The sequence below is a fragment of the Chenopodium album genome, chromosome 4 (assembly GCF_948465745.1).
Source record: "Chenopodium album chromosome 4, dcCheAlbu1.1, whole genome shotgun sequence".
Lineage (NCBI taxonomy): Eukaryota > Viridiplantae > Streptophyta > Magnoliopsida > Caryophyllales > Amaranthaceae > Chenopodium > Chenopodium album.
Window position 1 is genome coordinate 16,738,832 of NC_137837.1, and position 72,089 is coordinate 16,810,920.

General features: G+C 35.7%; 3 protein-coding genes across 3 annotated transcripts; all 3 read left to right on the forward strand.

The window, feature by feature from the left end:
- Nucleotides 1-18,780: 18,780 nt before the first annotated feature.
- LOC145627732 (putative serine/threonine-protein kinase PBL3) lies at nt 18,781-20,799 on the forward strand (the record flags this gene model as incomplete). Its single annotated transcript, XM_081680085.1, has 5 exons — nt 18,781-18,784; nt 19,344-19,618; nt 19,707-19,842; nt 20,507-20,643; nt 20,743-20,799. Coding segments are annotated over exons 1-5 (609 nt in total), but the record flags the coding sequence as incomplete, so codon positions are not given.
- Nucleotides 20,800-23,963: 3,164 nt separating this feature from the next.
- Nucleotides 23,964-29,256, forward strand: LOC145626772 (uncharacterized). Its single transcript, XM_081679249.1, has 11 exons — nt 23,964-24,324; nt 26,331-26,442; nt 26,573-26,586; nt 26,711-26,929; nt 27,268-27,339; nt 27,641-27,730; nt 27,844-27,882; nt 28,096-28,200; nt 28,480-28,648; nt 28,895-29,004; nt 29,119-29,256. Exons 1-11 carry the CDS (start codon nt 24,121-24,123, stop codon nt 29,212-29,214), a joined length of 1,230 nt encoding a protein of 409 aa, XP_081535375.1. The 5' UTR covers nt 23,964-24,120; the 3' UTR covers nt 29,215-29,256.
- A 10,615-nt stretch (nt 29,257-39,871) lies between these two features.
- Nucleotides 39,872-45,760, forward strand: LOC145628979 (UTP--glucose-1-phosphate uridylyltransferase-like). Its single transcript, XM_081681434.1, has 21 exons — nt 39,872-40,098; nt 40,217-40,264; nt 40,394-40,485; nt 40,621-40,711; nt 41,507-41,567; nt 41,648-41,725; nt 41,813-41,863; nt 41,970-42,043; nt 42,201-42,273; nt 42,401-42,458; nt 42,653-42,699; nt 42,776-42,841; nt 43,493-43,525; nt 43,712-43,764; nt 43,850-43,925; nt 44,003-44,059; nt 44,147-44,230; nt 44,319-44,417; nt 44,498-44,602; nt 45,282-45,353; nt 45,434-45,760. Exons 1-21 carry the CDS (start codon nt 40,013-40,015, stop codon nt 45,458-45,460), a joined length of 1,431 nt encoding a protein of 476 aa, XP_081537560.1. The 5' UTR covers nt 39,872-40,012; the 3' UTR covers nt 45,461-45,760.
- Nucleotides 45,761-72,089: the final 26,329 nt, after the last annotated feature.

Below are 72,089 nucleotides of genomic sequence, written 5' to 3' on the forward strand. Positions count from 1 at the left end.
AGCGAAGTGGACGGTGTAGTGTCGTCTTCCACGGGCTCATGCTCCCGTCTAGTGTTTCGGGACCGTGAACCCGAGCCTCGTTGTCTAGCCATGCTACATTGTGCAAAATCATCATAAATCAAGGTTCTATAGTATCTAAAGGTTTGCCTAGCCGCATGATACTATGTTCGCAAAAACAGAGTACGTAGTACTAAAACAGAGCACAACTTCGAATTGAGCATGACAACATTTTTTCAAGCAATCAAACAATTTCTTGCAACACTATAGTGATTATTGTGACAAATTGAACAAGAATTGCTAGCAAAAACATCAAGAACAAGCCACATTGTTTTTCACGACCTTAGGAGGTCCAACAATGGCGGATTGCTCATTTCTTCACCAAATTGAGTCAAACAAGTCTTAAATTACTTCCAAAGCAATATACAAACATAAACAAGCAATTTCATGGCATAAAACTTGATAAACAAAGCAAATTGAGCATTATAAGTTTCGAATTCTCATGAAATTCGTGAATGAATATGCTAAAAATTCATAAAAACCGGTGTGAGTTGGAAGGAAACTTACATAGATCGGGAATATGGATGAAAAGAGCTTTGATTTGCAACAAATTTGAGCAAATTCGGTTGAGAAACGAATGAGCAACGATCAATTGAAGTTCCGACTTCTTTCGAGCAGCGTTCGCAACAAACCAGAGCACGAAATGAACTGAAAACGGGAATTTAAAGTGATTCCCGTGCTGGCGCCAGTCCCTAGGCATTGGCGTCACATTCTATGCTTGGCGCCAGACGCCAATTTCAGCGCATGGAGCTAATGCCATAAAACTGGCGCTGATTGATTTTCAGCGACGCCAAAGCAGCCAGCCACCTTCTGGGGTTGTGCTAGTCTTCTGCAATATATTTTGGGTTCCTTGGTACGCCAGTTAGCCCCTCTAAGCAATTTGACATGATTAGGTAATCGGCTTGATTACATAAAGTGATCGATCTAATGAAAAGATCGTCTCACTAAGCTTAGAGCGCCTAAGCATTGGTTCATTAGCAAAAGGCACCGACATACAGGTTCATTAACAAAAGGCACCGACATACAGGTTCAAGAGCAAAGAGCGCCGACGTACAGGCATAGCGAAAAAAAAAAGCAAAGTTCAGGCGAACTTTTAAAGATCGACAGGCGTGGATCTTCGGTATTTTCCAAAGGGAGATTATCGCATCAAGTGAGGATGACTTCAAGAGAAGATGTCTTCGGCATCATTCCCTAGCTTGCGGAAAGTTGTCACAAACAACTGAAGGTAATTTCGGGCGAAATTGTCTTCGATTATAGTTCCTGAGGCATGGAACGTGATCATAATGCGGATGAAAATTATTTCAAGATAAATAATTTTCGATGATGTTCCCTTGGACGTGGAATATTATCAAAACGGAGAGGGTAGTTTCAGGCGAAGCAATCTTCTAATTTGGAAGCAGTTATAAGGCGTAGCGGTTTTCAAGCGGGATGACATTCTCTAGCTTGCAGGAGGTCATCAAAACAGATCGGTTACTTTCAGAGACGTGTGCTCGACGGTGCAGGATACGCGTTTCTTAACTCTTTTATCTGTTTAACTAATGCTAGTTTTGCAGGTATCGGTGTTATAAGATTGATTTAGGATCGCAGAACGTTCTGAATCATTCTCCGTCCCTATTGATACTTTGACTTTCGTTTTTCGAAACTTGCGTTTCTCCAAACTCGGTCAAAGTGGGGGCTTCTGTAGACACCCATTTGTGTCTCCCCAAAACCAAACCCAGTGATGAGTACCTTTCACGTCAAATCATAATCGAATGAAACGAAAGTGTGGAAAGGTATAGTGTTGCGGAAAGTTTTATTTTCTTTTCTTTTCTTTTCTCTTCTCTCTGTTTTTGAAAACTTTATTTTAAGAAAACAGCAAATACAGTTTGGTTGGTCCAAGATATGGGTCCAATAGTGGTGTAGTTGGATGGGGCTTGCAAAGACCTTTCCAACGATATATTATAAGCCCAATTCCGATGAATATTGAGGAATTTATGGCCAATTTACTAAACTGGGTCCGGTTTGAGTTTTAAGTACGGCCCAATGATCTAGGGGAGGGCCTAATATGATTTATTATTCCTAATGTAATTAGGAATAGTTTTGGTCTTCTAGAACATTCTAGAAGGTTCTCATCATTCTTAATTCAATTAGGATTCTTTAGAGTTTTAATTAGATCAAATAGCATTTTCGACTGAAATTATATTATTTTATCTTCCAGTACGGGAATTTTATCAGAATTTCGAAAACGCGTTAAAAGCCGGTTTGGCGTCCAACCCCAGGCCTTGGCGCTTGGAACCAGGATTGGCGCCAGACGCCAGCCATTGGCGCCTGGCGCTAGCCACTGGTCCTAGCGCCAATGAGCCAAGGCTGGCGCCAAGGTGGTTCTGTGGTCTTCAGACTCTGTTTTGATAAATTATCTTTTTTTGGCTGATTTTCTCTATAAATATCGTATCAAAACTCCGTTTTCATTCACGGATTGTCAACACGAATACACCATCAATTCTCATCAATTTTCTTCATTCGTCATCTTTCGCTCATCAATCATCAATAACATTGATTCTTTAGTATTCTTTTCTATTTTGCTTTTTAACACAAATTTCGCATTCACAAGATCTAGATACACCTAGCCATATTCGAAGTTGCCTTCGCCCTAGACGTGAAAGGTTTTAATTTCTGAGGGTTTGGTCCCAAATCTCTCTTTCCATTATTTAATTTAATTGTTTTGATTATTATTTTCCTTGAAGTTACTAACGTGTGTATTTTGTAATTAGAAAAAGGTACGAGGCATCCAAGTAAGTACTTTAATGGTTTTATTGATTTTAATGATGTAGACATCATGTTTATATTGTTATTATGATATTCCTAGTATCATGTTTAGGGTGTTTTTAATATCAAGTATGATTAAAAGTATGATGCTTCCTATGTTCTTTCTAATGTTTATGATTATTTATTATGTTGCTTGATATGCATATCATATTTTATATTGTTATTGCTTGATCACCTTTTATGCATGTTAAAGGGAATTGGTACTTGCAATCATGCTTAATAAGATAATTAATAATCTTGTTAGGGTTAATTTTGATTATAATTCAAGTGATCACCAATAATAGTTTATTGTGCATTAAATTCAACCAACATAGATTAAACAGGTTTAGGGTTAATCCTATTGATTGTATGTTAATCAGAAAGCGCACATGAATACGAGCAGAATAAAGTAGAGGCCTATTATTAGGGCAGGTTCAATCTCTTTTAGGTTGGATTTGTACCATCATCCCTTAACCCTTATTTGGTTCATGACCTTATGGATTTGACGATCTCTTGGATCGTTAAGGGGTGTAACCTTCACCTCGTGAACGGTTTACAAGTTCCACAAAAACTTGTTGGTGACTCTTTTGCTCTATCTTCTTCCCTTTTGGACGCCACCGTACTTTAGTGTATGATCACAGTGGGGTTCGAGCTAGTGGGATTTTTAAAGGCTTGAAACTATTCCCTACAGAATGAAGTGAAAGTGGGGAAAGTCTAGTGTTGCAAATAGTTTTTAATTCCTTTCTCTTTTCTCTGTTTTCGAAAATCTATTTTAAGAAAACAGCCAATCCAGTTTGGTTGGGTCCATAGCAAGGGTCCAATAATTGTGTAGTTGGATGGGGCTTGAAAAGACCTTTCCAATGATATATTATAAGCCCAATTCCGATGAATAATGAGGAAGTTATGGCCAAAATACTAAATTGGGCCAGGTTTGATCCTTATATGCGGCCCAATGATCTAGAGGAGGGCCTAATATGGATTTATCATTCCTAATGCAATTAGAATTGATTTTAGACTTCTATATCCTTCTAGAAGGTTCTTTTCATTCCTAATTCAATTAGCATTGATAAATTGACTTTGGTTGACTTTTTGGAGTTTTAATCAGAATAAAAGAGTGTTTTTGAGGAAAATACGATTTTCCCCCTCTGTATGGCTAAATTTTATCGAAATTAAGAAAACGCGTGAAATTAATTGTTAGCGTCTGACGACAGGGATTAGCGCCTGACACTAATGTTCAGCGTCTGGCGCTAACCAGTTTTATTCTCATCGAAACTCTGATTTGTTTTTCTATCCGTTTGGCTGAGTTTTTCTATAAATAGCCTCCTAAAACCTCCGTTTTTAATCATCAGATATCATCAATTCTCAAGAATTAGAATCAAACTCTCTAGTTTTCTTATTCTCTCTAGCTTTTAAGAATTCTCTTCTCTTTCTTTTCTAAACCAACCCTTTTACATACAAAATTCCGCATTCACAAGACCTAGAAGCACCTAGCATTATTCGAATTGCCTTCGCCCTAGACGTGAAAGGTTTTAATTTCTGAGGGTTTGGTCCCAACTCTTTATTTCAATTGTTATTTAATTTAATTGTTTGATTATTATTTTCCTTAGCTTGAAGTTACTAACGCGTGTATTTTGTTATTAGAAAGAGGTACGAGGCATCAAAGTAAGTGCTTTAATTGATTTATTGATATTTTGATATAGAGATCATGCTTAGATTGTTATTTTGATTCCTAGTATCATGTTAGGATGTTTTATTGCTTCCTAGTATCATGTTTAGGGTAACGACTATAATTTCATATGGCAATTGTGATTCATGCGATGCTTCCTATTCTTTTCCTAATATTCATGTTAGTATCATGTTAGGGTTAAAGCTTTGATTTTTCTTGCTTAGTGACATGCTAGGGTTTGTTATTAATCTTATTAGTATCATGCCTAGGATCTTGCTATTATTATGCTTTAACATGATTATGATTTATGATTATAATTTTATTATGATGATAATTATGTTGCTTGATATATATTATATTTATCGTAATTGCTTGATCACACCTTTTATGCATGTTTAAAGGGAATTGGTACTTGTAATCACGCTTAATAAGATAATTAATAATCTTGTTTAGGGTTAATTTGATTATAATTCAAGTGATCGCCAATAATAGATTTATTTGTGCATTAATATTCAACCAACATAGATTAAACAGGTTTAGGGTTAAACCTATTTATTGCATGTTAGTCAGAAAGCGCACATGAATACGATCAGAATAAAGTAGAGGCCTATTATTAAGGTAGGTTCAATCTCTTTTAGGTTGGATTTGTACCTTCATCCCTGAACTACCAGTCATGGTTCCAGACCTATTGGAGTTAACGATCTCCTTGATCGTTAAGGGGTGTAACCTTCACCTCGTGAACGGTTTACAAGTTCCTAAAACTTGTTGGCGACTCTTTTGCTCTATCTTCTTTCCCTTTGGACGCCACCGTACTTTAGTGTATGATCACAGTGGGGTTCAAGCTAGGGATAATGCTTGAAATATTCCCTACACCTGCAGATGTATTTTTAAAGCTGTCTGGAAAGCTTGATGTAGAAGTTGACTCAGACAACTGTTGATTCCTCTTGCGGGTGTTGATCTCATGGGCATCAAGTGTTGATTTTTTGTTTCCCACCTGTTGTTCAGTCCGACGGAGATTGTTGGTATTCCTCAGAGGCAGAAGAATCTTGGACCAATCAATGGTCCCGGCTGCCTTCTCCTTTGGATGAGGAGTTGGCTGCCTATCTCTGATTGACTTTCCCTTCTCCAGAGGAGTCTTTCTTGCCGATTGACCCCTACTTGGGCCAGCCCGGCTCTTGGTAATAAGATCCTTAATTTCACCCTTGAAACTAGTCATGAATTTTATAAGTTCGTCTCGAGTGACGGGAGCGGATCCACTGGCCGTATGGGTTTCCCCTTCCAGCTGTCCAGGGGGTCGTTTTGTACCCGCCTGGCTGGAACCCCGCTTCAGAGTGTCTCTGGGCCGGATGCGCTTGAGCCACCACTGGCTATATAAGTTTCAGCCTGAGGATCATCATCCTCTTGGTCAGTAAAGATTTCTGGTTCGTCTACCGGACGTTCAGGAGGTGGTACTAGGGATGTCAGTGGGGCGGGTCAAGTAGGAGACCCGCCCCATCCCTGCCCAGTGGGGCGGGGATGGGTCTTGGTTTGGTGGGTGGTGGGGCGGGGATGGGAATTAAAATCATACCCGCGATGGGTGATGGGGCGGGGGTGGATTTTACATTGTACCCGCCCCATCCCCGCCCCGCTTCGTACCCACCTTATCCCCACCTTACACCCACATCTATATATTTTATAAAACAAAATTATATAATTTTATACTATTTTATATGTAAAAAAATATGTAAAATAAAATTGTCGATATAATAATTGTAAAACACTAATTTTATAACTAAAAAAAGTGTGTAATATTAATAATAATTTTACTTGTTGTAATTTATACGTAGTATTAAATATGTTGGATTGTGTATTGGAAGGTGGGTCTTAGGTGGGGATTAGGCGGGTATTAGGTGGGGATTAAGTGGGGATGGATATCCAAGTGGGTGGTGGGGCGGGGATGGTTTTGGAATTGTACACGCCGGGGCGGGGATGGGGATGAATTTTTGACCCGCCGCAGGGATGGGGACGGGGATGGGGATGAAAATTTTAGGTGGGGATAGGGATGGGAAGGCCAACATCCGCCCCGACCCACCCCATTGATATCCCTAGGTGGTACAGACTCTTGAACCATCCTTGAGGTACTCTCCCCACAAACGGCGCCAAATGGTTTAATTGTTTTTGTCCTTTGGGGAGTTACGTCACAAAGATTGGTCCGGCTGAGCTGTACCTGCAAAAACAACGGAGACTCCGGGTGGTGGAGCTCCGCCTTCGACGATCAAGTTAGTAACTTGAAAGAGAATAAAGAGTACTGAAATTTAGGTGGGGATCTGCTTGGATTCCAAGCTCAGGTGTTTCTCTTATGAGAGAGAAAGTAGGTGTAATAAATGATTGAATGTGTCCCCAAAATGGGGAAATATCTCCCTATTTATAGGGTCATTGGTAGCAGTGCCCCTATTTAGGTCGCTTGACCTAGATTCTAGTGGGTTGCGCCGAATTACGGCGCATCTTGAGATTTGGGCCCTTGAAGGCCGCCATTTTAGAAGTTTATCTGAAGGGGACACGTGTCAGGAGACTATTGGGCCACTCGGGCCATCCTGAACTTGACACGTGGCCTCCTCTCATTGGTCCACATGTCTAGGGTATTTTTACCCTAAACAGAAATCATCAAATTTCTTTGGATTTTTTCTAGGTTTAGAAGACTGTCTGACAATAGGAGGAGAAGGAGTGTTAGGAGGAGAATGATCAGAGGAAGCGAGAATAAGAATCTGGAGTAGAAGAATTAGAAGAAGAAATATTTTGATCACTAAAATTGTGCTCGGAACAAGAGTTGAAAGGTTGCGATAATGAATCAGAAGATATAGGTTGAGAGTTATCAAGAGCAGGATTCATAATAGGGAGAAAATAAACAACATCTATAGGTTTTGGTGACTGGAAAGGGAAAATAGTCTCACAAAATACAACATCCCTGCTCAAAAATAATCTTGTTTGCAGCCAAATCAAACAACATGTTTCCTTTTCGGGCATATGGATACCCAATAAACGCACAATTCCTAGATCTAGCTAGGCTCAAACTTATCACCAACTTTCTAAGGAGCATAACAAAGACATCCAAGCACCCTTAAATGCCCATAATTAGGAGATTTCCCAAACAACAACTCATGTGGACTCTTCCAATTCAACACTGAACTTGGATGAAGATTAATAAGATAGGTTGCAACCAGAAAACACTCACCCCAAAACATCAAAGGCAAAGAAGCATGAATTCTCAAACTTCATGCAGTATCCAATAAGTGTCTATGTTTGTGCTCAAACCTCCCATTTTGTTGAGGATTATCAAGAATACTCCTTTGATGAACTATACCCTTCAAAGCCAATAATTGAGTACAAGAATCTTGAATATTCAGTGCCATTATTGTCACTTCTAAGAGTCTAAGCTGTAACCCCAAACAAATTCTCAACACACTCAAGAAAAGCTAATAAAACCTCATATACGTGAGTCTTATCATGCAGTAGATGTGTCCAAGTTAATCCAGTATGATCATTAAGGACAATATGAAAGTAAGTAGCCCCGTACAAGGATGGTCTTCTATATTTAACCCTAAAGATTCACATCAATCAACTCAAAAGGGGCAGAAGCAATAGAAACAGAAGCAGGATAAGGCAATTTATGATGTTTCCCCATTACACATGCTTCACAAGTAAAATCACAGTTATGTCCATTATTATTACCAAGAATAGAAACTATTACATGATTTAGCTTGCTGGCATAAATATGTCCTAGTCTAGCATGAACAAGCCCAACACTAGGCTTTACAAATAAAGTAATAGTGTTATGAACAAAGGAAGTAACACTATTATTATTTTTAGAAGATAACAAAGAAGAAGCAGAACTAAATCTGTATAAACCAGATTCTCTTGTACCAATAGCCTTGGATTAACTAGTGACAAGATCCTAAAAGAAACAAGAACTTTTTTCAAAACGAGCACACAAATGATTATGATCAAGAAACTTTCCTACTAACAACAAATTATGCTTGAAATCAGGTATATAAAGGACATTTTGTGAAATAATTTGTGGTTTTAAGCATATACTACCAGCATAAAGCACTGATTTAATAGTTCCATCTAGTAAACCAACTTTAACTGGATTTTAAAGCAACTTATATGAAGTAAACAATTCCAGATTACTTGTCATGTGATCAGTAGCAGCAGTGTTAATAATCCAACAAGACTTATCAAAATTATTAACTAGAGCATCCACATTAGAAGCAATAGTTACACCTGCAAAGTTAACCTCAGATGAAAGAGCACTATTAAAATTCGGCCAATTGGCGATCATTTTTCTACAATCGTCATAAAAACGGTCGCAAAATATGAAATTTGCGACTGATTTTTACATGGTCGCAATATTGCGACCGTTTTTGGGTTATAAAACGGTTGCATAGGTATTTAAATAATTTTTAAAAATAAAATACATGTAAAAAACCATTCAAAATTAAAGTAATGTTGTTGCGACCGTTAGTAGCAGTTGCAAAATGCTACAATTGCGACTGTTTGAGATTTGGTCGCAAAATTACGATCGCTAATACCAGTCGCAAAAGTGCTTTTTTTTAAAAAAAAAAAAAGTAATATAAAAGAGGTGCACACCCTAACCCTAATCAGTGTATAACCACTCTACTATTTCTTTTATAGCTCTCTCTTCTCATGCCTCTCTCCTCTTTTCCCCTCTCTCTTTCCTTTTCTCTTTCCTCTTCTACTTTCACCGATCTGTTTCCCCTTCTCCTTCTTCTCTTTCCTCTTCTCCTTGATCTCTTTCCTCTTCTCCTTCTCCTCTCAAAGAGTCCCGTGTTGGCGAGTCTAGTAATGGCGAGTTCGAGTCCGGTGTTGGCGAGTTCGGTGATGGTGTAAACAAGTTAACGGTTTTTAAGGTCGAATTCCACCATGAAAATTCTAGATCTAGACTTTTCATGGTCGAATTTGGCCTTATTAAGCCAAATTTGAGGTAAAATTCAAAGTTTGAGGTATGTATTTGTGTTTTTGATTAATTTTTAGTTTCGTTTTTGGTTGTTTTCGTTTGTTTTTTAGTTTGATTTTGTTTTTTTTTTTCTGTTATTTTTGGGTTTGATTTTCGGGTACTTTTGATAATTTTGTGGCTTAATTTTCATTAATTTTTGGGTTTGAAAGTGAAATTGTTTGATTATTGTTATATTAGATTTTATTTTCGTTAATTTTAATTGGTTTAATTTTGTTTGATTTTCATGTTTGAATTTTTGTTAATTTTGTTTACGGGTGGCTTTTGTGGTGGCTAATTAGGGTTTTCGTGGGAAAGGGATGTGAATCCGAGGTGGGCTGGAGTTCTCATGGTGGCTAATGGTATTTTCAAGGTCATTTGGGGTGGCTGGTGGTACTTTAGGGTGGGCGGTGGTGTTGGGTAAAGGTGGGTAGGGTGGGCAGTGGTGGTGGGTAAAGGTGGTTAGAGTGGGCAGTGGTGATGGGTAAAGGTGGTTAGGGTTGGCAGTGGTGGTAGGTAAAGGTGGTTTCGGTGGGTTGGTGAGGCTAGATGTTATTAATATATGCGACCACGTGAATAATGACCACCACGTTACGACCGTTGACAGTCGCAATTATTTTTAGCGGCCGTTTTTGCTATTTTCATCGATCGTCAGAGACGATCGCAATTTGGCCGAATTTTAGTAGTGGAGGATTATCCATCCGAGAATTAGTCTGCATGAGATTCATGAATTCATTGTACACCATAGATGTAGTTGTGCATGCAAAAGAATCATTTGCAGGACCAGAACCACCAATACCTAATCTAGAACCCTTGCTACACTTAGAATGATCTGTAGGTGCTCTTCTAAGAGTTCCATAATCACTGGACACATTTGCAGCTATCTTTACACCTCCCTTAGCCTTCTGAGCTGTATACCAATTAGGCACTCCATATAGCTTTAGGATCGGATGACCTCTCTTCTTGCAATGATCACGGACAATATCATTCTTAATCCTCTTAAAATTGTATTTTCTTTGCTGAAAAACTAGTTTAGGAAACAACTTAGGTTGAAAAGAATTATGAACTTTGTATTCAATGCACCCATTTCAAGTGAGGCAGTAGTCTGATTGAGCTTATTTTGTTGCTCATTCTGCTTTATTGTATGATATGCCTTGTTAATAGTGGGTAAAGGACCAGAACTTAACAAGTTAGTCGTCACTTGATCATAATTCTTGTTAAGTCCATACAACAACTGCATTAATTTCCTTCGCTCTGGTCCATTTCAAAGACCTTCTTCCGAATTCCACAACTGCACTTCTTCAAAGCTACACAAGTACAATTTGGAAAACCTTCCAAAACTTGCAACTCATCCCAACATCTTTTTAATCTTCCATAGCATTCAGCAATACTATCATTATTCTGAGCAGCAAGATTCAGATTCCTATGCAAATCAAATAATTGAGGAGCATTACTATGTCCAAACCTCTCAAAAATTTCAGACCATAATTCAGTAGACGAATTAACAAACATAAACATTCAACTAGATTCTTATCCATAGAGTTCAAATTCCATGACATAACCATTTAACGCAATTAACGGCATTCTTACACTACAACTCCAACTCACAAAATTAGAGCCAGTAAGATCAGAATATTATTCCCAAGCTGCATTCCTGGATGATCACCATTAGCAAGGTAATAAGGATCATTGAATTTAACACCATTGTTGATTGACTGTGAAGAAACAACAGGTGCCATTATCAAATAATTGAAGCTCAAAAGAAGCTTAAGAAAACAAAGAATCAAAGAGAAGAGATCAAAATCGCAATCGCAAGAAATCGCAATAACACTTGAAAAATTGATTGAATAAAAAAGATATTCCGTTCAATCAAACGACCAAAATAAGAAATCAGAAGAAGAAAATCAAATAACTTACCAGGAATTGTTGTGATACCATGTGAAACTTCAATATTATCAAATATTTAAAAGAGAGAGATAACAAGAGAAAAGAGAGAAAAATCTATAAAGAGGAATTAAAATTGTGTAAAATGATAACTCGTTTGATTATTGATTATTACACCTTTAAATACCTATTATTACAGCAACTAACTTTAACAACTTTCCTAGAAATGCGGAAAAGCCTAACACACTTTGTCCTAGTCATCACTATAAATATTTTGTACATAAGATATTTACAACTATACTCAACATTTCTCAAGAGTGAAAAATTTTTTCCTTTTAAAATTAAATGAAGGTATGCTACATTCTTCTTCCTACTCTTTACATCTCATACGGTCATACCTCCCCCTTTCACTTTTATTTCCCCATTCTATGTTCACCGGACTCGGCTAAAATCCCAGAGAGAGGGGAAAGGGAGAAACCATAGTATAAAAACTCCGCATTTTCGACCGATAGACAACTTAAATCCCCCCAAAACAGCCTGAATTCGTGAGTTGGTCGGATTTTTGTGGTGGACTCCATTGTTGCCGGCGTGTAGCAACCACATGAATGCATGATAAAGAAATAGAGAGTGAAAGAAGAGAATGAAAGACTCAGAGGTGAAGGCTGATAAAATGATAAGAACGAGGTTTTGTGGTAAGTGGGACAGCTGTATTGATAAAAAATAATAATAAAAAAAATAAAAAACAAGTAGGGTGGGCTGCTCTGTGATGCTCTTCATTTTGGTTATATTTTATTTTTTAACTACTCAACCTCTTTTTTTACTTTTAATATTTTTTATTGGATAGAAAGTTGTAGTCACTGACAACATTTATTAGTTTTTTTAACCACTCAACCTCTTCACTTTTAACTTTTTTTTACTTATAATATTTTTTTTGCACAAAATGAAAGTATCCTAAAATTTTGAAAATTGACGAAAAGGACACTTGGACACGTGTCCGTGTCCGACACACATACCTGAGTCCATGTAACACAGTCCCCATTTCTCTTCAATTTTTCTTGCAAGGATACAAATGGAGGAAAACCATTTTCACAATTGTAATTTTCCTTGGAGAATCATTTTTCTAATAAATTGTTTTTCATTAAAATAAATAGAGCCTTATTATGATAAAAGGTGTCAATTCAGGCGTTCGAATCGGGTTTGGTGAAGTTGGGCTGGTCCGGTCAATTTTTTTAAAAATTTGATTCATTCTTAATTATTGTGTGCACCATGTCTATGCGAGTCGAATTTGAATGAGATATTTTTCAGATCAGTTTCGAATTGAATCGGGTCGAGTTTACTTTTGACACCTCTAAATAAGATTGTACTCCTCCGTAGTAGTGTATCGGATTATTCAAACTACAATCCAAAAACGAAAGTGGAAGAATCATATGGCCGGGGATGGTGCCCATGGTGGGGAGTACTTAATTGATTGAATAATAGAGTTAGGTTGTCCAGCTTGTCCTTCTCTTCCCATTCCCATTCACTACTATTAGTCAATGTAGTCAATCTTAATTTATAAATTAATGTACTCATTCATGCTAATCTAATCATTTTTTATTTCTAAATATTACTTCTTTTAGACTTTATATGCTTTTCCTTCCTAGGAAACTGTCAAATAATCATCCATTGCTACATATAGCTTAAGCTTCTTACCCAATTCACTCCTTGTCATCGATCTATAATTGTGAGTTATTAGGGATGAAGCCAACTAATACTTTCAAGTTTCATTTGTCAATCCCTTTTTCCGTTGTTGTTGGATATATAGAATGGGCAATTGTATGAGTACTTCTACACCGCTAAAGTCTATCAACTCTAATCCCAATTCTGGTATGGCATGATTCTACTTTGTATTAATTACTTATAGTGTTTTTATGTGATAGAGTATATAAACTGACCTTGAACTTCAACCATCAACTTAAACTTTTGGTTTAGGCATGTGTATTCTTGTAGTTTAGAATTTGTGTGTGCAATTGAAGAATATCGTATAGTATTGTTAGATGTAAACTTGTTTTGTGAAAGGGTGCTTAAAATAAGAAAAATAAGAAGAAAGCAAGAAACTAATAATAGTATTTATATATACGAAGTATTATAGTATATGGATTGATAAGAAAAGTCGAATGTAACACCTATAAATGTTTAACCAAGCTAGCTTGGTAGAGTTGGTACATAACTTTGAAGTCGCAAGTTTAAGCCCATCAACTACATATGCGTGCTATGGAGTAAAGGAATTATCTTATCTTCCCCTCTGCTCTTAAGAAATGTTAGTTTGGTAGAGTCTTTTTAACATTAAAAAAAAAAAAAAAAAAAAAAAACTATTGTCAAGTTAGGTGAGTGATCCTCTAAATTGGTGTAATATAATGACGGGTAATTAAGCCAATTAGGCTACCTACGACTTTTTTCATGTAAAAGAAAACTAGTACCTGTCTTTTTATCATAAAGATTAGTTTAGATTTGATTTCATTTAGAATGTTGTGTTAGTTAGCATGTTTGAAGGTCTTTGTTGCATTTTTTTTTTTAAAAAGGCATGTTTATTATTTGATGGTGAAATTAGCCTTGTATATTGGTGCTATCTTAATTGTTAATTGTGTTCTCTGTTCTGTATGGAGCTAATAGTTTATCAGGTTACTTAGATTATTTCAAGACTTTGTGATTCTGTTTGATTGTTGCCAAACTGTAAATATGTAATCCAAGACTGTATAATCTTCTAGCTAGCCGTTCTAGGAGTACGGTGCTTCATGGTAAAGCTCGTGTATCAATGTATCATACCGTCGTACCAAGACCTCTTAAGCTTTGAAGCCTATTTGTTATTCTTGTATAGTTCTTGAGTTGTATAACTATCTAATGCACCTTTGGTTTAGTTAATATATTTTGCATCATATGAAAGGTGGCGTTTATGAAAAATCTATTTGTGTAAGTAAACATTGCTAATCTTTGTTGGAGACAGAGGAAGTATAATGGGTGATTGGATCAGATTAATAAGAAATATTTATAAACTATATGAGAAATGAGTAGAGCTGCTGCACCTACTTATATTTATTCTTGAAAATGAAATAATACTGAAGAATATATTTTCTTTTATTATATTCTCTTATATTGAAAATGATATCAATTACAGTTTATATAGGAAAAACTCATCCTAAATAAATTGTGGTAGAAAACTTAGGAGCATTATATGCTTTACATTTTATTTAGGTTTTACTATTTTATTATTAGTTTTTCTTAATTTTACTTATCTTAAAATAGTTTATACATTGCACAATTAACTTTTATCTCACAAATTCCCCCTCTTAATTTGCAATGTTTAATAATGTTTTAAATTTCTCGAACTTTTCTGTTGTTATAGCTTTGGTAAGCATATCTGCTGGCTGATCATTAGTGTTGATGAACTCGAGCTGTATTTTTTCTTCATTGACTAATTCACGTATAAAATGATGTCGAATCTCAATGTGTTTACTTCTTGCATGAAACACTGGATTCTTTGTCATAGCGATAGCAGACATATTGTCACAAAATATCATCGTGGGGCTTTCTTGCTGAAGACCCAAGTCTTTTAAAATTCTTCGTACCCAAACTGCTTCACATGCTGCTTCAGTAGCAGACATGTATTTTGCTTCTGCAGAAGAAAGTGCTACTGTTTGTTGTTTCTTTGAATTCCATGATATTATCTTAGTGCCTAAACATAAAATGTAGGCTGATGTACTCTTACGATCATCAATGGAACCAGCCCAATCACTGTCAGTATAACCAATCAATTCTTTATCAACTTCACTCTGGTATCTTAGACCTACTTTCTTAGTACCTTGAAGATATCGTAATATCCTTTTTGCGGCAGCAAAATGTAATTTGCTAGGATTATTCATAAACCTTGATACCATATTCACTGCTTGAGCTATGTCAGGTCTTGTATGAATTAAGTATAGTAAAGAACCTACCAAACTTCTGTACACATTACCATCGACCTTACTAGCTCCATCATCTTGACTTAATTTTTCATTCAATGCCATAGGAGTATTCACTGGTTTGCAATTTTCCATATGAAATTTCTTTAGGAGATCCATAGTATATTTTTCTTGATTAAAGAAAATTTCTCCCTTGGTTTGCGTAACTTGAATTCCAAGAAAGTATTTCATGAGTCCTAAGTCTGTCATTTCAAATACTTGCATCATAGACTCTTTGAACTCATTAATGAGTTTCATATCATTTCCAGTGTAGATTAGATCATCAACATAAAGACAAACAATGAGAAAATGCCCATCATTGTTTTCTTTAATGTAAAGTGATGGTTCACTTGGACTCTTTTTGAATCCGTTATTCATAAAATGTTTGTCAATTCTACTATTCCAAGCTCTTGGCGCTTGCTTAAGCCCATAGAGCGCTTTATGCAAGCGATAAACTTTATCTTCTTGCCCTTGAATTTCATAACCTTGTGGTTGCTCCACATACACTTCTTCTTCTAATACACCATTCAGAAATGCGGATTTCACATCAAGCTGATAAACATATAATTCTTTCTGTGCAGCTATGGCTAACACTGTCCTAATGGTTTCAATACGAGCTACTGGAGCAAATGTTTCATTGAAATCAACTCCGGGGTTTTGAGCATATCCTTTGACAACAAGCCTTGCTTTGTGTTTTTGAATATTTCCGTCTTGGTCTAGTTTTGTTTTATAAACCCATTTTAGACCAATAATATCTTTACCTTCAGGGTAATCAACAAGCTTCCATGTCTTGTTTTTCTCAATCATAGCAATTTCTTCATCCATTGCTTTTATCCAAATATCATCATTTGATGCTTCTTTATAGCTAGAAGGCTCACTTGCAAATAAAGCTAATGTTTCCGTGTCATTTGCTTTAGATAAATAGCACTCGTAATCATCCAAATAAGAAGGCCTTTTTCTAATTCTTCCTGGTTGATTTAAAACTGGAGAAGATGAGGTTTCTTGTGTTTGTGTATTTGACACATTATTAGGAGATCTATGCGGACTGTTTGCTTCATTATTTATTGTTGTTGGAGCTGGGTTACGAGAATTTATAGCTTCTTCTTGCACAGGAAAATGAACTATTTCATTATCCCATTTCCATTTTGCCGATTCTTCAAATATAACGTCTCTGGAGACTATTAGCTTCTTAGCTTGTGGGTCTAAGAGACGATAGCCTTTTGATTCATCACTATATCCCACAAAAAGATACTTTCTCCCTTTGGGATCGAACTTGTCTTTACCTTGATTTTTGTTTAAGGCATATGCAATACATCCAAAAACTTTTAAATGACTAACAACCGGTTTTCTACCATTCCAAGCTTCATAAGGAGTCTTGTTACTAACTGCTTTAGTTGGTGAAATTTGCCATTTCTACAATTGTGCGATTCTTTCTCTCTGCTACACCATTCTGCTGAGGTGTTCTTGAGACTGTCAATTGTCTTTTTATTCCTTCATTTCTACAATGCTCCATAAAAGGGTTATATATAAATTCACCCCCTCTATCAGTTCTCAATGTCTTTATCATATAACCACTTTGTCTTTCAACTAATGCTTTAAATTGGAGAAATACATTGAAAGCATTTGACTTTTGATCAATAAAATATATCTACATCATACGAGTGTAATCATCGACAAATAATAGAAAATACCTCTTATTCTGTAGAGAAGGATTTCTTGTGGGGCCAAATATATCTGCATGTACTAATTCAAGAGGAGCTTTAGCTCTCCATGAAGTTTTTGGGAATGGAAGACGATGCATTTTTCCATATATACATCCTTCACAAACTTGAATATTTCTATCAATGTGTGGTAATCCCACGACCATGTCTTTTTGTTTCAATAATTGTAATCCTTTTTGGTTCAAGTGTCCATATCGTAAGTGCCATAGATAAGATTCATCCATAACATTTGCTTGCAATTGCAGCTTCTTTTGTGGCATATGAAGCGGGAAAACTTTATTATCAACCATTTGTACTTTCGCCAATATAGTACCAGATTTTTTGTCCGTAACAATGCATTCCCCATTGTCAAAATTTGTTGAATATACTCGTTGAACAAGTTGCCCAACACTTAGGAGATTATGTGTCAAATTAGGCACATAAAGAACATCATGTATGTATTTTGTGTTATTTGCTTTGCTATTAACAGCAATGACTCCTCGTCCTTCGACGTTTGCCTTTTTTCCATCACCTAAGGTGACTTGATTTGCTACACCCATATCTAACTTGATGAACATGTCCTTATTTCCTGTCATGTGGTTGCTACAACCACTATCGAGAAACCATAAATTGCTAGACTTATTTTGTGCATCCATGCACGTAAGAAATAATTGTTCACCTTCAGCGTTAGCGGTGAAATTCGCTTCATTTGTATTATTTCCATTTTGATGCCAACAATCTTTTTGAGAATGATTTGAATTACGACATCTCTTACATTTAAAATAACATTCAGATGATTGATGGTTAGACTTACCACAAATACGACAAGAATTATTTGACCTTTGTTGATAATTTTGATATTGTCCGCGACCTCTTCCTCTACTTTGTCCTCGGCCACGGCTAAAATTTTGGGTACCACGGCCTCTACCATATTGATGTCCTCTTTGGTTTCCCCCTCTTTTCTCTGACTCTCCTTGATATTGTTTGTTTGATATGTTAAGTTGGGATTGAAATGCTTGATCTACAAGTTGATCGGTATTTGTATTTCTTTTCAATTTTGCTCATGTGATTCCAAAGATCCCATCAACTCATGCATTGTGAGAGTTGACAAGTCCTTAGACTCTTCTATTATAAATGTGGCAGAATTATATTTTTCTGTCATACTTCTTAATACTTTTCGAACAACTCTTTTTTCTTCTAATGTATCACCGAGACTTCTTATTTGATTAACTATTTACGTGACTCGGGAAAAATAAACTTGGATATTTTCTGTCTTTTGCATTTCCAGGTTATGAAAATCTCTCCATAGATTTTGTAATCTAACAGCAACAACTTTTTCATTTCCTAGAAATCCTTGTTTTAATGTATCCCAAGCTTCTTTGGATTTTTTCAATCCATATAAGCGGGGAAATATAGTTTTACTCACGGCTGCATGAATATATCGTAAAGCAAGTGCATCTTTTTTCTTGTTTTCCTTGTGTAGTTTTTGTTGTGCTTCATTAGGATTTTCTGGAAGGTCTTCATAGCCTCCTTCCACGAGCTCCCATAAATCTTGGGATATAAAGAATGTTTGCATTTGACTACTCCAATAGTCATAATGTTCTCCATCAAAGATAGGAAGTGTCGGTTGGGAATAAGAGAAAAATGGTGTTGATGTACTGGAAGCCATGATATAATTATTCCGGCTCTGATACCAAATTTGTTGGAGACAGCGGAAGTATAATGGGTGATTGGATCAAATTAATAAGAAATATTTATAAACTATATGAGAAATGAGTAGAGTTGCTGCACCTACTTATATTTATTCTTGAAAATGAAATAATACTGAAGAATATGTTTTCTTTTATTATATTATCTTATATTGAAAATGATATCAATTACAGTTTATATAGGAAAAACTCATCCTAAATAAATTGTGGTAGAAAACTTAGGAGCATTATATGCTTTACATTTTATTTAGGTTTTACTATTTTATTATTAGTTTTTCTTAATTTTACTTATCTTAAAATAGTTTATACATTGCACAATTAACTTTTATCTCACAATCTCATCAAATTGAAGTGTTCAACAAAATTTCACCTATCTATTTTAAATGGGAATGTGGTGTTAAAATATTCAATCATAATATAAGTGTGGAATATTATTTGGATATGTATAGGGATTACATTTTACATATTTGTAGAGAAGTTAGATATTGATGCAAATAATCAAAAATTGCAGAAGTAAAAAGTTTATTTTGTGCTTTTATTTCTGTTACCTAGAGAAAATTTTCACTATTGTTTCAGCAACAAATGTCAAAAGCAGCAATCAGAGTATTCCTACTCAAAGATCTGATGATGAAACATTGCCTACTCCTGGTTTAAACGCCTTCTCCTGCAACGACTTTGCGACTGGCATCGAATATTCCCACAGCCTCACTGAAAAAGGTGAATATTCTGATATAGTTTTCAAGGGGTGGATTGATAAGCAGACTCTCTGCCCTTCAGCCCCTGAAACTGGAATTCCTGTCTCTATAAAACACCTTAAATCCGAAGTTTTCAAGGGTGATAAGGAGTGGTTGGTATGTTCACTACTGTATGATTTGTGTTCGTTCCCTTCACATTAAGACTTCTTACCCGAAATTTTTCCTCATAGCTTATTTGATGCAGGCAAAGTTGAACTATATTGGCCAACTACACCATCCCAATCTAGTGAAACTTATTGGATATCGCGTTGATAGTGAAGATTGGTTTCTGGTGTACGAGTTTTTGCCTAATGGAAGCCTAGAAAACTATTTGTTCAGAGGTAAGTGTCTTATTTTACTGATAGTTTCTTAATTTTGTAATTTATGAGTGTAATTATTCTTAGAAGAATTGCCGGCATTTGCTATAAAAGTATTTTTGACAATTACCACCTTCTGTTATATCCATTTTAGCAATTACCACCTTCTATTTTTTATTTTGAAAATTACCACCTTCTATTTTCAAAAACATGAAAAGTTACCACCTTCTTGCCCCCAACTACCATGTGACGTCATTTTGGGCTCATTCTTTCCCTTCCCTCCCTATTTCCCTCACATTTCTCATTCCTATTTGGATTCTCATCTCCCCTTTCACTTTTTTTCCCCCAAACCACCAATAATTGTTCATCAATTTTGATTTGGAGGAGTGAATTGAAGTGTTTTTTATTGTTTGGGGGAAAAAAAGTAAAAGGGGGGATGAGAATCGAGTTAGGAATGAGAAATGTGAGGGAAATAGGGAGAAAAGAGAAAGAATGAGCCTAAAATGACGTCATGTGGTAGTTGGGAGGCAAGAATGTGATAACTTTTGATGTTTTTGAAAATAGAAAGTGGTAATTTTCAAAATAAAAAATAGAAGGTGGTAATTGATAAAATGGACATAACAGAAGGTGGTAATTGTCAAAATTTCCTAAAAGTCTTGATATAGTTTGTTGGGAAATATAAATGCAGAGGGAATCCAACCAATCTCTTGGGAAACAAGGATGAAAGTGGCTATAGGTGCTGCCAAAGGACTCTCTTTCCTTCACGACGCTGAATCACAAGTCTTATATCGTTATCTTGATGCATCACATATCTTGCTAGATGATGTATGTTGTTTAAACAACTAACTCCTACATTTTTCTCATGTCTTTTCTTTTTTTGTTGTTGTGCAATTGTCTACGAGTAATATATTTCTCTACTTACAGGATTTCAATGTGAAGCTACCAGCTTATCTAGCACCTCAGGTCATGGACATTCAGGGTTATGCAAGGCAGGGTTATGCAAGGCAGGGTTATGTAGCGCAAGGTTATGCAGCGCCAGAGTCTGTAGATTCAGGTACGGAAATTGTCTATATGATCTCCTCAAAATTAATTATACACTCGGATATATCTACATGTATGTATACTCAAACCAACTTGTACACTTGAATTAACGTTAAAAACACCTTCATGTACCTAAAGCTAAGTTGTACACAAGGGTGTAATATTGTAGTACTAATCAATTGGTTTCTTTAGTATATGGACCAGGTTGTGTTTCAACAAAGAGCGATGTCTATAGTTATGGGATTCTATTACTTGTACTGCTAACTGGCCGGCGTGCACTTAAAAAATCAATGATCGGCGATCAGTATCTCCTAAACTGGGTGAAGTTATTTCGGAGAAAGTTGCTCCAAATCATGGATACCAAATTGGAAGGCCAATATCCTGAAAATGTTGCAGTTGCGGTTGCTGCACTTGCTTTACAGTGTACTGATTCTAATCCAAATTCTAGGCCTGAAATGTCACCGGTCTTAGAAAAACTCCAGGAAGTTGTAAGCCTATAACTATGTAACTAATTTATGTAAGACCCCTTTTTTTTTTTATTTTTTTTTTTTTTTTTTGATGGAAATATATGTAAGATTGTAAGACCTTAAACATGTACAACTATGAAAATTCTCCTGTAGATTGTTATTCTTACTTTATTTTCCTAACATTACATTTAGTGAAGATCAGCCGGATTAGTTGATTAAAGTTTTGGCATGCTATTTTATACACGAGACCAAGTCATGTCTAATTTTATTTTTATTTTTATTTTTTTTGAGGGAAGTCATGTCTATATCATTGCTCTTTAGTTTTTTCAAATTGACAAAGAATCTCATTGCTCTTTAGTTTTTTCAAATTGACAAAGAATCGAAGATTTTTTGTTAAGTAAATATTTTTTAAATATTTACAGTCACATCAGAGTTTGCATATGTGGATTGTACACACTAATATGAAGTACTTTGTAAATAATGTTTTTTTTTTCTTTTTTCTTTTTTTTTTTTAGAGTTAAGACTATGTGACCATGAGTCCATGATACTTACAATTAGACTGATGAGAAGTTTAGCTCAGTTGGAGCAAGATTCAGTTCCTTCGGCTTTATCCTGGGTTCGATGCTCATTACCCCCTTCTCGTGGTTATTAACCTCCTTGCTATTCCTGTGATAGAAAGTTAAGGTGGGACCAATATCATATCCTTAAAAAAAATGATAACTGCAATATATATATATATATATTTATATATATATATATATATATATATATATATATATATATTAATCAAAATTTTCAAAGAGTATAAATTATATCCTAGAACCTTCATTCAGCGTACACATTACTTTTCTTATTTCCTTATTACCATATGATTTCAAGGTACGTAAAATTTTTTATGTCTTAAAAGTGGACTCGCACTCTAATTGACGTACAAGTGCGACCTTAATCTTAATCTTTATAGCTAATAAAAAGATCTACTTGTCATTCTTGAAGAAGATGGTGGGGCAAACCGTCCCTTCACTTTATTTTATGATCCTTGTCTAGTTGTCTACTAATATACTTGTATTGAAGTACGATAGTGTAAATACATACATCTCATTATTACGCATGCAATAAGAAAACATCCTGAAAATATCCAGCTCATCATTCACTAATCACTAGACATACTAAACATATAAAATAAGATACAAATTTGGAATGTGAATCATTAAAATTGTTTGGATATGGCGGTGACTTTGGTCTGTGACTCTAGAGGAACTTAACGGTGGTGCACATCACATGGGTTTTGTTTACAAGCGTTGTTGATAAAAAAGGTAAAGAGATAGAATGAGAATGGAATGAAAATAAATTAAAGGTTAGAAACAAAAAGCTAAGAGATGTAAACTAAATGACAAATAATGTTTTAAAGGTAAAAGTTCACGGGCTAGTACGGTTCTCATCACACTACAAATAGTTCCATTACTCTAAACCCATGTCCCTCTTATTTTAATGCAATCAAACATTATTATATACGGATTAAGTAACAAAAGTAAAATTGAAGGCTTGTGTACGATAGGTTATAGGTTTGTATTTTTCTCTCCGTTTGTTGGAAGAGTACTAGATGCGATTGGCCTTTAAGTTGGATTAAGTAACAAAAGTAAGTTTTGTTTGTTCATGTTTCGCTTGACTTTAGTGAGTTCAGTTTTACGTAATCTACGAAATATAATAAAATAGAAAATATTTAATACGGAGTATAATTCTAAGGGTAAATTAAAAATTAATTAAAAAAAAAAGGTGAATAATACCAAATAAGGCATACTTACAATGAAATAGGGTAGTACTCCGTTGAATATGATTGATACTGTTGCATCTTTTAATGCAAATATAATATATATATATATATATATATATATATATATATATATATATATAAAAGCTTATATGTATATATACAATTGTGGCTTTAAATTATTTTATTTTCTGTGTTAAAAGTTGCACATAATTTACAATCATTTTTCTTATAAAAAGGAATTAGGGCCTGTTCTGATATGATTATTTTCAGTTCAGTTCAGCTCTAAATAAGTTCAGTTCAGTTCAACTCCTAATTTCCTACTCTTATAAAATATTCAGTTCAGTTGAACTCTTAATTTCCTTCTCTTATAAAATATTCAGATTAGTTCAGTTCTGCTATAATAAGTTCAGTTCAGTTCATTTCACTTCATTTCAGTTCAACTCAATTTAGTCAATCAGAATAGGCCCTTACTAAATCCATTTTGTTCTTCCATGTATGTAAATTTGAAGAGAAAAAAAAAAAAAAAAAAAAAAAGAGTGTCACCACCATTAAATTGTACAACTTAAATGGTTATAAAGTTTTTTTTTATGTATATTATCTTTTTTGAACACTTCTATTTTTATTCCATGTTATAGATAAATCAAAATTATACTCTGTACATTATAAAATGAAAATCATACTCCGTAAGAGAGATTGAAAGCAAAGTACTGGTACAATACATACATTTATCATTAAAATGAAATGGACCCACAAACCACAATGAGCCATCCTTATAGCTAAAAAGATGAATGACTTTCTCAATGTTACATTAAAATTGGTAAATAAAAACATGGAGACAACTTCTTAGTTCACTCTCCACTCAAGTACTCAACTATAGTAAAGTGGCTTACCCCTCATTATTCATACCAATCACATAATACCAACAAAAACAGAGTACTCTGTTTTTCTTCTCTTCTTTTTCTTCATCTTAACACTTAACTTCAAACCAATAAGTAAAAAACATACATTTTCTTTTGCTTTTCAATGATGTTACCAAGTATATGGTTCATAATGTTATGTACATTTATAAATTGGGAGGAGTTTAGTGTAAATGCCGATAAGCCGCCGCCGGTGAAGGTAGGGAACATTAGCACGGTTGATGATGCAAAGAACTTCAAGATGTATTATGGGCAAACCTTCAAAGTTATCAAAAATGTTATTGATGGAAAGAGTTATCTTCTTATACAGGTATAGTTTTGATATTTTTCTTGTTATATATAATTATCTGTGTTACTATATTTTAAGTGTAGTTTTTACTTGTATTTCCTTCTTAGTTGGAAAGTAGAGTCAGTGATAAGAGGATTGGAAGTTTATATTAAAAACGGTAATATCCAGACATCCAGTCAGTGTTACTAGTCTTATGACTTTATATGGGGTGTGGATCCAAAGTCTATACATAAGAGTAATAGAAAACAAATTTATACATGTTCTATTCAGGGTCGAATCGTGTTGGGCTTATAATATGTCGTAGTATTACCAAAACGAAATCAATTTGATGAAAAAAAATAAGTGATCTCTATCGAACTCCTTGAAGGGATAAACTTAGTAAACAATAGCAAAAATATAGGAGGAGCAACTCGAGTCAACAGGTTGGGTTGAGATCAAGTACGGGCTAGATTATATTGTCAAATTCACCTCTCCAAATAGAAAAAGGAAAACCATGAACCAAACAATCCAGGTCCATACTAGGAAGTAGGAACTAAAAGTCAATGTTATTGTTAGCCATATTTCAATTATTACTCGTATAAGTAAGGGACATTTCACGTAGTATAAATTAAAAAAGCTTCAAAAGCTAGTCAATACTCATAGTAACTAACTTGCTAAGTGTATCCGAGTATATCTAAGAAATTTTGTTAGATACGAATTATTTAGTTTAGGTGTTCAATCAAATATCTGTTTGGCTCATGTCATGGGATGTGACGAAGTTTTATACTGGCTGTCACTGGCCTACCGTAACCCTCCTCCTTTATCCAGGCTTGGGACTGGCAGCGGGAAACCCACTGGCGGAGTTAAGGCTTTGATTGATTGATTGATTGATTGATTGGTGTTCAATCAAAATCTTGCTTGCTTAAAACAATACGAGTAAATAAAAGTTGGATTCAATAATAATGGTCTGAACAAGATCTAATCTGGCCCGTAAACGATTAGGACCATCTGTTGCATTATCGCAAAAGTAGAAGCATCGTTTGGAAGTTTTGAAAAATCAAACACCAACGTCACCATTTTTGTGTTGATTTTGCATAGGGAACTGTCTCTCATCAATAATTCAACAAAATTGCAGATAACTAAAATAGCAATTACAATAAAAAAAATAAAAAAATAAAAAAATAGCAATTACAGTACTCATTTGTCAGTTTCCTATTCCCATTTCTTATGAAAAAAAAAAATACAAATTAACATCCCAATTTCCCATTACGAATATGCATCAATTGGTCTTATTAAATAGGAATAACACGTTAGAAACGTTAATGTGTGATATTCTCTTTTGTTCTTTATATTTTTCTCGTAAGCTCATTTCTTTTTGTTCTTTACACTTCTACTTTATTTTTTTCGAGGTATTTATCATACTTTTGCTACATGTTTCCACTTTTTCATTCCCTTTTTTCTTGCCTTAATCAAAATCACAAGAACACTTCATAATAAAGGTATTATTTCATTTTTTTTTTTGAATAGCAGGTATTGTTTCATTATAATCAAGTTTATATGTTTTTTTTTTTTTTTGAAAAACCTATAATCAAATTCATATAATTGGATGTTGTAAAGTTGGTTTCCTATACAGTTGTAAGAGAAACTTACTTTCTTATAAAAGTATATAGTGATAAAAAGCAAATTTTAAAAATTCAATGAAATAGAGAGTTTTGAACAGAGTAAAACTCGAACACAAACAAGTTGTTCACGAGTCATACATGAAACTATGAAAGTGTACTATTCAACTTTTGCTCATTTCTAAACAAGCTTGAAAATTTTGTTGTTCTTCAACTGCGTATTGTCTTAGCTTAGAAGTATGGACCAATTAATTTAGCATTACCTTGTTAATTATACATTATAGACCTCACAGACTCACAGTACATGAGATTAGTAGACCACTAAACATCAATAATAAAAAGAACAAATTAAAACCTTGTAAAATGGATATCTAATTATCTAGTTGTTTGTTACATAACATATTCAGATATTCTACTATGCAATTACAGAATAACTCAAAGATGGCAGGAAGGACAAAATACTGCACAAATCGAATGAAATCGTTCGTAGTCCCATTGTCGAATTACACACTTGATACTGATACGTTTCCAGGCGTTCCAGGTATAAAATATACTTATAACAAATTTCTATCAGCCAAAATTTGGAAAGTAGTGTTACACATATATTTTCCGATATCTCTAACAAGTAGGCATCTAATGAGTTGCACACTATTTTCTGTGATTTCTTGCAGTTTCTTTCCTTGAGGTAATAATCATTCTCTAGCCATTTTCGACAATTCTGTATAACACCGCCATTCCAGTAAGTATTGCATAAGTAAAAAATTCATTGTTTCGACGACATCCATGTTTTATATATATGGTTGTATCAGCTTCTAGGTATGCTTGGTACTTGTAAAGGTATAACATCAAATACTATGGCATCTGCGTGCTTAATGAAGTTATACGAAGGAGGAGAACTTACAATGGTAAATAAAAGTGAGACAGAACAACTTTCTCAATTTTCGGCTTACTTTACTAGTGCCACTGATCAACCACCAGCCTGCAACATTGCTACATTTCAAGCATCATCCGAAGACTTACCTCTTCAGGTTGGTCGACTCTATAGCGTATGTCTAGTTTTATATCTTATTTGTCGACCTTTTCAATTGATTTTTACTGAACTGAACTGAACTAATCTAGTAATCGATTGATTGATTCACTTGCATCTTTATTAGAAGCAATCACATTCTTTTGGACAAAATTCTTTTCATCAAAATTGGTGTTGGTTGATTTGATGACTTTTAGTAGGCGAAAATGAGTTTATTTTTTTAGTTGAAGAGAGCACAATGTTCATAGTACGTAGAAATTTGATTAGCGTATATATTACAAGTGTTTCTTTAAAAGCCTAATGTATTACACTTCTAAACGTCCGAATATTAATTGCTAGCGTGCAGAGTGGATCAAATATATAGCAGTGTTCGCGAATTTGGAAGTCAGAGCAAACTCTGTATATGATGCAGTAAGTTTTATTGAAATTCTTTGCAATCGAGTATTGATCAAAGTGTTTGTTAAAACTATATAAGAGTTGCCTTTATAATGTCTGATTTTTCTGTAAGCCTCAACTTCTCTGTTTTAAAGATTAAGTACAACAACAATTAGGTTAATTAAAATCAAGTTTTTGGTTCTCAATTTGAATATCAACTTCATGTCATCTTTTATGATTAGGCTAATGTTCGCGATAACTGAAAAGAGACTAACTAGTTAATACATTCATGATCCTGTAGTTTTATTTAACTAATACATTTATATTATGTGTGTAGGTTAAGCAAAATTATTTATGCTTGGCAAACATGTCTACAAACAGAAATTCGTCGTTCAAACCTGTTGTTGCTTGGATGCGCTATGAAGATGTAAGTATGCCTCAAAATTTCTTAAGTTAATACACATACAACCTTCATACTAAAAACTTACAATGCTAGTGTTGAGTTTAATTTTGGTGATTTTTTTTACTCATTTTTTGCAGGGACAATGGTCTTTTACAACAGAAGCCTACAAAGAAAAGGTACATTCATCTATTTGTTTATAATGATATGTAAAAGAATGCACCAACATTATATGATGAAACCAGTGATTTTGCTACAAAATGAGTAACACTAGGGCTTGATCATTGATTAATTTGAATCACAAAATAGAGTTAAAGTGTCAAAAACTTTTTATATATCGGCGCAATTTCTATTATTATACTTGTCTTCTTATCTAATTTGGGGTGGTGCAGTTTGTGCAAGATGCAGGTGGAGAAAATGTTGATGAAACTATCAACAAAATGTCTTATAACATATCAATTCCTGATGACCTTGATCAACTTCATGCTATCTTATGTGTGAGTTTATTACTCCATATTTAACTATTATATTATTGCAATTTGCTAGGTCCATGTGTTCTATTCGGCTGATTTTCACCTATATGAACATACCTTACCTTATCTAAACTTACTTGAACTTATTAAATACATTAGATTTATTACAAGTTTTTTTGCTTTAAAAAAAAAAGATTTATCATAATTAGTTTTTGAGTATTTCATAAGCATCATATCAACCCCATAATCATAATGTTATTGGACCATGCTTTATAACCATATCATATCCTATATATGTTGTAGTCGGTGGATGCAGTGATTGATGAAACATACCCTAGTGATCCTGCAACATACAACTTGACTACATTCCTCCAAAATGTTGGTGTTGAAGATAAATCTTGCTTTGCTTTCTTAACAAATGAAAGCGTTTGGAGATATGACAAGAGAATGCAAATGAATACCACTTCACTTGGTGAGCATGCATCACAATACATAATCTTCCTCAACCTTTAATCTTTATTACTACGTATTATAAAATAGAGTTGATCATGACTTAGGCCGTACTTTTGTGTCAAAGTTGTTAAAGATATGGTAAATCAAAACACTATCCGTTTCCTTCTATTTTTGTTTTCGTCGTAAATTTCAAATTAGTTAGTGGCTATATATGTATATCAAAATTAATCTCTTTGACATTCGTATTTTGTTTATTATTCTCAAGATTGGTACGACGGCGCTGTGTCTCAACCACAGCTAGTATTGGCAGACTTGATGGAAGCAATCTTTCCTACAGGAAACTACACTAGTACTTATTTTAGAAACCTTGCTAAGGTAATCTTTCTTGTAGTTAATTTTTCCTCTTTGTTTGAAATTAAAACAAAAGTCTTAGTAATATTAACAATTATATTAATTATTTGAGTAATTTTCTTATTTGTAATTATACAGGGAGAGCAGATTATTGACATCACAACTTATGAGAAATGTAATAGTGATAGTGCTTTAGAACCAACAATCATACCTTGTAATAGTAAAATTTACTAGTATTATTGATATTACTATTATCAAGTTAAACTATACTTCGTATTAAAGACTAAATAAAATATAATTTATTTCTGTAAAGTTTTAAGTATGAAATCGATTTTGATCCTGCCTAATATATGTGTATTGTAATCTTGTTGCTTTAATCAGAGGCTTTAGTGCTTTACTATATCCTATGCGTTTTAAACTTTTAAGACTTTATGGGATAATTTGTCAAGAATAAGCCAATTTTTGCTTGGTTAACTCAAAAGAAGGCAACATTTTGATTAACTCAGAATAAGTCGACTTTTATAATGCGTAGTATATTTTCTCAAAATGAGTCAAAACTTGTTAGCTTAAAAAGTAACTAGTTGTTAAGGTGAACAACTATGCTTGTCAATATGTGGTTGATTCTTTTATAAAAAAGTAATTAAGATTTATTTTTTGATTAATTATTAAAAGTAAAACTTTTTTTTTAAAATTTACAATTAAATAATAAAATAAATAAAATAGAATGAAATAAAAAATCTCAGCCACCCACTACCAGAGGCCGGCGACCACCTCTCCCCCGGCGCTGGAGACCCCACCCCCTCCATTCCCCCTTCCCGTTCATCCCCTCCCTGAATCCCTAATCACTCCTTCCTCCCCAAATTGACAACCCTAGTAGTTCTTGTTCCCGTCATACCCCTTCCCCTTCTCACCGTTTTGCAACCCTATCCCTCTGGTTCAGTCAAATTTCTCAGGTTTTGGGGGTTGTTATAGGGTAGGGATAAGGGTTTCAACGGTGGTGGATCTGGGGCTCACCATCCGCAGTGAGGGTTTTCGACAACGGTTTTGGTAAGGTTTTCGTATCAAGGCAGGGAAGCGACAATGAGGTGGCCAGCCATTGACCACTAGCAAGGGGGCTGGCAGTGTGCGTCGGGTTGGGGGTGGCTTGTGATTTTTTTTAAAAAAAATTATTTAGTAATTATTATTAAAACTAGGTTAGAACCTGTGCGATGCACGATTTATATAAAACCTATTTTTAATTGTACATTTTAAAAATAAATTACTATTGTACATTAATATAAATAAGAATTACGTACATTTTCTAATTTTATATATTTTTTTTATTTTCATCAAAATTATGATATAGTGATCAACGTTGTTTAATTCATAGTTCAATGTAGGAGCTCATTTATTAGTGTGCTATTCAAAATTGTTTAAATTTCCAACGATAAACTGATAGGTTTTAGTTGTAATGTAGAAGCTTTTAATAATTAAATTTCAAAAATGTAAAATATGATAGCAAGCAAAAAAAAAAAAAAAAAAAAAAAAAAAAAAAAACATCATTATTGCATTTAGGCGGGAAAATTTTTATTGAGAGAGCGACACGTGTGCAATAATGACGTCAGCAACTTTTATTTTTTTAAGGGTTTTTCTCATTGGTAGCAATAAAAGTTTGTAAATTCTCTATGGTAGCAAAATTTTTGTCAAATTCTCTTAAATAGCATTAGTTTTACAATTATTCCCTTGTATAGCTTTATTTTATTAAATGTGATATATTAGCCTAAAATACACTAACCATGGTTATGTAATAATAATTTACTAAATTACCCTCACTTAATTTATTGAATGATACAAGTATACTACCTTTTGTAAGTCCAATACGATCAGGGAGCTTTATCAAATACATATAATTAGGCTGCAACTTGCAAGCAATAGCCAAAAGGTTGGCACAATTAAATATCAAATTTCCATTGATCATGGGCAACCTTATTAATACAAATTACATGGACAAGTAGTGGGATTGCAGCTACATTGTCAGATGACTTCAGAGCAAATTAGAAGAAAATATATAATGCGATATTCAGTACATAATTCATAATTCATACGGTATTGTATATGTTTACAAGGTAAAGACACATATGCACTGAACAATTATGCCTCACGAATTTCAGAGTGATGTGGTTTTTTAACTGAGATGTTTTCAGGTCTGAAGTATCTCCTTACTTTGATTTTAATGGACTCGGGATCAGATTTTTGAGAAGCCATAGAACTGTCAATGACAGATCACATAAACAGATTAATTAAAGCAACAACATTAAAAAAGCTCCAACAACAAAATAATAACTAAATCAAAAGAATCCATCAGCCTGCAACAAAATTACAGTAAAATAACAGCAAACTACTTAATTACAGTAAATTAACAACAAAATAACAGCATTCAAATTTCATTCAACAAAATTTTATTCAAGCCAAATGCAAAATTTCTTAAAAATGGTCTGCCACTTAACTAATTGGTTCATAATAGTGTATGTTCTACCAAACAAAACACAAATTATTCATAAGACACTGGTTTATAATTGTCTTGGTTGAGATGCAAACATAAAGAGAGATCCCAATCTAGTTACTCCAATAGGTTGAGGTTGAGATGTAGCCAGCCTTGAAGTGTGTCCTCTAGTTGTTTTAGGTTGCGAACTTACTGCTACATTAGGAACATCAATGCCTTGAGAAGATGCATCTGATTTTGGCATGTTCTTTTTACTCGAACCCCACTTTTGCTTTGCAGTAGCTCCTCCTTTACAAGTCTTTGCATTATGCCCAAAATCTTGACACTTGCTACACCTAACAGTTTTGGCTCTCTTCCCCTTCCTATCTTCTGTTTCATCTCTCAACCTGTTCCTGCTTGGTCTTCCTATTCCTCTTTTTAGCTCAGGTGGCAATATTTTTGGTAAATTAAACTCAGGCCATTGCTCATGATCTGGTATTGATTTAATGCCATTCGAATATGCTGCCTTGTATCTTTTAACAGAGTACCACTCATCAACAAAAGCATGAGGGTCAAGCTTAGAATCTAATATGGCCCTCATTCCATGTCTACATGGAATCCCAGATAATTGCCATTGTCCACAAACACAAGTTTGGTTATTCAAGCTTACGGGTAGGTATGACTTACCCTCAAACACCTCAAATTCACCAAAGGAAGACAAATATGAATGGCAGGTCCTTGAGTCATGACATAACTTTTGAACTCTTTGCACAATGTTTGGACAAATGTCAGTTCTAGTCCACTCCTCACACTTCTGTCTTCTAGAAGCCAACCTTACCATAGTGTTTCTTCGAATACCTACAACAAATAATGACACAATGTAGCATTGTTAACACAAGCCATGAAATCTTGCATAATGCATTTCAAGATGACATATATACGACAATTTACCTTCTAAAAGTGTAAGTACAGGTCTACATCTATCAATACCAAGAGTCGCATTAAAACTCTCAACAAAGTTGGACTTATTTGCATCACACTTTGTTGCAACGTTAAACTTATGCTTTGTCCACCGAGCTTGATTGCCTAGTTTTGCAAGCCATAACCTTCCTCCTTTTCCAACCTTATCCATTTGTTCCATAGCTTTTTTAAAGGTGAACTCAGAACACGCACCACACGCTTTCCAAAATAAAGAGAGCATTAATGGACCAGGAAATGCTTTCTTCCAATTGGAAGCTAAATGTTTGGTACAGTATCTCCTATCCACTTCTGGCCACAACTTGTCAAGTGCAATTTCAATTCCCTATTTATTTAACATTATGATTTAGTTAAATTAAAATGAAATACAAATTAAAAGTGAAAACTTAATGAGACTAACCTTTTGCCGATCTGAAATGATACACCATTTATCTCCTCTTCCAGTTGACCTAATTAAATCCCTCAAATGATGCACAAAGAAGCACCAAGTGTCTGAATCTTCATTAGAAACAATCCCCCAAGCAAATGGGAACAACTCATTGTTCCCATCTAGTGCTACTGCAGAAAGAAGAACACCCCCATAATTTCCTTTCAAGTGTGTCCCATCAACTCCAACAAACCCTCTAATTCCATTCTTCAACCCATCCAAACATGGCTTAAATGAAATGAATATTGTGACAAAAGCCAAAGGCCTATCAACATGAGTGTTTGGATTCCACACACAACTAGCATTAGAACCAGTGTTAGTTTTCTTGATCATTTCACAATAACTAGGCAAAAAAGAATATGACTCATCATAGCCACCATGTATCTCAATTAAGGCCCGAGCTCTGACTCTATACAATGTACTAGTGGCCATTTGAACATTAAACCTGTTCCATAGTAATGCATTCAATGCCTTACCAGAAATATCATTGTTGGCTCTAATGTCTTCTAATAGCACTCTACTAGCCCATTTTGAAGTCACTATTGGATTTCTAGTTTCCAAACCCAAGCATGTGTGCTCTCCATTTTTTATTGACTTTATAGCCCAAGTGAAACCATCCGCTAATCTAGAAGCATGTAGCCTCCACTCACATCCCTCTGTAGAACAATACACAGTGTAAATTGAATTGTTTGCCCTATCAACAATCACTGAAAAGCCACATTGTATACAATAGTCCCTGACTACATCTCTCAAATGTTGCTTGTCGTAGAAAAGTTGCCATGGTCTTAATCTTATCTTACCATCTTCCTGTTTATCAAACATTTCCCCATTTTTATATAGCTTTGCAAAGTAATTTCCATTGCCATCATCTTCTACACCATCATCTTCCCAAACATCATCAGCATATGGGTCATAGTTATCCACAACAACAATCCCATCAGCTTCATTATTCGTTTGCCCATCATCTTCATCACCATCTACAAATTTCATCACCATCAGTTGAAGATTCATTGTCTGTGCCAGAGAAGGAGAATTCTGGATCATATTCATCATCAAGATCTTGATTTTCAAGTGAAAGCATGTAAGATGTTTCAGCAACCGAAGGTGAAACTGAAGTTGAAGTTATCAAACCCTTCCTCCTAGCTGTTGTCTTTGGCATTTTCTTCTTCATAACTAGGGCTTTAGATGAAAGGGATGACACAACTGACAGTTGTTGTTGTTTAGGTTGTTGTTCAGGTCGATCAGGTTCAACAATAGCTTGTCTATGCTCAGTTTGAGATGTTACATTACCAATTGTAGCTCCTGCCTCATTTTCAAGCCCCAACCAATACTCAAAACCTCTTGATTGTCCTCTTCCTCTTCCTCTAGAACCTCCCCTTCTCCCTCCTCTCCCTTCACCTCTTCCGCCTCTTCTCCCCCCTCTAGCCCTTACAGGACTTATTGTTTGACTCAAATCATCCAACGCACCCAAATTAACCTGATTTGATTCAATACCTTCATTATTTTGGCCAATGGTAGGGTTTGGAATTGGATTGATGGTACCCTCAGACACTAACATTTTTCCTCTCTTGGGTGTTAATTTTAAAGGCTTACCTATTTCAGATATTTTTGGAACTATAACGACATCATTATGCCTCCCAATCCCACTATGACTAGCATTTGAAAACCCGACAAGTTCTGCATCTTTTTTCTCCTTAATCTCTTGTTCTTTCCTTGTCGTCCTTACACTCTTAGCATCTTTAAAAACCTGAGTTGGACTATCTTCATCATAGACCCATATGTAAATCTCACTTTTTCCAGCAAACTCACTGAACATCCTCATTAAATCCTTATCAGTGTTCAGATAGTGGTATTTCATCTCATGCACATATCTAAAGCTAGGAAATTTAGGCATCACTATACCCTGTTTAACAACATTGTCCCAGTATTCAATAACCACATCAATAAGGTTTATTGTATCAATGTCATCAACGACAACAGTAACATCACCACTATTATACTGAAATTTCAACACAATTTCGTCACCCATTCTGCAATTTTCAAACAAATAAAAATGACTTTCAATTGCAACTTGCATAGTTCAAGAGAAAAAAAAAATCGAATACCCTAATTGTATTACATTCAATGAAAAATAGAGCAAAGAAAAAAATTATAGATGAATTCAATATAATTCTAAATACCCAAATAAATTGGTAATTTCAAATATACAATCTTTAAAATAGAATTTTTTTTTTTTTAAAAAAAAAAAAGAAAAAAAAAAGGAGAGAAATTGAATTGATAAACGCACAGATACATATATTCAATTCAATAACCATGCATTCATACTTACTAATACAATCAAAACACAATATATAGCAAAACAAAAAAACAAAATTTGATTAATCCTTAATACATAATAAACAAACCATACTTCATCAACATTAGTTCATATGTAAAACAGGGCATCCATGGCAATCTAATGCATAAAGTTTGTTTTTTGCATTGTTTGAAATTTAGGAAGAAGGAATTACCTTGTAACTGTAGAAATTAGGCCTTTTTTTGCAGATTGAGGTGATGAATTTTTGATAATTGCACTTGTCGAACAAGTAAAAACTTAAACGTTTTTCATCAGTGAAGTGATGAGGGTTTTGGTTATTGTAGGTATCATTCAATAAATTAAGTGAGGGTAATTTAGTAAATTATTATTACATAACCATGGTTAGTGTATTTTAGGCTAATATATCACATTTAATAAAATAAAGCTATACAAGGGAATAATTGTAAAACTAATGCTATTTAAGAGAATTTGACAAAAATTTTGCTACCATAGAGAATTTACGAACTTTTATTGCTACCAATGAGAAAAACCCTTTTTTTAATAGGTAATAGATGTTTAATTATAGTTATACATTTAATTAAAATCAATAAATTATTGTCAATTAAAACAATGACCTGTTTGGTAGGTTGTAGGTCATAGGTCATTTGACCTATTAAAATAAAATACCCCTTTAAAGTTGAATTATTTTGAGTTAATCGAAAACTTGGCTTATTTTGAGTTAACCACGCAAATTTTGGTTGTTTTTTTTTTTTTTTTTTTTTTTTTTTTTTTTTTTTGTACAAATTTCCCAACTTTACATACCTCTTTTTTATATTTCACGCTGTGTTGTTGAAACTGTATCAACACTACCTTTGCAATTTAGTAATTTACCCTTTACTCCCTCCTTTTGTAAATATTTGCCCCACTTTCCTTTTTCGGCCGTTTTTAAATAGCTATATTTCCTGTTTTGGAAAACTTTTACAATATTTAATTCATTTCTCACACTTAGGCACTGTTCTCTTCACCTTAAAAAAATAATATTAAGTAAAAATAATTTTAGTTCAGTAAAAATAAGTTCAGTTCAGTAAAAATAATTTAAGTTCAGCAAAACTAATTTCAGTTCAGTAAAAATAATTTAAGTTCAGCAAAACTAATTTCAGTTCAGTAAAAATAATTTCAGTTCATCAAAATTAAGGTGAAGAGAACGGGGCCTTAGTGGATCCAACATACTCTCTCCTCCTATTCTTCCACTAATTTTTCTTTTTATAATTTTTATTTTCTCAACTACCCCACTCGTCCACTACCTCCATATTTTATTATTTTCTCCAATTTCTCCTAAAATTTCGCGCATGGAGAAATGAAGCAAGTATTTAAAAACTGAGGGGGTATTAGACAATTCTAGAGTTGTCAAACTATTGGGTCGGGGGTCATCGCTTACATTAAATGTGGTAAAGTGCATGGGATTAAATTTGACGTCGATTGAAAAGGATAAATCAATGGACAGATTAGGGAGCTGACAATATGTTTTAAGGATTTGTAAATCGTTACTCGATTTCACAAATAAGGAACAATCGCAACCATTAAAGCGATATGGATCCATTGAGGTTACACCATTTCAACAAGCTATGAGATCGTAGACTCACATTTGGTCTTACACCGTTTAGAATTCGAGAATAATGGTACGAACGATCCCATTGAGTTATGTCATATTTAGTTCACCTTATTTTTACTTATTTCAGATCAAAAGAATTAGGGACAAATTTGAGTAGATCAAAAAATTAAGTTTAGATCAAATCAGATCAAAATCAATAAGTTTTGACGACATACTTTATTGTTTTATGTGTGGTTTTTTATGGTTAAAAATCTTATTTTTGTAATTAAATAAATTATGAAAATTACATTTTATAAGGGTATGTTCACATTTACTGAACTGAGTTGAACTAAACTAAATTGAACTGATTGGAGCTGAACTGAACTGAACTAAACTGAACTGATTGGAGCTGAACTGAACTGAGCTGAAATGAATATTTTATTAGAAAGGGAAATTAGGAACTGAACTGAACTGAACTGATTGGAGTTGAACTGAACTGAAATTAAGTAAATTTGAACAGGCCTTAAGTTTACTTCGTTCTTCAATTGTTATAGGGAAAAAAAAACATTAGCTTAAAATGTTCAAAACATATTTTGGGTTACATACATAATGTACTAAAATAGCTATAAGTTTTATGTATGATGGAGCAAATAAAAATAAATGAGATTAATTTTGTTAGGGAGATTATTGTTAAATATATATGTATGAAATTAAATATTAGATTTTCAAGTTAATGAATATGATTAACTCTTTTAAAAATATTTTTTAGACATAAGATGTATTATTTTAGTAGAAGTTTCATTAAAACCTTTAAGTTTTAATATATATAAAAAGTAGATTAGATTAATCGTTTATGGCACAAGACCTAAGCTAGTTTGTGATAATGACAAAACAAAATCGTTTTCACTTAAATCATTATCATCATTCTCTTACAAAACATCATCCTCTTTTGTAACCTACAATTTAAGACCACCAAAATTGTAAGTAGCTTCTTCCATACAAAAGTTCAATAGATAAAAACTTTATTTCATTTAATAAGAAAAAAAAATCTAACGTGAGAAAAACTCCCTCTATTTTTTTTAAGTGCCACAATTTTCAAAAGCGACCATTTTATTTAAGTGCTCCATCTCTAAATTTAGAACCCTCACTCACATTATATACTACATTATTTCTCTTTTTTTTTTCGACTTCATTATTATTTTATAATATTTCTCTTTTTCGCATTACACTTAATGATCCCCCATTTATATTTCTTAAATTTTCTTATTCAAAACCATATACAGTGGTGGATTCAAGATTTCCAATCAGGGGTAGCGCAATAGCTTATAGTTGTTTAAGAATATTTAGAACTAAATTAAAATCGAACTTTATTTTAGGGATTCAATTCATATTATAAAAATCTCCCAAAAACGATTAGCAAAATAACAAACTGTGTGATTTTTTTGATGCAATGCAATGTGTTAGTACATTGTTGTGCTCCTTACTAATTGTCAATTTGATTTTGGACATGCAATTCGTTAAACAAACAATTGTTGTAGGGAACGCAACTCATACATTTGACGGCGAACTTATTCAAAAAATTAAACAATACAAAGTCATATTATACATATCAAAATAATTACAATTAAAAATAAAAACTATATATAGTATGAAGTATCAAATTATTTTATTTTATTTTATTTAATGCTAGTATTTTGTACTCCAATTCATATCTAAATTATCATTATGGTTAATAAATACTCCATACTCCGTAAATAATTTGTAAAATCGAAAAATAAAATCTTTATTATTAAGAATAAGGGAGAAATAATTTGAATTACTTAATCATATTAATGTTTTTCTAATATCTTGTACGTAGTAAAAAAATAGTGTAGGGGGTAATTTGATTTGGAACAAAGAGTAATGGTTAAAAAAAAAATAAAAAAATTTGGGATTTGAACCCCTAATGGCCGCACAACACAAAGTTTCACAAATTCCCCTTTTACGACTAAAACAAAGCTTGGCAGTTAGAATATATGTAGTTTTAAATTTTTTATCTCAAAAATTGAGGGGTGCAAATCCAAGGTCCTGTTTGGTTTAATATAAACCATTTTCGATGGAAAATTAGTTCTCATACAAAAAATATCTTTAAGGAAAAGCACAATTGGAAATTAGTTTTCCTTTGTTTGGTTGCATACAAGAAAAAAAAAATTTTTGAAGTGAAAATGTAAGGATGAATGAGAATGAAGTAAAAAAAAAGAGGTAAGAAGGAGAGAGGAAAATGTGTCTTCCCTTATTCTGTGAAGAAAAATGTATTCTATCATTAAGGATGAATTTTTCACCCCTTCACAAACCAAACAGTGGAAAAAAAAATTCATTAATTGACTCAAATAAAATAAGAGGTAAGTAGGGTAGTTGAAGTATTAAAAAATTGTAAAAGAAAGATAATGGGGTTAATAGTTTATTGAAAAGTAATGAATGTAAGAGGAGAGATATAGTAAAAAAAGTAGTAGTGGGTTTGGGTGAGGATCATGAGAAGAGAGAGATATAATATTTTAATGTAAATTTTTACCAAAAAAGGAACACTTATTAAAACATGGCCGGATTTGGTAGGTGTAACACTTACGGTGTGTTTGTTTTGAAGGAAATGGAGGGAAAGGAAAGGAAGAGAAATGGAGAGATAAAATATCTTTAATTTGGATAGCAAATGAGGAAGGAATGGAATTGAAGGGGAGAGAAATGGAATGATTAAATTGTAGGAAATTTATCCCTCTATCAATAGAGAAATTTAGAAGAAAAACTTACCATTCTTCCATCCCCTCCTCTTCTCCTCCCTCCCCTTCTGTTTCTTCCCCTTTCTCTATCCAAAGATTCCAAACTAACTATTAAAAAAACACGAAGGGAGTAAATTTACTCCTTTTTAATGAAACTACGTGTGCATCACAATAAGGGACTTAAAAAAACGAAGGGAGTAGGCGCCAATTATTTTCTCCCCAAAAAAAACTCGCACACCGGAATTATATTCGCCTGTATATTCTCTTTTCTTCTAGATATCTACCATATTTTCCCTTTTCATTCAAAAAAATTAAATTAAAAAAAGAAAAATAAATATCTGAAAAATACATAGTTTTGCGCACAAAAATCAGGTTCGGACAAAAAAAGCGTATTTGTCGGATCATTAATTTCATTTTAAAGCCTTCCTCCTCTCCCACCTCATCACCACTCTCCACTCTTTTCTCACTCTTCCTTCTCTCTTTCTCTCTCCTCTTTCTGTTTATCGAAGCTTCGTCACCTCCATTAATGGCGTCCGCTGCAACTCTCAGCTCTGTTGAAGCTCAGAAACTTGAGAACCTTCGTTCTGCTGTCTCTGGTCTCAACCAAATCAGGTTTCACTGTCTTCGATTTCTTCATTTTCGCATAATTTGATTAATTTTCGGTTCAATTTTATGTGATTTGGATCTAAGATCTTGATATTTTTTTGATGATTATGATTTATGATTGCAGTGAGAATGAGAAATCTGGATTCATCAGCCTTGTAGCTCGTTACCTAAGGTACGCAATTTTTTTCAAAAATATGAAAATAATTTCGTGAATTAGTGAATTATCATCTGGATTTGGTTGATTTCGTTTTCCTGAGATTTGATAGTGTGAATTTGTGCATTTAATTGGAAAATTTTGTAGTGGAGAAGCTCAGCATGTTGATTGGAGCAAAATCAAGACTCCTACCGATGACATTGTTGTTCCATACGACACCGTATCACCGCCACCTGAAGGTGAATACAATTTGATTGAAATTCTCTTGTTTTTGACGTTTTAATGTCAATCATTCAATGAAATGTGATCTGAATTTTATTTATTTGTTGATTAATTTTTTTTATTTATTTTTTAAATTTTTGGATGAAATGTAGATGAGGCTAAAACTAAGGAGCTTTTGGACAAACTTGTGGTGTTGAAGCTCAATGGCGGTCTCGGAACAACCATGGGTTGTACTGGTCCTAAGTATGTTGTTTTAACGTAGATCATGAAATTTTGATTTTGCTACAATTTAGTTACATTTTGTGTTTTGATCGTTGATTATGATTTACTACGTATAATTCTAAGATCTGATGCATTTACTTCGTTGGTTGGATCGTATGATTGAAGTGGTTTTGTTTGTAGATTTCATGTGTGCTGTTATGTGTGATAAGCAAAGAATACATGATCTAAGTTTGATGTGATGGAAAAGTATCGATATCTTGTACGTACTCAATATTAGAGAAGTATGATTTTCAAATAGGCTAGGAAGTTGATCCATAATCGATTATATTTTTACATATTGTAATTTGTAACAGCCAATCAACTTCTGATGTGAAATGTGATCATGATGCATTAACAATCTATATTATTTGACCTAATCTAAAGCTAACTTTAAGACTGATAGCACATTTGTTTTCACTAATATGGTAGTAAAGGAGATCTGTTTTAAGGAAAAATGGACCAACTACGCAAAAATGTTCTTGATTACAAGATCCATAACAAGCGTCAAATTTACAATAGTAGATCATGCGTTGCTGGAAGATTGATTTTCAAATTTACTATCATTTGGATCCAATCTTATTTATTGATGATGTTTTCTTCAGTTTAAAACCAAGTCTTTTTCTTAGTAAATGTTTGTATTTCAGAATTTGTAGGAGGATACATTTGCTGGTATTGCTAGTAGATAATTCTGTCTCGGCCAGTAAATGTGGTCTCGATCTTCTTAATGTGTGAGCATAACTTTGAATACTAAAGTTTGTTTTCTTTTATGCGGTACAGGTCTGTCATTGAAGTCCGTAATGGCCTGACCTTCCTTGACCTTATAGTTAAGCAAATTGAGGTACTGCATTCTCTTTTCTCTGATATTTCTGTATATTATGATTCTTGTTGGCCTCTTACCCTCTTTTGGATGATACACAGAGCCTTAACAGCAAGTATGGATCCAAAGTGCCTTTGGTTCTGATGAACTCATTCAACACACATGATGATACACTTAAGGTACAGTACCCTTTTTTTAGTGTTCTGTGATGTTAGTCTTTTATCCTGTGGAGCGTCTTTTCACGACTTTAAACTAATTGCATACAGATTGTTGAAAAATACACCAATTCAAATGTTGAGATTCACACATTTAATCAGGTTTGTTACTCTAGCCGAGTTAATGCCTCTTGCTTTAGGTACCACAGTGTGGTGATGTGTTTCCTTTCATCATATCTTTACTCACTGGATTTGATTTACAATTCAGAGTCAATACCCTCGTCTGGTTGTTGAAGATTTCTCGCCATTGCCATGCAAAGGTCAAACCGGCAAGGATGGATGGTATTATTCTACACTGACATTGGCCTCAAATATTTGCATGTTGTGTTTGTTGAATGTAGATGCATATATCTCATCTCTTATATGTTCTGTATTTGGTATAAATTTTGATCTGATGGAATATATATGTACTTCTTTTGATCATCTTGTGCTTATGAAGGTATCCTCCTGGTCATGGTGATGTGTTCCCATCCTTGATGAACAGTGGGAAACTTGACCTGTTTTTGTCACAGGTAAACTTAACCTGCCATGTCACTTGAGCAGTTGTATACCTCTTTGACTCAGTGGAGTAATGATTTTTTTTAGGACATACTTGATACTATGACTTATCTGTATCATGATTTTCACTTGATCAAACAGGGCAAGGAGTATATCTTTGTTGCCAACTCTGACAATCTGGGGGCTATTGTGGATTTGAGTATCCTACTTCTGGCTTTAATTAATTTATTTATTTTTACAAAGGCTTCCAATAGACTCTTTCGTATATGTTATGCGGATTAAGATGTGATTAATTCAGTAATTACTTTCTTTTAGACTTAATTCACATTATATATTGCAACATAGTTTCATCATTGTATTCCACACAATTGTCCTCCTTAATGCACTACACAGAGATCTTAAATCACTTGGTCCAAAATAAGAACGAATACTGTATGGAGGTAAGCAGCCTAATCTTTGGAAGTTGCTTATGCCATTTCCTGCTTCCATATGTCTTATTTTTCTATCTTCATGTAGGTTACCCCCAAAACTTTGGCTGATGTTAAAGGTGGTACTCTTATTTCCTATGAAGGAAAGGTCCAGGTATGTGTTATGAAGCATTCATGGCTATCATGATTTTTAAATTGTAGCTCAACTTTGTAATTTTTCTATCCTGTACTGGAGATTTATAAGGTGGAAAGAATAAATATTTATCCACAATATTTTGGACTTGGATTTTAGAGTGCAAATTCCAGCATGTCTAATTGAATCCAATCTGATTGCTTATGCCTAAGTCTAAGTCTAACATACTTCAAACTGAATCAGAGTATTACATATGTCCAAAGATTAGGCCCTTTGTATGTAATTTGTTGGCATATCTGATGACTTGTACTCTACTACTTCTATTATGATATTGATGTTAATTTCTCAAGGGAATCTGGGGGCACCATTATTAAATTTTATGAAAGAGTAATTTAACTTTTGAACTTTGGAATTGAATCCTGATGTTAGAAATAGACCACGTTTGCTTAAATTAGAATCAGTAAAAAGCTCCCATCAATTGAATGTAAGTGTAGAGCTTAACCACATGTTAACTTGTGCATCTATTTTAACCAAGAGAAGCTTATTGGTATTTTGTGTACCCAATATCACGTTCTTGTCTAAGCCAATGAAACGTGTTGTTTTACCATTGTGCTGGTCTTGTGCTATTTAACATGGTGCTGATAAAGGAAATTTGTCTATCTTGTGATGCAGCTTCTAGAAATTGCACAGGTTCCTGATGAACATGTGAGTTCTGTTCATTCTTCTTTTCTTTTATTACACGTATTTACCATAAGAAAACTATATTTCTTTTGCCCGTAATGTCCTCCTTTACATGTCATATGTTACTTGTTTTGGTATCCGATGAAAAAGCTCTTTATACAATGTTGATGAGTTGAATTAATCACATGTGATTGTACTTCTTCAAATCAGGTCAATGAATTCAAGTCGATTGAGAAGTTCAAAATTTTCAACACCAACAACCTGTAAGTTATATTGTTTACAAAGAGACAAAGAGTTCAAACCATTGATGAATAGCGGAGTTACCTCATGGTGTAATTTGATTTTCAGGTGGGTTAATTTGCATGCAGTCAAAAGGCTTGTAGAAGCTAATGCACTTAAGATGGAAATTATTCCAAACCCCAAGGTATTCCACTAATTTTGAGGTTACAGAAGTTATTAAACCTATCATGGAGCCTTCGGCTAATTTGATCTTGTTTACAGGAAGTTGATGGAGTTAAGGTTCTTCAATTGGAAACAGCTGCTGGTGCTGCAATTAAGGTACTTATTTTCAATTAATTATCCAATTTAAAAGTGTCAGTACTAGAATGGTGATCTTAATATTAACTCTTCTTTTTTGTGTAACAGTTCTTTGATAATGCTATTGGTATGAATGTGCCTCGTTCACGATTCCTTCCAGTGAAGGCAACTTCAGATTTGCTCCTTGTCCAGGTATTTGACTACAACTAGAAGTCAGAAGTGTTTCTGTTTTGTATTTTTATAGATGACATTTTTATTAACAGTATTTGGTTTACTGCAGTCGGATCTGTACACTGTTGTTGATGGCTTTGTGATAAGAAACCCAGCTAGAAACAACCCCGCTAACCCCACTATTGAGTTGGGCCCTGAGTTCAAAAAGGTTTTGTCTAGCTTTCGTGAAGTTCTTTGATTATTTATGGTGTTAGGTTCTTAGCTATTGTTAAATGTTCTTGTGAGCAGGTCAGCAACTTCTTAAGCCGGTTTAAGTCGATCCCCAGTATCATTGAGCTAGATAGCTTGAAGGTGGTAGGAGATGTTTGGTTTGGCACTGGAATTGCTCTCAAGGTACTAAGATTCTTTCTTTCTTTTTTTTATTTTTATTTATTTATTTTTTTGGCTCTTTTGATAGTATATCCGAAACCTCATCCCTAGATTTTTGTTATGAGATTTTAGAAAGAGAGCAAGAAGGGAAAGTCTCAAAGTTGTTCTCTCACTACATATTAAATTGGTGTCTTGAGTTCTGGTAATTGTGCCTTGTGTTTACGAATGCTATATATGGGGCATGAGATGATTATGAACAGTCCTGTGTGTCCAATCCAGTTGAGCTGATGTGCAATTTGGATGTTGCCTAATTGATTGCAATTTCCACTTGCAAAATACGTCACTTAACCAATATTCAGTATTTTTTTTTTCTTTTTTTTTTTTTTTTTTGAGGCCATGTTTTTGGTGATATTTGAGTAATCACACAAATACTTTTCTAAGCAAATGTCAGGTTTTCTTTCAGTTTCAGGCTTTCAGCATCGATGTTCATAGTTCAGATCAGCTGCTCTTTTCTGATAGTTTTTCTGCTTTCCAAAATCAAAACACAATGTTCATTCTCATAATCTCATCTATATATGAACTAAGTGTTTAATTTTTACATCATAAATAACCATCATGTGATGCGTGAACGCAATTTTGCTGATATTTTTGACTTCCCTTACATTATTCTGTACTTAAGCTAAACCTGATTATACTGCAACAGGGAAAAGTGACCATCAGTGCTAAGTCTGGAGCAAAGCTGGAAATTCCAGATGGTGCAGTAATTGCCGACAAGGTTAGCACTTGGCACCGATAGTTAACTTATTTATAGATTACTCTTTGAGTGTATTTACAATAGCTTCCCTCCTTCCTCAGGAAATCAATGGTGCTGAGGATCTTTAAAGCATTGAGGATCGTTGGATGCGAAACATGATCACCTGACTGATCTGGTCTGTGTAGTAATTTCATGGTTTTGATATACGAGAAAACAGATTATAGAATTTTGAGTTTTGGAGATATAATTTTGTTGAACAATTTTTTAGCAAAACTGGTTCCAGAGCTTAAGAAGTTTGAATAATGTCTAGCTGTTTTTTTATGTTGGTGGCCTGTCTTTGTATGCCCATTTCGGGCATTTCCCTATACAGGGTGTTTTTTTGGTAACTTCCTATACTGCTATAGTTCTCCGTTCGAAGCTTTTTATCATCTTTTCTGTAAATGTATCACTGCTTAAGTAGCTCTACACTTCTGGTTTGTTAAAGGCTATTTAGGTCCCAGAATGCATCTTTTAAGCGCCTAAGAGCATGGGCATTGGTGAGGTTACTCACCATTCTCCACCTCACTTTCAACTATCTTTTTTATTTATCTTTTTTCCAAATCATCTTCCACCTCACCTTCCACTATCTTAAGCTACTAGTGTGAGTTACCTTATTTATTTATCTACAATGGTGAGGTTACTCACCATTCTCTCTCATAACTACCCCATCATTTTCTCTTTCTCACTCTTGTTTTATTTTATATTTTTTAAAACATGTATTAATCTCTATTATTTATTTGTAATTTTTGAACTTACATAATTAATTAAAAAAAGTTAGACATTTTTAATTTTTTTTCTTTTTAATTAGAGCATTATAAATAGTACAATATTAATAAATTTTTTTTTCTAATATTTGAAATGAAAAGTACAAAAATAATACAATATATTAATAACATAGTTTATTTAGCAAAGACATCCATTAAAATTTAAAATACAATATTCATTAACAGTGACTTTTGTCATCTCTTCATTCGTTGCCGAAACGTCCCCATATATGTTCAACCAAGTCATTCTTTAGTGCAATATGGGTCTCCTTATCACGAACATTATTTTATTTTCCATATAACCATTTAGATTGAGCCTATCCAATCGTCCACTTCTCACAGTAAATGGTTGGTTGTTGTTACTAGTTGATGATTCAGCTACATTTTGCGGTTGATCATTGATAAATTCAGTTGCATCATAATGCAAATATCCATCTCGCTCATCTTCAACAATCATATTATGCATGATAATACAAGCCATTACAATTTTCCATAAAATTTCGGTCGACCATGCTAGACTTGGTTGGCGTATTATTGCAAATCGAGCTTGTAACACTCCAAAGGCACGTTCAACGTCCTTTCGATAACTCTCTTGCTTCTTGGTAAATAATTTGTGCTTACCAGTTTGTGGATGTTTGATTGCTGGGATAAATGTTGCCCATTTCGGATAGATACTGTCTGTAAGATAATAACCCATATTGTATGTATTTCCGTTGACATTGAAGGTAACCTCTGGAGCTTTTCCCTCACATATATCAGAGAACACCGGCGACCGTTGGAGGACATTTATATGATTACAAGAACCCGGTGTTCCAAAAAAAGCGTGCCATATCCACAAGTCTTGCGAAACCTCCAAGATCACCGTTGCTGTTTTACTTCTACCTTGATACATTCCTTTCCATGCACGCGGACAATTTTTCCACTCCCAATGCATGCAATCAATGCTGCCCATCATACCAGGAAATCCACGAGCATAACTTTCACGGAGGAGCCGTTCAGTATCCATAGTATTTGCCCTCCTCAAGTACTCTGGTCCAAATTGAGCTACGACCCCTTCAACAAAGTGAGCCAGACCTTCTCTTGCAGTACTTGACGCGATTTTAAGATACTCATCAACTGCATCAACAGATGTACCGTATGCTAACATTCGAATTGCTGCAGTGCATTTTTGGAGGGGGGATGCACCTAGTCTTCCGGTGGCATCCGGCCTTTGTTGAAAGTAAACATCACTTTCGCTTAGTTGATTAACAATGCGTGTGAACACATTCTTACGCATGCGAAACCGTCGACGAAACATATTAGCAGGGTACAATGGTTGGGGACTAAAGTAATCGTTATAAAACTGAATATCAGCATATTCTCGATCTCTTGGTACATACCACCTTTGGTACGTAGGTTCAAGAGTGAAAGGGGTCTGATAAGTTGATGTTACAAAGGGAACAACAGCTGTATTGATCGCTTCCTCGATCAATTCATCTTCTTTTCGCCTTTGGGTAATTGATTCATGCCACTCTACATAGTCGTTCACCATGTAATCAAATAACCCAGAACTAGATGAACTAGAAGAATTTGAATCAGAGTTCATTTTGTAATATTTTTTGGTAGAGAGGAAGAGAGAGTTATTTTTTTTTGTAGAAATAATACTTATATTTATGTATTGAAATATGAAGTGTAGCCCCCTTATTTATAACTTCTAAAATTATTCAAAAAAATGGATGGTAATTATTATGATATATGGGCACACAAGTATATGAGATATGATTTTCGATAAGGTTTACAGATTTTTTACATTGGTAATTCATTGAATGGATAAACAACTCAAAAAGATTACATTTCTGATAAGGTTTGTAGATTTCTTTTGTATGACAATTCAATGTATGGGTACACAAAACAGTAAAAGATGAGATTCTCTGATATTATTGCTTACAGATTTCTTGTCAACATGTGACATTTCAATGTAGCATTGCATGTCGGTCATATTTTACAACATTTCTCATTATTGAGCTAATTTTATATTATTATTGATATTTAAACTAGCCTAGAAGATGTGCAAATTCTTGCTTTAATTTTAGATATATTTCTTTTTCTTCTTCGGATAGAATTGGTTTTGCAAGAAGGACACTAAATAGCTTGAACCTTTTTTCTTCTTGTTTCTTCCGAGCTTTGATGGCATCTCGCTCCTTCTGATACTCTAGCATACGTTTTGCTACATCAATTCGCCTTTCATCAACATCTTTGTGTTGACCTTTCATTACATTCATCTCTGATAGGGCTTGAGTAAACGACTCTAAGTTTTTAATTTTAGAACTACCCCCAATTTGAATTCCAGAATTGACAACAGATTTACCTTTTCTTTTAGATGCTTTCACCCCGTCAGGACGACGACGACGAGTATGAGTTTTTGGACCTTCATCAGTTGTAGTATCTGGTTATGATCTTTTCGAATTGCCACCATTACTAGAAGGTAAATCCAGGTCCATTGGCTTCCATTTGTCTAACTCTCTCAACATCTCCCAACAACCAATTAAACCAAAGCGTGAACCATTACACGTACCTCTATATATTTCATGAGCTTCGGTCATTTCATCATGAGTGTTGGTACCACTCCTATACCTTTTTTTCGCTTCACTATAGCAACCAACCCATATACTCACATCTTTATTTATTCTTGCCCACCGACTTTTAATAGATCTTAAAGTTCTAGGGCGCATGGTGGATGGATTTTCTTCTCTGGCTTGATCGTAAAGGGATTTTATGTTCCTCCACATTACGGCCAAACTTTGATCAGTTGCCGTCTCTGGATCTTCAACTGCACATTCGACCCAAGCCGAAACGAGGGCATCATCTTCTTTTGCACCCCATTTTTCTGCCCTAACATTAGTGTTGCTCCCGTGGGGACCTTGAACAACATCATCATCACCAACACCATCAACATCATCATTGGCTTGTTGTGGAACCCTTGGATCATCGGGTGGGGTTAAGTTACTGCTTCTTTCTCCCTCGGGAGTTGCTGGACTGTTTTGAATTATTTGGTTCACACCATAATGTTGCGACATTGGGAACATAAAACCAGAAGGATAATTTTGGGGAATTTGTTGCAAATTTTGGTTTAAAAATTGGTTTGAGAATTGTTGGGTGTAATTTTGGTTTGGAAATTGATTTGGGAATTGTTGTACAAATTGTTGGTTTGGATGCGTTGGTTGGTTAGGAATGTTATAAAATAACATCCTTTGAGCATTTGGATTATTAGGGTTATTTGGATCAAAATGAAAATTACTTTGAAAATTTGGAGAATTGGAAGATTGGTTATTTGGATTATTTTGAGAGGAACCACTTCCGTAATTAGGATTATTAAGATCCATAATCACAAAATATTTTTATAATGAAAAAAAGAAGAGTGAAATTTTAAGGGTGAAAAACTATATCAATATTAGACTCTATTTATAGATAAAATTATAATTATACCGTTGGTGAAATTATTTTTTGGAAATATGTTTAAATGAAGTGAAAAATTACCGTTAGAGTAATAATATCAACACGAAAGTGCTCCAAATAATAGAGCCGTTGGAGAGCTGTTGGACTAAAACAACATCTCATGCAAATGTTCAGCAATTTGGATGAGTTGTCATGTGGTAATTGGACCAACAAATAAATATGAGATTCCTTTATAAAAGAGTCAGCAAAGCCCATGCATATGTCAGTTACTCATCAGAGCATCAGTAGACGTTGCTTCCCCTCTTTGTGAGTATGTAACGAGTCACCGTATGCAATGGTAAGGTAGCTCAGAAGAAGAGAGATAGTGTTGTGAGTAGGCTTGTGACTCACCAATGCCCATGCTCTAATCAACCTCTGAAAAGCTGCAGAAATTCTGAAATTGTAACAATTTTAACTAGAACGAGTAGTATTATCCTTGAAAAGTCACAATAAGCAATTGCTGGAAAATGATATCATCTAACTCAAACGTCAAAATCTAATGAATTTTTAAGATTTAAATCCAAATTTGTGAAGGTATATTATTTTATGCAAGCTTAAAATGTCCAATATTATATATAAAAAAAATACATGTTAAAAATTAAATCTAGATAGAAAAAAAAATAAAAATTATAGACACTAAAATTTTTTTTGTTCCTATTCCATGAGATCATTACTTGTTTTTTTTCCCATGTATTCCAACATTGTGTGTTTGGATTTTATTTTTTTATAAGGAAAAGTAATAATATCATTAAATAATAGTTATACGACATTTACAATAATAAAACCACTAATTTAGAAAAAATAACATAACGTTTACAATCAAAATCATAATTAATTTGCATATTTAGCATATCTCATATTCCACCATTTCAAGCTTGATGCGAGCAATTTTTTATTGCCTAATTTTGTTTCCTAAGTTAATTAATTAATAATAATTATCAACATGTTGTTTGCACTTTTGTAGTTGTATAAATAAAAAATTACTGTAAAATTTTCAAACAACTATTTTAATCATCAACATGTTATTTGCAAGGCATATACTACCTTCGATTTTTTTTAGTTGCAACTAAAAAAAATCGGAGGTAATAATAATCAATAAATCTAAATATATAAATATGTAGCATGCGATCCACGAGCAAATTAATAAACAAATAAAAACCTGATAATTGCTTTATTTCCGCACCAAATTCATCTTGACAAAAAATGATCATTCCCTCTTTTAAAATTCCTCTGCTCTCGCCTCATCTCCACTTTCCACCTTTCTCACTCTTCCTTCTTCCTCTATCTCTGTCATTTGAAGCTTCATAACCTCCATTAATGGTGTCAACTGTTACACTCAACTCCATTGAAGCTCAGAAATTCGAGAACCTTCCTTCTGCTATCTCTGGCCTCAACTAAATCAGGTTTCTCTCCCTTCAAATTCCTTTTTAATTGCTTTTGATTTATTTATTTATTTATTGTGATGATTATGATTCATAATTGCAGTGAGAATGAGAATCAGAATTCATCAACCTTGTAGCTCGATACCTTAGGTACGACAATTAATCCTTAGTAAAAAATTTATAATAATCGTGAATTATACTTTGAGTTTGCTTAATTACGTTTTCGTGTGAGTTGATAGTTTTAATTTCGGAGAATAATTGGAAATTTTTGAAGTGGAGAAGCTGAGGTTGACTGGATCAAAATCAAGACTCCTACTGATGATATTGTTGTTGCATATGACACTCTATCACTTTTTTCGAAAGATAGTTACAGATTAATTTAATAATTGGAAATTTTTGAAGTGGAGAAGCTGAGGTTGACTGGAGCAAAATCAAGACTCCTACTGATGATATTGTTGTTGCATATGACACTCTATCACTGTTTTCGAAAGATAGTTACAGATTAATTTAAGTTGTATTGACTTCAAGACGTTTAATTGTGTGGATTAATCAATAATATTGTGGTTGAATTGATTTGTGGATGAGGCAAAGACTAAGGAGCTTTTAGATAAACTTGTGGTGTTGAAGTTCAATGGAGGTCTAGTAACTACCATGGGTTGTGGATGGCTCCAGCCCACTTTTGAGCATAAGTTTCATAAACTTGTGCAGGTTTATTTTGGGAGAAGCCCAAAATTTTGTCTCATGTGTAGTCCATGTTGGACTTTATTTAGTGGCTTCCTTTGGAAGCTTTACAAGGGTTTTTTTTTTTTGGGTATTTTAAAGTCAACCAAAAGGAGGTGTCTGGTACAGCAAGTGATACACAAGAAAATTAGGGGGGGGGGAAGGAAAGGAGAGGCAAGGGTTTCAAAAAGTGCTTCAGGTTCGATTTTTCAGGAACAACTTCCATAAAATTATACGTTACCAGAGATTCAACCGTTGGATCGTGTTGAAATTTTGAAAGCTTGTTGAGGACACATAGGGCCTCTATTTGAACGGATGGATCGTTGATTGAAGCTCTGGTTCTTTCGGAATTGCTTTTGGACAGAAACCTACGTTTTGGTGATATTACTCACTTTTGCTCTTCTTCTTGTTAATCTCCTATGGTATGATGTTCTTTGGTGGGTTGTAATTGTTGTGAACAGAATTAAGTTCATTTTCCCCTCAAATTTATCATAATAACAAAATAAAGGGTAAACACCTCACGTCCCATGGTTTTTACTCTTCACATTGAAGGGGTTTTCCACGTAAAAGTTCTGTGCATTATTTGCTTTATATTTATGTTTTATTGCTGCCAATTTGCTATCCATATGGTTATATGCTTGGTGAACTATTTTCTTGACAATTTGTGGTGAATTGGGATTGTTGATCTTGGTTGATAGTCTTTGAGTAGATCCTAGTGGGTGTTGTGTGTACTACTCGGGTCCTACAGTTGGTAATAGAGTCGGAATTTAAACTGACACAGTATTGAGTCGACTAGTGGTAATTCGATGGATAAATGGACATCAACTAATTATTTAATTTGGAGACCTATGATGGAATATTTGTTATATTGTAAAGACTTACATGAACTAATAAAAACAACCACAAAGACAAATGGTAGCATTGTTAAACCAACAAAACCTGAAAAGATGGATGATAATGATTGGGTAAAGTTGAAAAGGAAGACTTTAAGGAGTATTAGACAATGGATTGATATTAGCATATTCAACCATGTGTCACAGGATTCCGACCCATATGATTTGTGGAAGAAACTTGAAGGTTTTTATGAAAGGAAGACCGCACATAACAAAGCTTCATTGATTAAGAAACTTGTTAATTTGAAATTGAAAGGTGGAAATACAATTCATCATTTTTTGAGCATCTTAATGACTTTTAGGATATTATTAACAAGTTGACTACTATGAAGATTGTTTTTTATGATGAATTACATGCTTTGTTCTTATTGAGTTTTTTGACCGTTGGGAAACTTTAGTTGTGACTATTAGTAACTCTACTATGAAAGGTGTGATATCATTGGATGTGATCAAAGAGAGCATGTTCAATGAAGAAATCAGACGAAAGGAGATATGAGTTGATAATTCACAAACTCTTGTTGTTGAGAACAGAGGAAGAGGCAAGAGTAGGGATCCCAAAGGCCATGATAACTCAAGAAGAAGGCCCAAATCCAGTGATGGAAGAAATGTGACTACATGCAACTACTGCAAGAAGCATGGTCATATCAAGAAGTACTATTTCTGTTTGAAAAACAAGCAGAGAAAGAAGAATGATTCACAGAAAGAGGGAGATGATAAAAACACTGCAGCAACAACTTCTAAGAGTGATGATGAGGTCACTTTGATTTGTGCAACCATTGAGTGTCATCAAGTTTTCAGTTCAGACATAGAGTGGCTTGTAGATACAGGGGCTTCATACCATTGTGTTCCTAAAAGATAGTACTTCATGAACTACAAGTCAGGTGACATTGGTAGTGTGAAGATGAGAAATCAGAGCTCAACAAGCACTGTTGGGTTAGGTGATATTTGTGCGAAGATAAGTTATATGTACGTGCTTACATTGAAGAATGTGCGCCATATTCCATATCTACCCCTTAATTAGTTGTCTTCTAATGTTCTTGATTTAGAGGGCTTCTGACATACATTTGATGATGGTAAGTAAAAGTTGTCTAAGGGTGTGATGACAGTAGCTCGAGACGAGTTGTGTTGCTCTTTGTATAAGACATACTTGACTATATGTTCTGGTGAGTTGAATGCAGTTGAAGAGAAGAATTCTCCTAATCTGTAGCATCAAAGATTTGGACATGTGAGTGACAAGGGATTGAAACTTTTAGCAGGTAAATCATTGATTCATGTTGATAAAACGGTTTCAGTTGACCCTTGTGATCATTGTTTGGTAGGAAAGCAGCATAGAGCTTCCTTTTCTAGGAAGTCTACTAGAAAGCAAACCAATTTGGAGTTAGTACACTCCGATGTTTGTGGTCCCATTGAAGTTGAATCTCTTGGTGGCAATAGATATTTGTCACTTTTATTGATGATTCTACTCAAAGAACTTGGGTGTATATGTTGAAGACAAAAGGCCAAGTGTTCGAGGTCTTCCAGAAATTTCATGCCATGGTAGAAAAGGAGACAGAAAAAAGCTAAAATGTCTTCGAAATGATAATGGTAGTGAGTATACTTTGAAAGAGTTCAAGTATTATTGCTCATAGCATGGCATTAGACATGAGAAGACAGAGCCCGGTACACCTCAACACAATGGAGTTGTAGAAAGGATCGATGAACAGAACCATTGTGGAGAAAGTGAGATGTATGCTTAGAATGTCTGATCTTCCTAAGACATTCTAAGCTGAAGCAGTTCAGTGTGCCTTATATTTGATCAACCGTTCTCCATCGGTTCCTCATGGACTTGACATTCATGATAGAGCAAGGAAGGGGTGTGATCCTTCATATTCACACATGAGAGTCTTTGGATGCAAGACATTTATGCATGTGCTGAAAGATTATAGATCGAAGCTTGATTCCTAGACTAACCCATGTGTTTTTGTCAGCTATGGTGATGAAGAGTATGGTTTAAGACTATATGATCCTGAAAAGAAGAAGGTTGTGAGAAGAAGAGATGTAGTATTCTTTGATCATGAGAAGGGTGCAGATCTTCTAAGTACAACATATACTTCTACTTCAGAATTGTCTTTTGATACGACTGATGATGTCTCTTATCATATACCTCCTGTAAATCAACCAGCATATGAGAATATAATGTTGTGAAGAATCATGAAGATGTTGGTAAGGTACAACCTGATGGTGATGTACCAATTCATGATGATGATGGTGTTGATTTTGACGAGTCTTCATCATATGAGGAAGAAGTTTATGATGAGAGATTCATGAGCAGGGGGAGAAACCTACCCCTCATCTTGAGGACACATAGGTTCGAAGGTCAACCAAAGAGCATAAACCTTCAACAAAGTATCCAAGCTCAGAGTTCATTCTACTCACTGAGGGTGGAGAGCCAGAAAACTATCAAGAAGTGTTGTCTTTTGAAGAAAGATCTGTGGCTTGATGCAATGAAGGAAGAAATGGAGTGCTTACAGAAGAATGAAACTTATGAATTGGTGAAGCCTCCTAAGAGAAAGAAAGTCTTGAAAAACAGGTGGGTTTTCAAGAACAAGAAAGATGGTGAGAAAATAGTGAAGTGCAAAGCCAGACTAGTGGTAAAGGAATGTGTAGACACCTAAAAATGTCTCCCCAAAACCAAACCCGATGATGAACAACCTTTCACCTCCATTATTGGTCGGGTTTAGTATTTAATCTTGGAGTGCTTAAATCCATATTTCCATTTCATAAATCAACCCAATTCCTATCCCGTTTCCCCAAACCATAACGTATTTTCCTAATTTCGTGCCTTTAACCCAAAATAATTCATTTCGTGTCCTTTTTATAAAAAACGTTTAGTCCAGTTTATTTTGATCCATTATCTAGGTTCAATGATTTATTAGTTGGATGGGGCTTTAAAATAGATTTCCAACGATATATTATAAGCCCAAATCCGAGTTATAATGAATAAGTTATGACCAAAATATTAAACTGAGCCCAAATCGAACCTAAGCCCACCTTACCTACGACCCAATGATCATGTGGAGGGTCCAAAGGATTTAATCCCATTCCTAAACCAATTAGGATTAATTGGAAGCTTCTATAAGTTTCTAAAAGATCTTAATTATCCTTTTTGAAAAGATAAGATTAAAGAGTTTGAAATTGAATAAAACTTTTCTTTTTGAAAGTCGTATTTTCTATCCGAATTGAAAGACGTTCAAAGATAGACATATATGATTTTTTTTCCTCATAGTTTTTATCTAAATATTAAATGGTTGTATAGCCCTTGAAATTATATTTCCAATGATATATTATAATATCAATTTTGAGCTATAACGGAAAAGATATGAATAAAATATCAAACTCTATCCAAAACTGACACCGTCTCACTATTTTGGCCATATCTTTTATTCTATAAAATATTTTAATCTGATTTTAACTGGGTTAAAAAGTAGACTTCAAGATCTTTCCAACGATATCTTATTTACATTATTATTCCGATATCTGGATCAAAAGATATGATAAAAACAAAAACCGAAAAAACTGCTGTCTATCGCAAGAGTATTATTCCGATTCGAATTCTTATCTTTTCTTGATTATTCGATCCCTCTTTTTTCTCTATAAATAGAGGTCATATCTCCCCTTTTTGAATCATCAACAAGATTTTATCATCAAATCCTTCTCTCTTCCTCTCTTTTACACCAAAAATCATTCTTCTCTCTCTCTCTCTCTCTCTCTCATATTCTAACCTTAAACATATATTCCTAATTACACCATTCTTCCCTTAAGCACTCCAAGGAGTCCATACAACACCCGAGGTTCCGTCCTTAAACCAAGGCGTGAAAGGTACCAATAACTGAGGGTTTGGACCAAATCAACTCTACCTTTATTTAATTTATTTTCAATTTGATTTATATTTTTATTGGAGTTACTAACAGTTTATTCATGATGTAGCAATTCAAGGAAACGCGGAAAGTGAGTAATTAATCACTTAATTACTCTTATTTTTATTCTTGTTGCTAGTATCATGATTAGGCTAATTTATGATTTGATTTGACTAACGATATTATGGTTAAATTTCTTCCAATATTAATGTTTGTTATATTTTTTATGATCACCATATTGCATGTTAAAGGGAATATGTAATTAAAAATTACGCCTAATAAGATAATTTGGACGACCGGTTTAGGTTCCTTTTTAATCTTGTTATTAATCAAGTGATCACGATATTTTAAAATTATATGTTGCATTAATATTCAACCAATTTAGCATAATAATAGTTTAGAGCAAATTGAATCTTTGTTTGTATGCCTTTGAGATCGCAGGAATGCTTTTCGCAATAAGAATCGAGTAGAGGCTAATATGGGCGAATGTGACTCCATGACTCACTTCGTACCATCATCCCCGATCCTCCTTTCGTAGTTCCGAACCATATGGAGTTAGTAATCTCATGGATTATGAATGGGGTGTAACCTTCACGAGTTAATCGTTGTTGCCTATCGTTGTCCCTTAATCGTGGTTGCCTTTTATGGTCCGTGAACGGTTTACAAGTTTCTTAAAAACTTGTTGGTGGCTCCCTACTTTGCTTTGTCCCTAATCGTTGTCCCTAATCGTATTATGTCAATTCCCACTTCCTATGAGTGCCAAGCATATTCACAACATGCTTTAACGTAGGCGCACTTCAAACGACGCCTACAGAATGCAACCAGAAAAAGGGAATTGACTTTGATGAGATCTTCTCTCATGTTGTCAAAATGACTTCTATCAAAACTGTGCTAGGATTAGCTGCAAATCTTGATCTTGAGTTGGAGCAGCTTGATTAAAATAAGGATGATGAATTTACCATAAGGGAACTTTTCAAAATACACACAAGGGTCGGCTGAAGTTCGTTTATAACCATTGCTTGTCATAAACGAATTGAATTTCCTGTACCATTGCCCTAGTACATGTTTAAGCCCATAAAGACTCTTTTTTCAGTTTGCAAACAAACTTTTCTTTCCCTTTATCTTCAAATCCTTCAGGTTTCTCTATGTAAATTTCTTCATGCAAGTCACCATGAAAAAGGCAGTTTTAACATCAAGCTGCTCCAACTCAAGATCAAGACTTGCAGCTAATCCTAACACAGTTCTAATAGAAGTTATTTTGACAAAAGGAGAAAAGATCTCATCAAAGTCAATGCCCTTTTTCTGGTTGCATCCCTTTACCACTAGTTTGGCTTTGCGCTTCGCATTTCTTGTTCTTCAAAACCCACCTGTTTTTCAAGACTTTCTTGCTCTTGGGAGGCTTCAACAACTCATAAGTTTCATTCTTCTGTAAGGACTCCATTTCTTCCTTCATTGTATCAAGCCAAACATCTTTCTCTTCAAGAGACAACACTTCTTGATAGTTTTCTAGCTCTCCATCCTCAGTGAGTAGAATGAACTCTGAGCTTTGATACTTTGTTGAAGGTTTGCGCTCTCTGGTTGACCTTTGAACCTGTGTATCCTCAATTTTAGGGGTCGGTTGATCCCCCTTCTTATGAATCTCTTCATCATGAATTTCTTCCTCATCTGATGAAGACTCATCAAGATCAACACCATCATCATCATGAACACCATTATCATCATGAACTGGTACATCACCATCAGGTTGTACCTTACCAACATCTTCATGATTCTCCTCAACATTCTCATCTGTTGGCTGATTTACAGGGTGTATAGGAGAAGTGACATCATCAGTAGTATCAAAAGACAATTCTGAAGTAGAAATATACCTTGTATACAGAAGATCTACTCCCTTCTCATGCTCAAAGAATACTACATCTCTACTTCTCACAACCTTCTTCTTTTCAAAATTATATAGTCTGAAACCATACTTTTCATTAGCCAACAAAAACACATGAGTTAGTCTTAGAATCAAGCTTCAATCTGTGATCTTTCGGCACATGCCACTACTAGAAAAAAGCCCAATTCCGACGGATACGGAAATCCGTTGGAAAGTACAAAATTTACGACGGATTCAAAATCCGTAGGAAAACTCCGTCGGAAAATATACCATTTTCGACAGTTCTGTCGTAAATGGTATATTTTCTAACGGATTAAAATTTCATCGTAAATTTCCGACCGAAATTAATTCCGACGGAATATAAAGCCTTTCTGACGAAATTTAGTAAAAAAATTAAAAAAATTAAAAAGCCAAACCCTAATTAAAACATGGGCCTCCCCCCCACCCCATTTCATTTCAGCACTCTCTCTCTCTTTCATCCGCCTCTCTTATCTCCTCTCTTCCTCTCATCTTCTTTTTCTCTCTCTTCTCTCTTTTAACTCCCCTTCTATCCTCTCCTCCTTCGCCTTCTCATCTTCTCTTTCTATTTTCTCTCTTCCTCCCCTTCTCATGGTGGTGGTGGGTTTAAAACAAAGTAATGGTTTTTTAAGTGAAATTCGACCATGAAAATACTAGATCTAGTGTTTTTGTGGTCGAATTTGGCCTTATTAAACCAAGTTCGAGGTTAATTTCGAAGCTAATTAGAGTTTAAGGTATAAATGTGTTTTTTCTAATAATTTTTGGGTTTTCGACCACCGTAAGTTCGAGGTTAAGTTCGGTCAGGGTTGGGTGTTATGGGTAGGTAGATATGGGTTTGGTGAGGGTATAGGTGTTTGTTTTGTTAAAAAAAGGTGTCAGTGGGTAGATGGGTGGGTCGTGGTTGGGATTTTAATTTTTTTTTCTTTTTTTTTGTTTAATTTTTGGGTTGTGATAGTTTGTTTTGGTGGTGGTGGTGGCGGTGGTGGTTTTAGGTGGGTGCTGGGGTAGTTTCCTTAGGTGTGTGTGGGTTAGGGTTAGGGTTAGGGGACGGGTGGTGTGAGTGGTGGAACGGGACAAGTTAATTAGGGGGTTGGTAGTGTGGGCTAGTGGAACGGGACGGGTTAGGGGGTTGGTGGTGTGGGCTAGTGGAACGGGACGGGTTAGGGGGTTGGTGGTGTGGGCTGGTGGTGGCGAGTTAGTTAGGCGCTGGTGTAGTGGCGGTTGTTTGATGTGGGTGGTAGTGGCGGTTGTTTATTTGGTGGTTGATACGCAGTGCCGTGGTGACGCGACGTTTTTTTTTTAATTTCTTAAAGACAGTTTTCGATGGATTTTCCTGGTGCTGGAAAACCTCCTTCGACGGAAAATTCCGTCGGAAAAAGACAAATTTCCTACCAAAGCTTTTCCGACAACCGGTTACGACGAAATTCTGCCAGAAATGGGTTTTTTTTTTTATTGATTTTGGGTGGTTCCGACAGAATTTTTCGGTCGGAATTGACCCTTTTTCTAGTAGTGCGCATAAATGCCTTGCATCCAAAGACTCTCAAGTGTGAATATGAATGATCACACCCCTTCCATGCTCTATGAGAAATGTCAAGTCCAAGAGAAACTAATGGAGAACGGTTGATCAAATACACGGCACACTATGCTTCAGCCTAGAATGTCTTAGGAAGATTAGACATTCTAAGCACACATCTCACTTTCTCCACAATGGTTATGTTCATTCTTTCTGCAACTCCATTATGTTGTGGTGTATCGGGCTTTGTCTTCTCATGTCTAATGTCATGCTGTGAGCAATAATACTTGAACTCTTTTGAAGTATACTCACCACCATTATCAGTTCGAAGACACTTTAGCTTTCTTTCTGTCTTCCTTTCTACCATGGTATGAAATTACTGGAAGACCTCGAACACTTTGCTTTTTGTCTTCAACATATACACCCAAGTTCTCCGAGTAGCATCATCAATGAAAGTGAAAAATATCTATTTCCACCAAGAGATTCAACTTCAATGGGACCACAAACATCCGAGAGTACTAACTCCAACTTGGCTTGCTTTCTAGTAGACTTCCTAAAAAAGGAAGCTCTATGCTGCTTTCCTGCCAAACAATGATCACAAGGGTCAAGAGAAAAAGTTTGATCAAAAGGAATCAATGATTTACCTGCTAAAAGTTTCAATCCCTTGTCACTCATATGTCCCAATCTTCGATGCCACAAATTAGGAGAATTATTCTCTTCAACTGCATTCATCTCACCAGAACATACAGTCAAGTATGTCTTATACAAAGAGCAACACAACTCACCTCGAGCAAGTATCATCGAACCCTTAGACAACTTCCACTTAGCATCACCAAAAGTATGTTGGAAGCCCTCTAAATCAAGAACATTAGCAGACAATTAATAAGGCGTAGATCTGGAATATGGCGCACATTCTTCAACTATCATCGAACCCTTAGACAACTTCCACTTACCATCACCAAAAGTATGTTGGAAGCCCTTTAAATCAAGAACATTAGCAGACAATAAGAAGGCGTAGATCTGGAATATGGCGCACATTCTTCAATGTAAGCACGCACCTAACACTTATCTTCACACGAATATTATCTAACCCAACAATACTTGCTGAGCTCTGATTTCCCATCTTTTCACTACCAAAGTCACCAAACTTGTAGTTCATGAAGTACTCCCTCCTGGGAACACAATGGATGAAGCCTTTGTATCTACAAGCCACTATGTGTCTGAATTGTCAACATAATGACACTCACTGGTTGCACAAATCAAAGTGACCTCATCATCATTCTTAGAAGCTGTCGTTGCAGTGTTTTTATCATCTCCCTCTTTTTATGAATCATTCTTCTTTCTCTATTCCTTTTTTCAAACGAAAACAATACTTCTTGATATGATCAGGCTTCTTACAGTAGTTGTATAGGCGTCGTTCGAAGTGCGCCTACGTTAAAAGCATGTGGTGAATATGCTTGGCACTCTTAGGAAGTGGGAATTGACATATACGATTAGGGACAAGGAAAGTAGGGAGCCGCCAACAAGTTTTTAAGGAACTTGTAAACCGTTCACGGATCATAAAAGGCAACCACGATAAAGGGACAACGAAGGCAACAACGATTGACCCGTGAAGGTTACACCCCATTCATAATCCATGAGATTACTAACTCCATATGGTTCGGAACCACGAAAGGAGGATCGGGGATGATGGTACGAAGTGAGTCATGGAGTCACATTCGCCCGTATTGGCCTCTACTCGATTCTTATAGTGAAAAATGATTACTGCGATCTCAAAGGCATACAAACAAAATATTCAATTTGCTCCAAACTATTATTATGCTAAATTGGTTTAATATTAATGCAACACATTATTCTAAAATATTAGTGATCACTTGATTAAATAACAAGATTAAAAAGGAACCTAAACCGGTTATCCAAATTATCTTATTAGGCGTGATTTTCAATTACATATTCCCTTTAAACATGCAATATGGTGATCTTAAAAAATATAATAAAATAAACATTAACATGGGAAGAAATTTAACCATAATTCCAACAATATAAAATCGTTAGAAAAATAATAAAAATAAAAGGAACATAATTCTTGCTGATTCTGTTTGTTTGCAAGTACAAAATAATAAACGAGTTATTAACTTCAAGGAAATAATAATAAAACAACAATTAAATTAAATTAAATAAAGTAGAGTTGATTGGGGCCAAACCCTCAAAGAGTTCTACCTTTCACGCCTTGGCTTAAGGACAGAACCACGAGTAAAATATGGACTCCTTTGAGCACTTGAAGAAGGAATTTTGAAATAAGAAGGGTAGGCTAGTGTTTAGGCTAAAGCATAGAAGAGAGAAAAATCAATTCGAGAATTAATTGATGCCCCGTACATCAGAAATGAGGGGGTATTTATAGAGAAAATGTGCTAAGGGAGCACACGGAACCCTAAAATGATAAAAACCCTAAAAAAGTATCCCGCGACACGACAAACTCTACCGTGACACGGGAAATCCCACCGTTAGACGGGAATCATTCCCGTGACACGGTGCATTTTTAGTGTGACGCGGGAAATTTTCAGTAAACGGGGAAGAAAACGCGTTAAGGGTTTACGCGGAAAAGACACGGAAATTCCCGTGTCATGGCACTGTCAGACGGGAAGGTTTCTCGTGACACGGTGGGTACCTGCCGTGGCGCGGGAATTCCCAGCCCGTTTTTCCGTCCAAATACATTTTTAACCCTAATTTCGTTCAGCATTTTAAGTGCCGATTGATAACTTCGGGCCTTTTTCTGATTTATTATTATTTGGACTAAAATAAGAAAATAATTAAATAAAAGGTTTGGGCCAAAAAAATAAATAATAAAACAATAAAATAAAAAAGGTTTGGGCTAAATTAAATAATAAGTTTGGGCTGAAATTAAAACTATGCTTTTACCAAACATCAAGACTAATCCATGGACTGTTCAAAAATATGAATTTAATCAAAGACGATTTTTAAGCACTCTTGGGATTAAATACTGAACCCGACCAATAGTGGCGGTGAAAGGTTGTTCATCATCGGGTTTGGTTTTGGGGAGACATTTTTAGGTGTCTACAGAAGCCCCCACTTTGACTGAGTTTGTAGAAACTTCAATTTCGAAAACGATAGTCAAAGTAGTCGATAGGGACAGAGAATGATTTAAGACGTTCTGCGATCCTAAATCACTCTGTATACGCCGATACCTGTAGAAAAATGTTAATTCCACAGATAAAAGAATAAAAGGATAGAGTACGTATCTGGCACCAGTGTATCGGTGACAAACGAATTTGGCAGCTTCCTATGCTTGAAGGAATCCACCGGATGACATTTGTTGAAACGCTTTCCATGCCTGAGGAAAGCCGATTGAGGAGTTTGGTAGTTTTCTAAGCCTGAAGAAAGCTACCGGATGATACTTTCCATGCCTGAGGAAAGTCGACATATGAATTTGGTGTCATTCTATGCTTGAAGAAATCCACCAACGATGCTTTCCATGCTTGAGGAAAGCCGACAAAGGAATTTGGCGGTTTTCTATACTTTAAGAAAAATCCACCGATAACGCTTTCCATGCTTGAGGAAAGCCGACTTGGCGGTTTTCTATACTTGAAGAAAAAATCCACCGATAACGCTTTCCATGCTCGAGGAAAGCCGACTTGGCGGTTTTCTATGTTTGAAGAAAAATCCACCGATAACGCTTTCCAAGCTTGAGGAAAGCCGACGACTACTATAATCGCTGAAATTTGTATGATGGTTCGATTATCCCCGAACGTGGGCCGTAGATGATTCACACCTTCAAGTCGATTATCCGACCATATTAGGTGCTTAAAATATTGACAAAATGACTTTAATGCTTCTAGGGGCAAAATAATAATTTTGGTACCCTCCAACCGTTAGTTAGAATTTTTCGCGTAATTTTACCGAAAAATTAACTGTCCAATTTGCGTGGAAAATCGTGCAATTTTGGTCAAAATGCCAAGAATATTCGCAAATAGCTATGTAGGGCAGGCACAAAGCCACCGTGTCATGAAATGAATTCCCGTGACACGGCACGGATCCCCGTCACGCGGAGCAGATTCCCGTGACGCGGCAAGGGTCCCCGTCACACGGAGCAGATTCCTGTGGCGCGGGAAATTTGTTGGCTGAAAATCAGTCAACTGGCATCTTTGACCAGTAAGACCACGTGCACCACGCAATATATTACCGTTACATGGTAATGGAAACCGTTGCACGGGAAACGGGATGTAACGGGATGCTTTTTCTTGCTTTAAATTCGAGCTGCTTCTGCTATTTTTGCCATTTCCGCACTCCCCTTTCTCCATTTTCTTTTTTTCTTCAGCTCAAACTACCGAGCCGCGTTAGAGCTTCACCGTCGCTCGGACCTGTTCCCCGAGGGTATGGACAACGACGTCTTAGAGTCTGAGCCTCGGGCTTCTACGAGTAGAGGTAGGTGGGTTCCACCTCTGTGGACTCCAGACCAGTTGGTTTTCTGTCGTGAGAACCACATTTCTCATCGCCCCCACTCTCTGGCATAGTCGACGGCACGCTTCGCCACCACGGTTCTGGAGCCGGAGATTTGATTCCTCGACTTTACCAGATTGTCACGAGGGATCCTGCTACGAACGCCTTATGGGAATTGGCTGGTTTAGTGGATTTTTATTCAGCGGTCGTAGGGTTTCGCAGCCCCCGGGGTTGCGGTGCGACCGTCGTTCACGCATTGTTGGAGTATTTTTAGGATACTACCAACACCTTTCATTTTGCTTGGGGGGAGATGACAGTGACCCCTCTGGACTTTAGCATGATTAGCGGGCTGCGCTTCACTGACCGGGCCGCAGCTTAGATGTCTGATCTTTCTTGGGGAGCGTCTGAGGCAACTGATTTGTTAGGTCCGATCGTTCAGCATATCAGGACCCGGCCAGTGTCTCGAGGTGGTCCTAAGAGTGGGAGATCGGAGCTGGCTTCAGTTCTAGCTCGTGGCTTCGACATGGAGGAGACATCGGCTGAGCAGCGAGTGCGGATCTTCATTCTGATTCTGATCTCCATGACTCTTTCTCCTAATAGGAGTTCACGCGCACTCCTTTGCTACCTCCCTTCTTTAGTCAGGATTAGTGAGATAGGATCCTTTAGCTGGGCCAGTCTCGGATACGCCGACCTTCTCTTGTCGTTACGTCATGGCTGTCGGCAGCTGAACGACGAGTCTCCCATCACTGTCTACGGTATGTGGAGAGTCGTAGAGGTGATGATCCTTTCCTCTTCTTGTTTTATTTTAATTTGTTCGACTAATGTGCTCAAAGATTACTTTTCATTGCAGCTATTGTTCTACGAGTGCTTCCCAGGCTTAGCTCCTCAATGGTGTCGTGGAGCGGTTTATGATTTCCCTGTCGGGGCCTGCTGGCCTTCCGTGACCGAGGAGAGTCACGAGTGGAGTCTATCTCTGCGCTGCGCAGGCTGCTACGCCGAGGCACCTCTTCTGTTGGCGTAAGAATTAGTTTTGTTGCCTGTTATTTTCTCTCTGACGTTATTTCCGGTGTTTCATGCCAACTTTTATGGTTTTCAGGTTGCCATTGATGTCCAGTATCGTCCTTGGGCCGGGATGACTAATCTTCCCAAGGCCTTGCATCTTTCAGCGCACCGCACCATTTTGGTTGGTACCGGACGCTTTGTCTGGTATTTGGGGGAGCATGTCGTTCGTCAGCATAGCGGTGATCGCTTTGTGGTGCCCTCATCTCCACCGGAGTCGATGCTGGACTCGCGCCTGCTTAGGGAGTTGATAAACAGGGGAGAGCGCTACACTTTTCCTTGGCAGGAGCTTGTGCACATGGAGGGTGATTACGCGCAGGACTTGCTTCCCTCTCTGGCTCCTCCACCCCGCCTTCCTGAGGTATGATTTCTTTTGAGGATTTTTGTTACCAGTCTCTGTTTAAATAGTCGAATAACTTGATTATTCAATCGTATTTCAGACGACTGTTTGCCCTGTGGGGAGGAACGAGATTCCGCCTCAGTCTGTCCGCTACCTAGGGCCGATTGGTATTACCGAGGACCATATTGCTGACGCGCCAGAGGGTTACAGACAGGCGAGGAGTCTTTGCCCGAAGTTTTTGAGCCGGTAAGTTTTTGATGCATTATTCATCCTTTTAACACCGCTTGTTACTAATTTTTCTTTGTTTTTTCCTCAGCCTAACCGCTCGGAGATGATGGGATTCATGAAGCTGGTTGACGCTCTAAAGTACTGCATCATTAAGCTTCGGCGTGGTGCGAGTTGTCGGAGCAGTTCTAGCGATGTTCTTGAGGTATGCTCATTTTTTCCACTTCTACCATTTGTTTTATTTTGCATTGTTGACGCCTTTTGATTTTGTATCTTCAGGAGCAACAGAGGTCCCGCTCCCGCTCGCGCTCGAGGCATAGAGGCTCGGACGAGGAGGAGCTTGGTCGTGGTAGACGATCTCCTGTGGTTCATCGGCATTCTCAGTCTCAGCAAGAGCCTCAGATTACTCAGCCGTTTTAGGAGGCTCAGTGGCAGCAGCCTCAGTCTTCCCAGCGCTTTCATGGTCAGAGTCAGGGGCAGCGGCAGTCGTTTTCACAGCCTTCACAGCCTGAGTTTAGGCCTGTTTTGACTCCCGTGGATCCTGGTTTATTTTCAGCTCCATCGTCTGGGATTCCTCCACCGGTGTCGGGCTTGTTCTCAGTTCCGATGTATGGGACGATGCCTTCACCGACGATTCCCGTGTCTTTGAGTCAGTCTACACCGTTTTCCAGTTGGACGGGTCCTACCTTGAGTTTGACCGCTGCTGGTGTCACAGGGACTAGTAGGGACACTACTCCCCGTACTCGGATGATGGCGGGACTCTTTGGCTCACCGTTCCCGTATTCACAGGCTGGAGATGATATTGATTCTGGTTCTGCAGACTTTTGACCGAGGGTCTTTATTTGTACATACTGTGATGACACTTGACGCTGTTTATTTTTTATGACTCATTTTGCACATTATTCATAGTTTATGTATTTATTAGTGTGTACTTGAGACTCATTGTGTGTGATCGTGTATTTATTAATGACGCGACAAAAAACGTAAGTGGAGTAAGTGGAGGGTACCGACCTTCCCCAAAAGAAAAAGAAATAAAAAGACAAGAATAGAAAGAATAAGTAAATATATAAATGATATAGAAAAAATAGAAATAAAAAAATAAAATACTAAAGTAATGAATAAATAAATAAAATAAATGAAATGATACAGATAATAATAATAATAAAAATAAAAAAGTTGAGAATTTTATTAGGAATGAAACTCTTAGAAAACTGAAAAATAAACGGTGAAGATAAAATACTAAGAAAAACTTCGGATAGATACGGGAAAAGATAAGAAAAAGAAAATGCGTGGGGTGCCGTGACACGGCACTGTACACCGTGTCACGGCAAAAACTGCCGTGTCGCGACAAAAATTCCCGTGACACGGTGGGATTTCCCGTGTCACGGTACGCGTATTCTACAACGGTGTGGTTTACGTGTATGGAAAGATAATTTCTGAGTAGTTCCGAGCGCTTTTGCTATGAAATAGGATAAGTATATTCGTGATATGCATAATTACGAAACACAAAATAATTAGAATTTCATATTTTAATAATAATGTCTCAGAATTTTGATAATACATTGCGCGACTGGTCTTATTCTTTGACCAATGCTGACAAATGAGAGTTAGAATTGTTTCATGTCAGGGGTTTACTAGCCCTGAGGCATGTAGCGATTGAACATGATTTTCTTAAGGCAACATTAGATTATTGGAGTCCAGAAACACATTGTTTTAAACACATTGTCCCCTGCCGGAGGAATTCGGTGCAATCTTTGGATTTCCTGCTAGAAATCTTATTGCCATGCCTACCCTGCATGAATATTATTACCAAGGTTTTGAACGCCATCTGAATCTAACAGATCAAGATTTAAATAGAATTGTGTGTGGTAATGAGGTAGACTTAGAAAAACTTGCAAATTTATATTTTAATCGCCCTATCTCTGAGTATTATCATGTATATCGTAGAAGGGCATATATTTTTTGCATGTTTATCAAGCTTTTATTTGCAAACGGTAGGGTAGGACATGCTTTTCTAGCGCCTGTGCTTGAACATGTTGAATCTGGGAGATCTCCTATGCCTACGTGCCTTGGAGAAACATTCGTTGGGTGGTGCCTTGGTGGAGGCTTACTAGGATGGTTGGTACGAATGATACTCCATATTGTCGTGTTCCTAGTATCTCAAAACTGACTTTTTATTGTCCTTCTCGACTGATGCGGCAGTATGGACTTGAACAAGTAGTTCCACGCTATAACGATAGTCCTCGTGAAGTATCGTTGCATGAAAGTAACATTCACAAGTACGAGACTTATTGGATTGGAAGACCTTTGTGGACCGTTTCTGCAAGTGACTAAGCTCCCCCTCCTTTATCTAGTGCATACAAGGCATGGTTGAACCCTAGAAGTAGGAGGGAACGATTCGGATCACGCAAATATGATGTGAAGAGTCATCTTGGAAATAAGAAAGCACCTCCTAAAGATCGTCTAGGTCCAAGAATACAAGGGATTGAGTTTAAGAATCCTATAATGCCGAAAAGGAAGAATTATGTGAAAGGAAAGGGTAAAGAGAAGATGGTCTATAGACAGAAACAACCGAAGAATTTTAAGAAAGGTGAAAAGGCTGAAAGTTCGACTAGGGGTGTGACGGTTCGGGCTACAAAAGACACATTAATGGTGAAGGCCGACCTAATTGACAAAGAGAAGGATGTTCCTAAAGTGAAGAGGGATTAGATCAGTATTGCTTTTCTTTTATGATTTATAATTTTTTATTTAAAACAAGGCGTATGATGCCAATAATTGTAGTCACATTTATTTCAATAATAGCATATTTATTTTAGCCTTAAATAAAAGATTACAATGACTTTTTTTTTTATTTATTTATCCGATTCAAGGAGTCGGACGCAATGGAAGAATGAAAATAAAAACCTCGAACAAATAATGAATTCGCAAAGAATGCGTCACTAAAAAAATCGAAAAACCTGAAATTCCACCGTGTCACGGTGAAAAATTCCGTGACACGTTGTGAATTCCCGCGTCACGACAATTTTTTTGTTTTTTGCATTCAGGTCCACCGTGCCACGGTGGACTGTACTGTGACACGGTGGAATGTCCCGTGTCGCGGCAGAAGTCCCTTTTTTTTTGTCGTGACGCCATTCTGAATTGACGCGTATACTTGATCGACGGAGGGAGGATTTTTATTTTTTAAAGTGGCCGGGCCCCCTTGAGGGGTTGCCTACGTATCCTTCAAAAAGGAATCAGGCCAAACGTAGCTCTATTGGTTCATGAACCCATGCGACTAGCCATAGAATTTCTTGAGTTGATCCAAGTTGGTTAAATTGTTTAAACCTTTACCGTCCATGTCTACCAATTGTGCCGCTCCGCCAGACAAGATGGCTTTAACAATGTACGGGCCTGACCAATTCGGTCTGAATTTTCCTCTTGGATCTAACACATTTTTACGAAGTGCCTTAAGCACCAGGTCACCCTCTTTGATGTTCCTAGTCTTGACTTTTTTATTAAAATGTCGCGCCATACGCTGTTGGTAGGTTTGGACATGATGCAAAGCTGCCAAGCGTTTTTCATCAAGTAAGACTAGTTCATCATATCTTGCTCTAATCTAGTTGACTTCATCTAGTTGGCTTTCCAATGCGATTCGAAGAGAAGGGATTTCGAGTTCTATTCGTTGTACAGCTTCAACTCCATAAACCAGAGAGAAAGGAGTAGCCCCCGTTGATATATGAACACAGGTTTGATAACCCCAAAGGGAGAAATGTAGCTTACTTGGCCAATCCTTGTAATTTTCTGTCATATTTTCGATGATAGTTTTCACATTTTTGTTGGCCGATTCGACCGCACTATTTGTTTGTGGTCTGTAAGGTGATGATCTGTGATGCTTGATATGATATTTCTGTAATAATTCCGCGCATTCGGCTTGGAAATGCGTTCCATTATCGCTGATCATCTCATGTGGTACCCCATAGCGGCATATGATATTTTTCTCAATGAATTGAGCTACGTGTTTCGCCGTCAGCTTAGCATATGAGGCAGCTTCGACCCATTTGGTGATATAGTCGATCACTACGAGGATGAATTCATGCCCACCTTGTCCTGGTGGTGTTATTTTACCAATGATGTCGATGCCCCAAGTGGAGAAAGTCCATGGAGAAGTATATGTGTAGAGAAGCGAAGGTGGAACATGCTGTAAATTTGCGTAGACTTGACACTTAATACATTTCTTGACGTATTCGTGACAATCTCTCTCCATAGTAGTCCAATAATAACCTTGACGTTGAATCTTTTAGACTAACATCTTTGCATTCATGTGCGTTCCACATATACCGGCATGAAGGTTTTTAATGGTTCTGTGTGCTTCTTTCTTGGCTATGCATAAGAGATTTCTCCCCATTGCAGTTCTCTTATGGAGTTCTCCCCTGATGAGCACATACTGCGAGGCCAGGAGCCTTAAAGCACGGCGTGCCCTTTTATCAGTATTGGGAGGGTATTCTCCTCTTGTCACATAGTTAAGGATATCTGTATACCATGACTCTTCATCTTCTTCTTGTGGTTCTTGTTCATCGTCGAGTGCGTGAACATAAGCCGGTTCATATCTTCTTTCTATGGTCAGTGGCATTCTGATTGTATCCGTTGGAATTCGCACCATTGATGCTAATTTAGCAAGAAAGTCAGGTATTGCTGGCGGTAGCACGGGTGGGTTTGCCAGGTACTCTTTGATTTTGTCAAAAGCTTTTTGGCAATCGTCATCCCATGTGACTGGGACATTTTTCTTAAGCTTCTTGACTATAGGTTCACATATCGCTGTGAGCTTTGATATGAACCTACTTATATATTGCAGCCTTCCAATGAAATCTCGAATCTCCTTCTCATTCTTGGGCGGTGGCATGGCCATGATCGCTTTTACTTTTGTGGGATCTATTTCAATCCCTCGAGAACTGATCACATATCCAAGTAATTTTCAAGACGTGACTCCGAATGCACACTTTGCTGGATTTAATCTCATGTTGTACTTGCGGAGTCTTTCAAAGTACTTGCGAAGTGCGATGATATGGCCTGGGCGATCTTTAGACTTAACGATCATATCATCGACATAGACCTCCACCTCTTTGTGCATCATGTCATGTAACAATGCCGTAGCTGCTCTTTGGTAGGTGACACCCGCGTTTTTCAACCCGAATGGCATTACCGTATAGCAATATGTACCCCATTGTGTGATGAATTTGGTTTTCTCCATATCTTTTTCAGCCATCAATACTTGATTATATCCAGCGTAACTGTCCATGAATGATAGGAGTGCATGGTTTGCTGTGTTATCGACCAGAATGTCAATGTGAGGTAGAGGGAACCCATCTTTCGGGCTTGCTTTATTGAGGTCCCTGTAATAAACACACATTCTGACCCTTCCATCCTTCTTTGGAACTGGAACCTCATTTGCTATCCATTCTGGATACTTGGATACTTTGATGAAACCTGCGGCCAAGTGCTTTCTGATTTCTTCTTTGATTTTGAGATCCACATCCGGTTTCATACGGCGCAGATTTTGCTTGACAAGCTTCATACCTGGAATGAGTGGTATCGTATGCTGAGCTATATCCCTGTCAATTCCTGGCATATCTTGGTATAACCAAGCAAATACATCAACAAATTCACTAAGCAAGTTAATTATCTCTTTGCGTTCATCTTGACTTAGTGTTAATCCAATTTTTACTTCTTTAACAGTCGTATCATTAGAAATGTTAACTGTTTCAGTATCTTCGATAACTGCTGTTTTATTTTCGTGTTCTTCCATTGCTTTTATTATTTCTTTTTCATTTTTATCATTAGCAAAGCAATATTGATCAGGGCTAGGGGAATGACACGCATCGTAAGCAAAGGTACTCATTTTATTGAATTCATTGGCTAATCCCAAGCCAAAAGTATCCTTCTTGAGTGCACCAGGATGGCCCCAAAGTTCGGCCATTTTCCTTTTGAGTCCGAGGGTCATTCCAGGGAAATGCCCTTGCTTCTTCATAATGGCATTAATATTAGTGTTTGAATAGGGATCGAAGTCGAGATGACACTTTTCCTCTTCTTCAATCACGAGAACATCATCGAGTGAAAACCC

Coding starts and splice junctions, on each gene's coding strand:
- LOC145626772 (XM_081679249.1), top strand. CDS start 24,121: ATGATGTTACCAAGTATATGGTTCATAATGTTATGTACATTTATAAAT. Junction 27,883..28,095: donor CAGAAGCCTACAAAGAAAAG/GTACATTCATCT, acceptor GGGGTGGTGCAG/TTTGTGCAAGATGCAGGTGG. Junction 28,201..28,479: donor AACTTCATGCTATCTTATGT/GTGAGTTTATTA, acceptor TATATGTTGTAG/TCGGTGGATGCAGTGATTGA.
- LOC145628979 (XM_081681434.1), top strand. CDS start 40,013: ATGGCGTCCGCTGCAACTCTCAGCTCTGTTGAAGCTCAGAAACTTGAG. Junction 40,712..41,506: donor ATGGGTTGTACTGGTCCTAA/GTATGTTGTTTT, acceptor TATGCGGTACAG/GTCTGTCATTGAAGTCCGTA. Junction 41,568..41,647: donor TTATAGTTAAGCAAATTGAG/GTACTGCATTCT, acceptor GATGATACACAG/AGCCTTAACAGCAAGTATGG.